The sequence below is a fragment of the Pinus tabuliformis genome, chromosome 8 (assembly GCF_031772625.1).
Source record: "Pinus tabuliformis cultivar Carrire ecotype Pingquan chromosome 8, CPIR1, whole genome shotgun sequence".
Taxonomy (NCBI): Eukaryota; Viridiplantae; Streptophyta; class Pinopsida; order Pinales; family Pinaceae; genus Pinus; species Pinus tabuliformis.
In genome coordinates, this window is record NC_142294.1 from 1453029217 (window position 1) to 1453101305 (window position 72089).

Here is a 72089-nt window from a genome sequence, read left to right on the forward strand (position 1 = left end):
AAACTTATTTCCCAAAGTAATAATAACAATCCAAGGCCTAGACTCATGCACAACATGCCACTTCCAAAAGTCTGGTTGGAGTAATCATACACGACAAACTTCAAGAGGAGAAACAACACAAAATACCCCATCTATGAGGGGTTTGATGTTATAGGGAAGGTGACACTGTTGGTTGATGCGTAGATCTCACCCTTGGTGGAGCCACCTTATGGTGTACATTTGTGGGTGTGGACTAGTTGGTAGGCCCAACTGTTTCATAACCTCTGCTAAAATGAGGTTCTTTTGGCTTCCACTGTCGACAATGAACTACAATGGAGAACCCTTCTCCCACATATGTGAGCGGAAGATTCACTCACCCTCCATTGGATCTTTGGGCTCATCCTTCTAGATCTTGGTAGTGGAAATGGTGGAACTAGGCTCCACATTGATAATATTCTTCCCTTTGTAATTTCCCTTGTTGGTTTCTGAATCAGAGTTGGAACATGCATCTGATTTGGAAGCCTTCAAATCAACCATGAGTGATTTCTTGGCTCAACACTCACTTGTGCTGTGAGTGGGGATCTTATATAACTCTGAGCATTTCTCTGTTTCCTTCTTTGTATACATGGTGTTGTTCTTTGAGTGCAGCTTCGGTGGGTTGTATTGGGTCACCCCGCCTTGGATTTTTCCTTTGTTCTATGGTTTGAGGGTGCCTTTCCCATGCCTCAGATTAGTAGGTTCAAAGTCTCACTTCTTCTGTTTAAATTTTGGCTTAATCTTGAGAGTGTATCAATAGGCAGTGCCAAGCGAGGAGATATCCTGTAACTCCATCTCGTCTTGGATGTAATTGTGTAGACAACTGTGGTACTTAAGTACCAAATTCCGCTCAAAATCCTTGATACCTAGCTTCGTGCGAAGGGTACGGAAAAGATTTGTGAACTTCAGCACATCTTGGTCCCTTCCCTACAACAACATGGTCCACTCTATGTGTTTATCTTCATAGCTCCTGATAGGGAAATATTGTTCCTTGCTGGAATCTTAGAAAGAAGTCCAAGTGGGTGCAACTAAAAATAATGATGATTCCCCCTCGTCCTTTTGTTGACAATAGGTTTCCCACCAATCGTTGACATGTCGAGAAGCTTTGAGAAGTGAAAAAGTAATAATTTCCCTATTGGGAAAGTCACGAACTGAAAAATATCCTTCCAACATATTTAACGATATATCTACGACATCCGCATCTATCTGTCCTTCCACTAGTGTAATGTCAAATTTAACTTGTACCTTGAAAGGAGTGGCACCTCCAGAGCGGATGCTAGATCAAGATGCGTCGCTTGTGGGTATTCGCCAGAGGATCTAGGAAAAATTATCTGTTATCACGTTCTTTTGTCACTCGAGGGATTCTTCAAGAAATATTTTGAAAGGATCTCGTGCCCCCTCTCCTTTCCTTTATTCTGCCATGGGAAGCCAATGGGTTTCTAAGGCTGGTCTTGGAAAGGTTGAACCAATTCAAACCCTAACTCCTTATACCCCAACCTCATTGGGGACATGCAAAGAGAAGCAGAGATAGAGAAGACAACTCTAATACCATTGATCCAGACTTATGTAGGAAGGAAAAAAAATATAGATGTACACATAAACACAGATATGTAATAGAAATAAAACTTAATTTCAATAATATCAAAGAAATGAAATATGCTTACATACAGAAATTGAAATAAACTAGCTTGGGTAATGGTAGATTATCTCTGAGAAGATATGTGGTGGCTATGTGCCTATAAACTGTGTCACAATGAGGCTCAAGGGCCTTTCTGTTATTGAACAACAAGGGAAAACCATAAACAAACAAAACCCTAATTGTAGGAGATGGAATGCCAAGCGTTTGTGAGCCCCGTTGGGGTTAGTTGGGCAGCTAACTTCTCGGGCTCATAACTTGGTCATATTATCTCTGTTTGGCACATACAATACCTTGTTGGAAATATCTCTCTGAGAACTATACTTTTTTTGTAATCCCCTACATATAAGCATGGGTTTGCTGTGGACCTAAAAAAAAATCGTTTAGGGGGTCAAAACTCCTCTAGATGTCTAGGTCCCAAAAGACTCGTAAAAATAGTAAATGATGCTATAAACAAGGAATTTGACGAAACTGACAGGAGGTCTAGGTGGAATAGGCAATTGGCCACCAATATCAACCTAGATCAAGCAAGTTATGAAGCAATTCGAACTACTCATGAAGCAGTGTGTGATTTAGCAACAACTGATGGTCAAGAAGATGACAAAGTGATTCAAGGTTCTTGATGAGAATATCCATTGATGTCATAATAGTGGAACATAGTCTTAATGAATTTGAGAAGGAAAGGAAGAGTAAGACGAGAAATATCTCACTAAATAGCATAACAAAGATGTTTTTATGATTATTTTTTAATATGCACATGTTCAAAATAGCATGGGAGCAGAAGTTGAAAACAAAGTTGTTCATAAGTTTGATGCAAATTTGAAGCTCACTGATGAATGGATTGAGAATCAAATTGAACTAATTGATGAAATTCTTAATTCAACAGCTAGAATAAAAGAATTAGATGGAATGGTGAACAAGAAAAATGAGAGTGGTTATGATTTTACATTAGATCCTAATGCTAATCTTGAGTGTGCAGATTACAGTGAAAAAGTAGGTGTACCTGATGATGAAAGTAAAGGGGAAAACATGGAAATTTGTGGAGAACAAGAAGAAAATGTTGAAGAAATCTTTCAATTTTGTAGTTTTGAAGAATTTAAATTTTACTATGACCTATGTTATGGTAGCATTCGAGTGCTTAGATGTATGATAATGGTAAACTGAATTTCGGTTATAAGCCTGATGATGGTGTGCATAAATGAAAATAGTCCATGACTGAACAAATCTTTGAAGATGAATTTGTAGAAGATAGAATCAAATCAAATAGAAGAGAAGTCAAAGACAAATTGCAGCAACATCAAGGGAAGAAATATGGAGCCTACAACAAGAAAACACAACAAAGAATGAAGCACTTATGAGGGTATAGAATTTGGAAGAAACAAAACAAATATTTAAAATTATAAAAGTTTTGAGTCATTGTAAGCCTAATTGAGACTTAGGCTAGCAAGGATGTTTAAGTGATGATTGGGTCAATTTCTATTGTAAGCCTAGCACGTAAGGGGGAGTGTTGGAAATAATTAATTACCCCCACATGTAGTGCACTCTAGACTTAGATTTTGAGTTGATATGAGTGAAGTGTGTGTTAATTCAAGTTCAATCTATATTTGAAAATGTCTAATTTAGTGTGAGTTTACATGAATTAGTTAGCTCGAGTATCGAGTCAAGTCACTTAGAAATAATAAGATTTTATATTTAGTAAGTTAGGGCTTTATATATGTGTGATTGGATCATTGTAATGTATAAAAAGTTAGTGCAAGATAATTGTGTATGCGAAAGGTTTTATGAATATATATTTATTTGTATGTGTGAATTCGTGGTTTTCATCTTTTTCCATCACTCTCAAGCTTGGCCAAAATTCTTAACTAGTACATGGTATGGTCGACTCTCAGGAAACCATAGATTTCCTTGTAGTTGTATTTGTAGCGAATCATAACTATGTAGTGCATTCTAAATAAAACTATATAAGCATTTTTTTTAATGATGTGATGTCTTTTTTTCTACCTAAATCAGTGTTCACATATGTAAAGAAACAACGTGTTGTTGTGGGACTTCCTCGCCTGTTTCAGATAAGTGCAAAGGTCATGAATGGCTGAAGAATAATGATTGTAGTTATGTGATTTAACCAACAAAACATTTTAAATATTCATATCTTGTCCATATACAAGAAGGGCTTGTTATAATTTATTTTGCACTTTGACAGCGCTATTCATTTAAATAGTACATTGGTTTGTTTATATAACTAAATAATATAAAACAAAATAAAATACAGCAAGCTTATGAAATAAGGATTATATTTGATCGAAAACAGAATCGTTTGTCCACAATGTCAACGAAACGTTATGAAAGTATCGTATCTTGTTTTCCAAATGAGCATATTTAATTCACCACAAAGTTGCACAGTCAACGCAAGACCATGTGGTTCAATTTCAGAAGTGTTCTTTGTTAAAAAGATGTCGCAAATGTTGAATGATGAAACGCAGAGTCATCATGGTTTAGAAAAACTGCTATATTAGTTATTGAATGTGATTTGAAGAACATTGGATGGTCGTTGTGATTAGGTATACAATTGGATTTTCGGGGAGTATGTTTATAATAATAATAACTAGCACAACCATATTTATGAAGGTAAATATGGTTGATAGACGGGGATAGGCTTATATCAATCACATTAATAATTATTATGGGTATTTAGAATTATTAATAACTATATAAATAACTATATAGAATTATTAATAACTACTCCAATATATTAATCAATATTCTATTATAATATTATAATAATATCATATTATTATTATATTATTATAATAATATACAAATATAATTATTATTATTATTAAAATATAATCAATATTATTATAATATATTAATATAATAAGAACAATAAAGACCAATTATTTATTATTTATGATAATTAATAACTATACAAATAAGAGCAACTATATTCTTATATAATTATATATTGATGATTATTATATTAATATTATTATAATAATACAAACTCATAATAATATTAGTATTATTAATTATTATTAATAATACTATTATTATTCTTAGGATTTAGTATTTTTTATATTTATCTTAGGGTTTGTATACATAGTGTTAATTATTATTAGTATTTAGGATTATTAATAACTATATAAATATTAACAACTAGATTATTTATATATATTGATGTATAAATATTATATTAATATTATAATAACTATATAAACTCTTAATATATACTAATTAATAATAAGAATAGCTCATAATAATATTAGATTATCATTATATTATTTAAAAAATCTAATAATATAAAATTATAAAAAAATAATAACAATTATATTGTAATACTATTTTTTTCCCATGGAAAAATTCGTAATTTCATTAATAAAAAAGAAATTACATTTTGTAGATGCATGTGCATATTCCAATATTTCTATCGATAGAAAAACAACTTCCGAAGAAGCACCCAAGCCAACTACTAGTATCCATGCAGGGAGGTAATGGCCCAATCAGAGTCTGAGACTAGAATCCAAAATAAAACAACAGATCAAAATAGGATAAAATTATCTTAATCCACGCAGGGAGATAATTTCCAAAACCATGTACTGTGTCGATCATATAATTGGCAGCATAACAGTTCAGAAACAACAAAAAGAAAATATGTACAAAAATATGAAATCAGTGTCCAGATATTAGTCCATAATGTCCATAAAAGGCCTATGATAGTACTGGTAGTGTTCTCCATCATTCTATTCATGAATCAGCCAGTTTCCCGGCTCCAGGATCGCACCTTGTTTAGAAGGATGGTCAGCCTCTATGTTCTGCTCCCTAGAGATGTGTTTACATGAGAAATAGTTAAAATTGGATATCATTCTTAATGCTTCATCTAGAATGTGTCTCAATGAGAAAGACTAGCAATAAGAACTTTTATTTAACCAGTTGCAAACTATTTTAGAGTCTCCAAATAGTTGTAAAGCATGGCAATTTTTCTCCAAAGCAAAGCGGATAATGTGTAAAGCTGCTGAAAGTTCTACAAAGTTATTAGTTCCCCTCCTTAATCCCATAATCAGGCTGAATGAGTGCCTCTCTGAAATGTGAAGGATAGCTCCCCCACCACAGCCTTCCTCTTATGCAGCCCCATCAAAATATGCCCAGGGCATGTTGGGGTCAAACTGTTCTTGAGTGATGTTTCTAGCGCAAGGGGGGGGGGCGGCAGGGGGGCGTGGGTCATCAAGGATGAGATCGTAATCTGCTTTTATCTTGGCGGCAATGATAGTCCACCTGGGGGGGGTATTTTGGAAAATTAACAGATTGTGGGCTATCCAGACAACCCAACAAAACAACAAGGGGAGGTTTCTCAGCTTGTGGGGCACGATAGAGGAATACCAAAGGTTCCAGGCATCAATTAGAGAGCCCAGTTTCTGGTTACAAGTTGTAGGAACAGTTGCTGTTACAAAATTCCATAAGTTACATGCTTCTTGGCAGTTCAAGAATAGGTGTGAAGCAGTTTCACCATCCATGTTGCACAAATAACACCAGTGACGGCCATTGAAGGATTGCTTCATCAGATTATCCCCTCTAGGGATTTTATTTCTCAGAATGCACCACATTAATAATCTGGATCTAAGAGGTGCCTTCAGCTTCCAGAGGTGTTTCCACCAATTATGTAGAATTTGGGGCTTCCGCAGCTCTGCCACAACGATGTATCCATCCTTTGGAGTATATCTCCCCATCTTTGCTAGAGCCAAGATGATCTCATCGTCACCATCAGTAATTCGGATATGAGTCTTCGAGAGAGCCTATGTATAGTCCTTCTAGATCTGCTGCCATAGAGGAGGAATTGTGAGATGAAGATCTGATTTCCATGCTTGTTGGAAGAAAGAGGAGTTTGCCTCATCTACAATATGAGCAAGGTGTGTAACATTTTCCTCTCCTAGGTGCATAAGAAATTTCGGAAGTAATTTGTGCATGTTCCCACATCCAATCCATGGGTCTATCCCAATGCGCACTCTGTTCCCTGAATGGATTCGCCAAGTAATACTAGAGCGGATGGGATCCAAAGCTTTCAGGATAGCCTTCCAAATGATCGAAATACTAGTATAGAGTCTAACTGGTCTTCTGATCCAATCCAATACATGTGCAGGGCCAATGTATTTCGAGTAAGCCACCCTTGTCCACAAACTGTCTGAAGTGACCAATTGCCAACCTAGCTTCGCTGCTAGTGCTATGGAAAAATAATCAAGCTTTTTGAGTCCCCAGCCTCCCCATTTTCTTGTAAGTGTGAGTGCATCCCATTTTTTGCATGCAAAAATTATTCCTTGTTGATTACCCCTCTATAAGAATTTGCAACATAGATTTTGAATCCTCAACAAAATGCCTCAAGGAATCCAGGCTAGGGACATCCAATACATCGGGGTTGCTTCCAGGAAACTCTTGATGAGTGTTAAATGGCCTGCATGAGATAAAAATCTTAGGTACGATATGCTGAGTCTCTTTTCCAACTTGGCAATGAGCCAAGTCCAATCTGCTATCTTGTATCCTATAGGCTTTAACTTGTATCCCAAATATTTCAGTCCCTCCTCCAGATCAATCTGTGCAAAGTGGAATTGGTGGAGAGCATAATGAATTTCATGCTAGGAATAGGTAGTAACTGTCAAAGTAGATTTATAATCATTTATAATCATCCCTGCAGCTTTCTGAAACAAAGAAAATATATCTCTGATCGATGTCAGATCCCCAATGCTACCATTGAGGAAAACCAACACGTCATCCACAAACAGAAGGTGTATGAGCGTGCAATCATCTGTTATCTTTATACCATTGAGTTTCCCTCTCCTATGTTCTTCCTTTATAATCCAACTGAGCCCTTCCATTATCAGAAGAAACAGGAGTGGTGAGAGAGGACACCCCTGTCGTAAACCTCGAGCCGAGGTGAAGAATGGAGATGCACTCCCATTGACCAGGACACTAAGAGGAATGTTGGTGATGCATCCCATAATCCATTTAATAAAGATGAAAGGGAATCCAAGATGGGTTAGAAGCATTCGCAAGTATAACCAATTCACCCTATCAAAAGCTTTAGATAAATCCACCTTCATGATACTACCTTTACCTTTTCTACTATGGAGGGAGTGAAATACTTCCTGAGCTGTCCCTGTCACCTCACGGATTTTCCTGTCCTTTAGGAATGAAAATTGTTCAGGCAGGATGTGCTTTGATAAGATTGGCTTCAATCTGTTTGATATACTTTTGGTTATAATATTATACAAACAGTTACAAAGCGAAATGGGATGGAAATCATAAAAAATGGTCGGATTATCTGACTTTGGTATAAGAGCTATGAATGTGGAGGTTATGGTTGCTTTCAAATGACCTGAAGCCCTTGACTACTCAACTACTCTTAGCAGATCCGAACCAATCAAATCAAAAAAAGCCAAATAGAATTCGATGGACCATCCATCAGGTCTCGGGCTTTTTTCCTTGTTAAACCATTTTAAAGTGGCCTCCAGCTTAGCTAAATTAACCTCTTGCATCAATTCATGTTCATCCTCTTACTCCACAAACCTGGGGAACAGCTGAGCAACTCTGATAATTTCAGCCAAATTAGTCTCCCTCGGGTTACTCTAGGCATTTTTAAAATGTGAGGATGCCAAAGAGGTGAGCCGTGGGAAAGTGTTTGTTGTCCTTCCTTGTTCATCCTGCATTTTCCAAATGGTGTTTATTGCTTTCCTCCCATTCGCAATCTTTTGATAAAACTTTGTATTTGCATCCCCCTCCTGAATCTAGATGGCCTTGCTTCTCAGTCTCCATTTGTCTTCCCTCTCTTTGAGGATTTTTTTGCGGGATGAGTAGAGGGATGTGATTTTATTCCTATGTTCCTTTGAGCAATATAGACCACCCAACTTATTTTCAAAAACCACCAACTCAATCTCTATCTGACTTAGAGCTTGATGATCCTGAATTCTCTTTTGATGTGCCCAGATTTTGTACATCTTTTTCAACTCTATGAGGTTGTGGATAAAACTTGTTGATATATCACCCCTGACCCCTGGTGGGTTTGCATTCCAGAAGTCGGTCAACATGCTGATGTATGAAGCTTCCTTAAGCCAGGTTGAACTGAACTTGAATGGCCCTTCGGCCTGTCTCTTCCACATTCCATTTCCATATAAATAGGTAGATGGTCTGAGAGCCCACCATCGACTAGGAATATCGAATTTTTGAAGTAGGAATATCGACCAGGCAGTGGAATTCCAATATGGACGAGAAGTAGTCCGAAAGGGAGTCCCATTGTGTGCGTTATCCCCAGGATTTAGCATGTCCTAAAGCAAAGTTGAGATCCCCTCCGACTATTAGATTATCGACCGAAAGTAAATCCAAATTCAGAAGACAGTCCAAAAATTCAGGTCGGTTCTGGCAAGGCCCATAGATATTGATTATTCTGAAGAGCTTCCCCAGCTCAGCTGAGTGTACATCAGCCCCTAAGTAAACAATACTGCCCCAGCTGTTAATTGTCTTAATAGATTAAGTATTTATGCCCAGAGAAAGCCCTCCAGATCGACCTTGGGCATCCAATCCTGAAAAACTTCATGCCGACAGTGAATGCTCAAGAGTACGAGCAATATCATCAGCAGGGCCTAAGGTCTCTTGGAGAAAGATTATATCCAGAGAGTCAGTAGAGAGTAACCGACGAAGAGCTAGTTTTTTTATCGAGCCTAGCTAGCCCTCTGTAATTGAAGGATAGAATCTTTATGGAGGGGGTTCAGTGGAGGTTGTTCTAGCTCTAAGAACCCAAACAATGGTAGATTGTTTTCCCAAAGCAATATCGACATCTGCTTGAGCTTGTGCACTTTTGATGCTAGAGGGATGACCTTGGGTAGCCTTCGTGGGGGGGGGGGATGGAAGATGTCAAGTCCAACATGATCCTAAACCAAATTCCTCGATCGAGAGATCGTATTATATCTCAGTTCAGTGGCAGCAGTCAAAGAGGTCAAGGGCCGTGGAGGAGGGTACAAAATAGAATGTGGGGTGTGGGAGGGAAGGAGTTGTGAGGGGGAGCACTGTCACAAACACTCTGTATAGGGGCCTCCAAAGTGTTTACAATACTTGGACCCAATAACTGCTCAGATATTGAATTATTATGAATATCATAAAAGCATTGAGCGAGGGACAAGTGTATGGAATTCATACCCGAAGTATTGGGGTCACCCAAGGCTACGGCGGCTAAAACTGGAATGAGAGGGGGGGGTGATGGGGCAGCCTACCATGCTTCCTCGGAGTGCTCTCAGCTGATTTCAAAGACCTCAAAATAGGACTTGAAAAATTAGTTGTTCCTCCAGAGCGAGGAGTGGCAATCCTATGCATGTCCTTAGAAGCTCATGGCTATTCCCCCCTTGCAAGATCCTCATGCAACTGAGCCTCCTGTTCCTGAGAATCCTGTGTAGTGTGCCTCACCGTCTTCCTACTATTCCATTTGTTCAGAGGGCAGTCTTTTAATAGGTGCCCCACCTTGTGGCAGCACCTACATCTAAAAGGTACCCCCTCATAGTCCAACAACTGCCTCCTCATAGCATTCCTCCATCGTATGTTAATGTACTCTAGTATCCCTTCCGAGAGGTCCATGTGCACTAAAATCTGGGCATAAGCCATTCTTCCCGTCGAAATAAAAGAGTCATCATAAGTAAGATAAGAACCCATGGCATCCCCAATTTTCCTGAAGATCTGCTCTGTCCAAAAGTGGCAGGGAAGGCTCAGATGACATAACCAGATTGGACCAGCCTCCACCCTCTCTAGTTCTAGATTGAACATTGGTGTCCACCTTCGAAGGAGGACCGGTGCTTGATCAATATGCCATATGGTGGAGAGGACCCAATTTGTGTGAGCGAGACATTTGAATCTCAGGGCAAACCAACCCCTAACAAAGATTTGAACCTGAGGGGGTTTCGTTAAATGATGTCTACAGACTTCCATTTTCCATTTTTGGAGCCTCTCTAGGCTAGAGTGCCCACCCCTGACTCGTCTCACCGGAACATTTTCTGTCGAATCCATAGCTTCACGAAACGATGTGTCCTCGGATAGTTTGAGGAAGATTTCATTGCTACACTGTGGGAGGTGCCTTTTCCTTTTCGAAGGCCCTTTTTGTTTGCTGCTCGAACCTATAATCGCCCTGTCCATCTATACTGCCACATGTGTGACTGACTCTTTCGCTATCGCAGGTCCTTTTGGCCTAATATTGTCAAAATGCCCTGATATTATTCTAATGCCCATGAAGTTTCTTGGGTAGGGATTCCACGCTTCAAGAGGAGTTGATTGTACCTGCGCCTGGCTTTCTTGCACTGGAAGATCCCCCTCCATGGGTTTATCTGGCCCTTTCGCTCTTTGTAACAAACCCAAAACTGGCCCTAGGGTTTCAACACTGAGATCTTGCCATTGCTTAGCATCTGCCAAGGAACGTAGTAAGAGTGGAGGGCCTGTGTAGTCTCGAATAGTTGAGGCTTCAATGGGAAGTGAGATGGAGGGTATGCACAGTCTCGAGAGAGTAGGGAGGGCTTTGACTTCTACAGATAAATCATGGTCAACGAGAAAAAATCTTCCACCGTGATCCCGGGCTAAGACCATATCAGCTGGTTTTTCGTAGGAAACTTAGAATAACCCTCTTTTTCCTCCATAACTGTCAAAACCCCAACCTGACAACAACCTGCAGGTTTGTCAGTGGAGGTCCAATAACCGTCTAGGGGAGATCAAACTAACTGGAAAGAATAGCCACGAATAGCTAATAGGTAGTATGAGGTAGCCACGGAGGAGCAGAAACGGGGTCGTCTGCTTGGTCGGTTCCACTTCCCTGTAATCTATGTCATTCACCACATTCGATGCCCTAACCCCAGTTGCTTGTCATCGCCCTTCGTCCATCAAAAACCCAATCTGTTATTTTGTAATATTATAATAATAATAATAATAATAATAATGATAATAATCATCTTAATATTAATATTAATATTTGATTATAATATTATAATAATATTATATTATTATAATAATATAAAAATATAATTATTATTATAATAATAACATATCCATTGTTTCATTCAAAATCATTCAAAAAATATTTTGAAAAAAAAGATAAGGCAAGTATATCCAAAATGAAAATATAGAAGAAATGGAGAAATATATCAGATTTTACAAAGGAAAACAAAGGAACAAGCCTTAGAACATTAACACCGGACCGGATAATATATATGCCATATTTTATAATGACGGTGGGTCCGAAACAATGTATACCGCTTATATTATGTGTATACGACTCCGCCAATTGCAATATGGGTGGGTCAAACCCAAAATAATATATACAACATGTTTAAAAGTTCGGCGGGTTCGTTGTATTGAAAACCCTTTATATGTGTGCATATGGGTTATTCCGATCGCGATTTAAATATGTCGTAAATGTTGAACGATGAAATAGCAGAGTCATCATCGTTTAGAAAAACTGTGATATTAGTTATTGAATGTGATTTGAAGAACATTCGATGGTCGTTGTGATTAGGTATACAACCGGATTTTCGAGGAGTACATTCACAATTATTATTATTATTATTATTATTATTGAAAAATGATAAAAATAATATATATATATATATATATATATATATATTAAATAATAATTATTATTATTAATATTATTATTATTGAAAAATGATAAAAATAATATATATATATATATATATATATATATATATATATATATATATATATATATATATATATATATATATATATATATATATATATATTAAATAATAATAATCGCAGCCTGTTTCCTGTTACTGTTTGACCGGTTGGGGGTTCCTGTCCTCCGTTTTTCCTGCAGTCTCGAGGAGCTCTCCGTTTCTAGGCGCAACTGTCAACATGGAAGACTTAGATGCCGTCGATTATTCCGAAGACCCGTTGGAGGGGGTTTCCATCTGGCGCTCCCCTTTTCCCACGTCAACTAGCTTATTCAGCTCCGGTTTCTCTCTGGTCGAACCCTCCCGGCCCCATGTGGTCCTGCCGGACGATCCCCCCACTTGGCCTGCGTTAACTACCCCTTCGGTATCTCCGTCATCACTAGGGTTCGTATCTGCATGTCTAAACCCTAACCCTGGTTTAGACCCCCCTTTCACTGGCTCTAACACCTGTGTTCCCCCTCCACTGACCGGGGTTTCGATTGATTCGCATAACCTCTCTTCCCTGGCTCCCCCTTCCGGTAGTTTTTCCGCTGTCCTGCTGCTCGCCGGTTCCTTACACCTTTCGGCTGATGGTCTTCCCCCCTCCTCGTATAACCCTTGTCCCCCTCTTACATCTTCGGATCTGCCTCCTAGCAGGGCATCGCACCCCCCTCCCCCTCAGGGGACCAAGAAAAAGTACAAGTGCTTTAAATCTAAGGCAAAAGACATCTTTCTGAGACAATAAGAGGACATTCAGTGGGGAGAAGCCATGGACTTCGCGGACAGAGTCCTCGTCGGTCGCATCAGGGGAAAGAAATACTCGGCCGCTCGTCTGAAGGCCTGGGCAACAGAAGTATGGGGTCACCATCTGGTTGACATCCCATTCGTGTAGACATTTGTGAGGGGATGGTTCGCTCTGAGATTCGCTCGTGTCGATCACACAAATTGGGTCCTATCCTCCTACTGGCACTTTGAGCACGCCCCGGTTCTACTGAAATGTTGGACACCCCTCTTTGATCCTCAAACTGAACAGATTGGCATTGGACCTGTATGGATTCGGCTTCCGGGTCTCCCATTACAATACTGGTCTGAGAATATCTTCAAGCGGATTGGCAATGCGATTAGCACCTATATGGAGTACGACAAGTCATACCTTCATACGGGTATGATGGCATATGCTCGCATCCTAATTAATCTAGACACTAGAGGAGGACTACAGGAATACATCACCATACAATGGAGGGACACATCTCGTAAGCAGATTATTGATTATGAAGGCATCCCGTATCGCTGCCGCAGATGCCATAAGGTAGGGCATTTATACAAGGATTGCCCTCTCCTCCACAAAAAGAGGGGCACTGAGCAGAGACGAGAACCTGAACCGACGGATGGAGGTCCCTCTCAACACCAGGAGACGGAAGGAGGTCCCTCACATCACCAGGAGGACCATGCACCCGAAGAAACAAGAGATACACTGGGTACTCCCGTCACCAAGGCATCAGATAAGCGACCAGCGGACTCCATTCCTTCCTCGCCTCCTCCTCCATCCAGCTCGGGCACTGCAAGAGACATCACCTCGACTGCGGGTATGTTTTTCCCTATCTCTTCCTCTGTCTCTGGATTATCACATGTTTTTGCATCTCTCTCTTGCATGGGTATCTCCTCCCCCTCCATCCCTTCTGTTTCCTTACCGATGCCCCCTTTCCCCCAGGGATTTACCCCCTCCTCCTCTCTCCTCTGCTCCCTTCCCTTCCCCTCCCTCTCTCCATCCCCTTGTTTCCCTTCCCTGATCTCCTCCTCTACCCCCTCCATCCCCCCCCCCTCTCTCCCCTCCATCCCCCCCCCCTCTCCCCCCTCCATCCCCGCCCCTCTGCCCCTCTCTCCCCTCGATACCCTCTTTGTTCTAGAACAAAGCATAAGGGTGCTAATGTGATTGGTATTGATCTTATTTGTCCCCCAACTTCCCTTAAATCTAGAGGTTGCCCCTCCCGGCTCACTAAATCCAGACACACTGCGGGGGAAGAAGTTGCCATTGGGCAACAACAAACAATTGACAGGGCCCTTAGAGCAAGGGATGGCCCTCTGCCTATCCCTCCATGAAATTCTTATCATTCAACTATCGTGGGGTTGCTAGCCCCCCCAAAAAACTAGCCCTAAGAAGACTGCTCACCTCGACTGATTTGGATGTTATTTTCCTGCAAGAAACTCTCTGCTCGGCTGCCACCCTCATCCCTATCCTCAACTCTTGGCTACCGAATTGGACCTTTCATGCTATGGACGCATCTGGGAGATCGGGAGGTATTGCTATTGGTTTCTGTAACAAATCCATGGTGCTCCGGAATACTTGGGGAGGCAGAGGATTCATCGGTATGGACTTATTGGCCCACTCTCTTGGTGCTGATATTCGTATTATTAATGTATATGGCCCTTGTGTGGAGAGGGAACCATTCTGGAGATCCCTGCTCACATCCGAACTACTCCGGGCAGACAATATTATCCTGGGAGGGGACTTGAATTTCTCCTTGGGATACTGTGAATCCTGGGGACACTTGGCCCGAGTGGATAACCTTTCTGACTCGATCTCCACCTTACTCGAAGCGCACCAATGGGTCGACATCCCTCCTGTCAGACTTCAATATACCTGGTCAAATAACAGAAGTGGCGATCATAGTCTTGCTAGAAGACTTGACAGATTCCTTATCAAAGAGGCTTTCCTCACCCTCCACCCTCGTATTAGGCAGTGGGTAGGCTCTGGAGGTTTATCTGACCACCGGCCCATATTTTTGGAATTGTCAGACAACATCCCGAAGATCAAAAGCCCTTTCAAATTCAATGCTTCCTGGCTCAAGGACCCCAGCTATCTACAACTTGTATCTGATTATTGGAGATCCAACCCTATAATGGTCGAGGAGGAACACACTGCTGGTTTTATAAGGAAACTATCTGAACTCAAGAGGATCTCCAGAAATTGGGCACATCTGAAATGGATAAATGATGATAAGATATTGAAGGAGGCAGAACGAGCCATTGCCACATTCGAGGACTCGTCAGATGGCACCTTCCTAACACCTGCCAACAAGGACCTATACTCTACTCTTGTCTCTAAGCGCTCCCAAATTCTAAAGGAAAGAGAGGAGAGCTGGCGCCTTAGAAGTAGAGCCATCTGGCTGGTAGAAGGTGACAACAACACTAAGTTCTATCATAAATTCGCCAATGGCAGGAAAGCCATTAATACTATCTGGGAGCTTCAAAATGAACAGGGTCAGATGGTAACAGAACAGCAGGGTCTGGCCAGACTTGCAAATGAACACTTCAAATCCATCTACAAGGCACCTCGTGAGGTGAACATTCTAGAGATAATGCGGGTTGCTAAACTCTTCCCCAGATATGTAGATTAGGAGGATTCGGAGAATCTGATGATGGTTGTGTCGAAGGAGGAACTTGAGGCCACCTTAAAATGGTTTAAAAAAGATAAAAGCCCTGGACCGGATGGGTGGACCATCGAATTCTATATTGCTTTCTTTGACATCATGGGGGATGATTTACTCAGGATCATGGAGGACTGTAGAAGGAATGAAAATATCCCCGCGACCATCAAATCCACTTTTATTGCCCTAATTCCCAAATCTGATTCCCCCACCTCCTTCAATGATTTTAGACCCATCTCTCTTTGTAACGTTCTGTACAAGATTATTGCTAAAATCATTGCAAATCGCCTGAAGCCCATACTGTCTAGACATGTATCTCCTGAACAATTTGCTTTCCTACAGCATCGACAGATACATGAGGCGATCGCCACTGCACAGGAACTGCTCCACACTCTTAAGACAAAGAAACAGAAGGGCATGATCCTAAAGGTGGACCTTTCCAAGGCTTTTGATAGAGCAAATTGGCTCTATATCAGGTTAATTCTAACTCACCTAGGCTTCCCTTTCGCTTACATCAAATGGATTATGAGCTGCATTAAGGATGTATCCTACAGTGTCCTGCTTAACGGTGAAGCTACACCTTTTTTCTTATCAGAGAGAGGGCTTAGGCAGGGCTGCCCTCTCTCCCCTCTACTTTTTTTACTTGTTATGGAAGGACTAAGCAGATCCATCATTGCTGCCCGGGACAGAAATCAGTTGGTTGGCATTAAGATTTCAGAGAACTTCTATTTGACCCACCTCTTGTTTGTTGATGATGTCCTGATATTCTTAAATGGAAGCATCGGCGATTCCTCTGTACTACATAATATATTCAATCTCTTTCAACAGGAAACGGGGATGATGATTAACGAGGGAAAATCCACTATTACCATTATCGGTTGCTCTCAGCATGAGTCCATTTATACTACCCAGCGTTTTCCTTTCTCTGCACTCAATCTGGATGATGGGCTTAAATACCTGGGCTTCCGAATAAAGCCTCTCGGATACAGGATTGCAGACTGGACGTGGCTTATCGCAAAGGTGGAAAAACGCTTACAGATCTGGTACCACAAATACCTTTCCCGGGCCGGCAGATTAATCCTCATTAAGGCAGTTATCGAGGCCACCCCTGTGTTCTGGATGACCCTAGCATGGATCCCAAAAGGCATTCTGAACAGGCTCCAAAATATTTGCTGCAGATTTTTATGGAAGGGTAATCAACCTGGGAAAATTTTTGCTTGGGTCAAATGGGACCGAATAGCAACTCCAAAACGATGGGGAGGATGGGGCATAAAAAGACTTGAGCTATTTTCGAAAGCCTTGGCTGCTAAACTGGGCTGGCAACTCATTACCTCTAATAGTCTCTGGACTCGGGTAGCCCATGCAAAATACATATGGCCTTTAAATTTGATGGATTGGTTCAGACAGACTCACCCCACGACTAGTAATATCTCCAACATATGGAAGGCAATGATGAACCCACCCCCCCTGCTGCGACAAGGAATTACCTGGAGAATAAAGGAAGGTAACGCAATTCGTATTGGCACGGACCCATGGGTGGGATGTGGGAATGCACACAGGTTGCCAGCCGAATTAATTAGATTCCTAAATTACAGGGGCATTATCTACATCAAGCATATTGGCGACCGCAATAATTCCACAGTCCTACATCAGGCATGGAAATCCGCACACGAATTGGACATCCCTGATCATTGGAGACTGGATTGGCAACTTTACATAGAAGCCCTCACACAGGCCCATATCCGTCTATCAGAGGATCCTAATGAAATTATTTGGGCTTTCGCAAAGAATGGAACTTATACCCCAAAATAAGGATACATCAAGCTCATGGATCCCCATAAACCTCAGTCTATTGACCCAAACTGGAGAAATTTTTGGAAGCTCAAGGCCGCCCCTCGCACTCGCCTATTACTGTGGAACATACTATTTGACAAGATCCCTACTGGTGCCAATCTGATGAAGAGATCCTTCCATGGTCCCTTTCGATGCCATCTTTGTCGACTTGATGAAGAGAACACTGAACATCTCTTCCTGAACTGCCCGTCCACTAAGGAGTTTTGGAACGGTATTACTGCACACTTCCCTACCCTGAACCCCTGGCACGACAACAATGTCCATGAGGCTTGGAATTCCTGGTGCCTAGCCCACAAAGGAAAAGCCAGGAACATGCCTCTCCTTGTTTGCTGGGCCATTTGGATAGCTAGAAACCAGTCCATATTCAATCTCAAGGACCCTCACTGGCCTTCCATACTACATCACATAATCTCTGATTATGATCTCCTTCCCGAGGATGACAACATAGCCCCTCCGCGCACCATCATACCTGAAACCATAGATAAATCCAAACCATGGGCATATTTTGATGGTTCTGCTCAGGAAGCAGGATGTGGTGGGGGAGCCATACTATACTTGAATGATACCCACTGGTTTAAAATTCAAATAAACTTGGGGATGGGTACCAACAACTTTGCTGAACTCTGCACAGCAAAACATCTCATTTACTTTGCATTAGTTCATCATTGCAGACATCTTCAATTGTTTGGTGATTCAAAAATTGTATGTAATTGGCTCAACAATGCATCACACTGCAATGCATATACACTAAGGCATATTCTAGGAGAAGCTCGTAGAATGATAGACATTTTTGACTCTTTTGTCTGTCGACATATCTACAGGGAACAAAACTCGGAGGCTGATCAACTTTCAAAAGAGGCAACGCATCTACAGGGCAATGACTGGTTGATCCAGGAGGAGATTGATGGTACTCACCATCAATATTACCACAGACCGTTCATAGAACATGGACAAATCGGGCTTTAAGCCGATGATTTTCTAGATCTCATTGTAAAAATCATGTTTATTTTCTCATATCTATTATAATGGCTGTAGACACAACAGTTTTGGTGTCGGCATATATATAACTCTCTCTGCGCAGAGAAGATATAATTTTGAACCTTTTTCCCTCTTTCTGTTGAGGGTAGTTTTGATACAATATGGTTATTACAGACTCCCTGCGTGGAGGATCAGCGATTAGCAGTAAAGTTTTATCTAGACAGTTATACATGTATCCTGATAGGCAAACATGCCTCCATATGCATATGCCTTGGCATCTACAAAATGTAATTTCTTATATATATTAATAGAAATTACGACTTTTTCCATGGGAAAAATAATAATAATAATAATAATAGTGAATATCAAATTGTTTTAATAGAAAATATAATAATACTAATATAAATAATATTTTATTTTAATTTTAACTTTTATAAAATAAAATTATAAATAATTATTTATCTCACTATTTTAAAATATATAATATCAAAAGAAATTTGAATCTTAGTAATTTATATTTATAATAATGGTATTTCATAATTTTATATTCAAATTTAATTAACAGATATATAACTATAAATAAAAAATAAGCTTCAAGGGTTAGCTCTGGTCAAATAAGTGCCTTACCTTTTCGGAGGTCACAAGGTCAATTCTCCTCGAAGCCCTTGGGGTTATGCCCAGTTATTGGCCGCAGGGCTTAATACCCTTATCAAGCTCAAATATTTCCGTGGACGTAGCGGCCACCACCCAGTGACCGCGGGTGTCCATGAACCACCTGAAAAAAAAATAAAAAATTAAAAAATTAAAATATATATATATATATATATATATATATATATATATATATATATGAATAATTTTGCATATATAAAAAAGAATATATAAAATATAGATAATGTTGTTTTAGGAGAGACTGTTATTATATATGACAAATGATGGGCTTTTTATGTAAATTCTATATAATATATCATAGTGGGCACATATTTAAATTATACCAATTGTGTGTTGGAACAGATGTCATCATCAATTTTTTATTTGTATAATTAATATTTAAATTCAATTTCATTTATAAAAATTTACTAATTATGGTGGACTATTTATTTTTTCCTTTTTGTGAAATGAATTCTCTTTTTTGGAATAAGAGATTTACATCCATAGGTGTTGAACCCTATTTTGGCTTGCCACTCGAAACTAGACCAAAGGAAAAACTCCAATTGTTTCAAAAATATCAAAAGGTAAGAGAATAGAGTTTTAGATAGAAAAAAAGAGATATCCTAATGGCTAGGCCGCTTAGGCCAGTTATAACTAGAAAACTATGTAAATGAAACATAAAAAAACTAAATACAAAGAAATTGAAATACATTCACGCTGAATTATGTGAATAAAGTGTTTGGACAAGGATGGGCTCCTTATTGCTAGTTGGGAGTAGCCAGGATGAGGAGGTATTCCCATGTGCTTATCAAACCTCTAGATCCAGTGATCCATTCTTGGCATATACTGCGACATTTGATTCAGAGTGAAGATAATATCCTCCTTGACTTCATTCCTATGTACAAGAACTCTTCCCAAGAGCAACTCAAGATGTCACTAGATGTCCACAATGTACACATATTGATTATAATGACCTCTGGAGTGACCTCCAATAGGAACCCATTCTTCCACTCCAGAAGAACCTTTGTGTCTATAATCATGCATTTCTCACTCGTAGTGAGTTCCCTTTCCACCTATCTAATATCCTCTTGAACTGGCTGGGGAGTAAAATCTTTGTATCTTGTGGCCAATTTTTCAACTCTTGTTTGAGATATGGAGCAACCTTGTTCTTGGTAATAGGGAGTGCCCCTCAACACTCTGTATTTTTGTCTAGGTATGATGAGAAGCCAAAAGAACATAAGGGCTACTAGGTGAATAGATGAACCCTGCAACCAAAGGTACGCCATTGTGTTATAATCAATAGTTGAAATAGAGCAAGAGGAGTTCCAAGCAGTGAATGCTATAATGGTGGTGGAACTTTAGCTATGACCCAAAATTTATCTCTTTGCAAGAGGAGCAAGAGTTTCAGGTTTGTCTAAGACAACGATGATGGAAATTTATCGTACAATTATAACATTAGGATTGAAAATGAAGAATACAATAATATGGCACACATATGCCACCCTAAGCAACTAGGTCATGGAGGCAACTTACTAGGAAGGCCATGAATATCTTGAGGCATTTGTTGATCGAGAGGATAAAGAACCTCCCTCCATGGTGAGAGACATGCAATGATGAGAGCATAGAAGTGTTGAGAGAGGACAAAAACCACAACGAGGGTTAAGGAAAGAGTCTGGGTGAGCTGAATTTTCTTTCCTACACTTCTGGGAGGCTCTCCATTGTTACCAATTGAAACCCTACCAAACCATGTTAAAATAAGGGGGCTAAATGCCTGTCTATAATGGGTGAGCATGAGAATGAGTAGAATTCTCAGAGCTAAAAACCGCTCAATCCATGAGTGATTTAGTTGTTCTCCATTCTGAACTAGGCACGATGGTGTGGTTTCCTCCCCAAAGCCAATACTGAGAAATAAAAACTCATTAAATGCAACCTAGTGAAAGCCAAATGAATGAAAAGACATAATTGTACTAGCTCACACTACAACCCACTTTAAAATCATGCTACTTGAATTTTTCATCCATCAATTTACTAAGCATGGTAATAAATACCACCCACTTTAAAATCATGCTACTTGAATTTTTCATCCATCAATTTACTAAGCATGGTAATAAATAACAGACCCATAAAACTTCCTCAATATACTTCATTTCTTAATAAAAAAACAATATTACTTCCTCAATATACTTCATGTCTTAATAAAAAACAATTTGTCTTAATAGAAAACAATATGAGTGTCTATTGCCAATTCTCATTGGCGCATGAGATGGTGGCACGGACCATTTTAAATGCCAAAGATAAACCCAATGTTATTATTAATTTTTTTTAGAATTAGTATTTGTTTTCAATTTTTTTCTATAAAAATTATATAAACTAAACTGCATACAAATCAAATAATTTATATTTCACAAATAAAACAAAATAATTTTTCAAAAATTCAAGAACATGCTTGGCAATTAGTTAATTTTTCAATTAACTAATAATAATTAATTATATGCTTCTATTAGGGTTTGACTTTGATCCTCAGGTCAAAATTAGCCGTTGCAATATAGCCGTTGGAGTCTCTGCATACTCTATTTAATCAAGCTAAGCCAGATCAGTTCTTCAACTTGTCCTGACGATGAACCACACTGGTTGGTTCGAAACGCGTCGACAAAAGATTGATTATGTGATTTTGCCGAAGATTATCCAGACAATGTTATGGATCACAGAAGTCTAAATTCCTTAAAAACATTGTATTCCAAAAATACTAAAGATCTACTTATTTCAATGCACTCCAAAATCCTCCTTATTGTGAAATAGACGCCATCATACATAAAAACAAAAGAATTTCTGATATATTGTTGAAACTATGTCACACCATCATACATAAACACCAAGGAGTCTATGGTTTATTGTTATGCCAAAACTCGGGCACAGAGAAAAGCTCTACAAGCTGTGTAAAAATATATGCATGTATACAAAGATGTGGAATCCCAAGTTTGTAGAGTTTACATAATATTAGAAACCAAGATTGTTTGAAAGATACTAAGGAGCAAGTCGATTTTTGGATTAGACAAAAATTATGCCAGAACTGGAGTTTTGCATATCCCATTGCTTTTGCGATTAGCGTATTATTGGATATGCTGTGAAGTATATTACCATTTGTGAAATAAAATTCAAATTTACTCGTGATACATCCATATGTAAATCGTTACTCCAAACTTCTAAGAACATCCTCATGCTGTCAAAACATTCGACTGAAACTTCATCTCACAGAACATCAAGAATGCAGCACCTGTGACAAAATACAAAACAAGAAGTCAATGCATGCCGAAGTGAGAGGGTGTCACAGTTCGATGTGCGTGTGATCTTTGAGGAAAGAAAAAGCAACAAGTGGGAAGAGAAATCGAGCGAGGGAGCGAGGAATGGCGATCCACTTTTACTGTTCGATACTCATCCCATGATAATTGACCTGAGACATTACAATGTTTACCAGTACATGACGGTCGAGCCCATTCACCCCCAGTCAGGCACTCAAACCAAACACTGAGATGCCCTATACTGTGCCCCTTTATGTGCTTATTTTTCATTAATCTCTTGCACAGGTAACGCTTGGCCGCTTCTACGTTGTGCTATACTATTTTAGGCGGAGGAAAAACTAGAGGGTTCCCTTCTAACCCTAATAATTGCATTTTTTGCAAAGCCCCAATCAAATTTGGCAAGATGGATATCTGGTTGTAACTCACATCTAACTCCTTCAGGCACGCCAGACGACCTGTGGATTCTGGTATATCCACCAGATTTTTAAGGTCACTGATGTCTTTAGACAGATGTCTGAGTTTTTTTAAATGGACATCTAGTACAAAGAGAAATCTCATTTAGGAGATCGATGGTAGAAGAGAAATTATACTATTTGAGTGTATAAAGATAACTTCCTCAATTTCGTCCCATTCAAACCCAGTATATCAGGTAGTTTCATCAAATTCAAATTTGCAATTAGCGCTTCCAACGCACTGTTAAATTCATCCGATACAACGATATTAACAGCCATATCCATAACCCAAAAATAACTAAGAAAATCAATATCAGAAGAAGGAAAAAACAAAAAACAAACTCTGAACCTACTGGACCCGGTTGATAGAACTGTGAAGAGATTTGAGGCGATTTGAAGTAACATCGAGACTTATAAGAGTCACCAGGCGAGTCAGGCATTCGGGAAAGCACTGCAACTCCCATAACCAAAAGAATTAATTAAAAAAATGAAAAACAAAAAACATGATTGCTTCACCCTAAATAATTCATTGAACTGAAATAATTACCACCAAATTGTTATTAGATAGATCCAGCTTCAAAGGGGCCGAAGAAAATTGGATCGACCTTGGCACGTTAATCAGTTGAAGGCTGCTTAGATCAAGCTTCGCAGATACTTCAAATATAGCAGAGGTTATCTTCTTCTCGGTCTCCTCCATGTTGGTAATTTCTGATAATTCCAAACAAATATGAACAGAGAATGATGCTCTGTTTCTTAACACAGGGAAGCTAAAATTGTTTTCTGAAGAACAAAGTTTTACATATGCACAGAGAAACTTGTATTCATTAATAAAACTGCCTGTTACAAAAAAATCTTCCTCTTCCAGAGGGATTACAACAGGAACGCTTCAGTTCCACACAAAAAAAAAACTTCACTGTCTCTCCTGAAAAATTACTCTGTCTCTGCTTTGAAAATTCACTCTGTCTCTGCTGTGTATGTTTACACTGCTGTGTAATTTTTTTTACTCACGCGCTGCTGCGTCTCACATTACATATTCAGCAACAAAGAAGGATGAATTTTTGCACTGCTGCACATTCCCCTTTCGTTTCTCAACGAGCAAAAAAAATTTCCCTTTTTTTTACTTTCGCGCTTCTACGTATATTTCATATTCAATGAACAAAAATGACATTACTTTTTTTTTGTATCTTACTTCAGTGAGTAATAAAAAACAATAAAATTAAAAACCTTTTACCTACATTTACCAACTGTAATACATTTATATTAAATTTCATTAATTACTTTTACTGAAAAACTGGCGGTCAATGAAACTTCTAATTCACATCACGTAATCTGTTGCAAGCCTGTACATCAACCGTTGATCTACCCCAAAACAATCGGATGGTTGTTTGCAATTCCCCGGAGGTCCCTTCTTGCTGGTCTTTAAGCGCCAGGGAATGGTGTTTTTGCAACCCACGTGTCAATCATTGTACATGCTCATTGCCTCCCCGGGAAATACCATCATACAACAAAAGTGGTGCGGGGAAACTGGAGTGACGGTTTTCCAGTTTTTTGAATGAAATGCCGCAGTTGGAAATTACCATTTCATCACTCCCCTTTAATTTCAACTGCTGGGTTATCAGTCATACCCAAACATTTCCTCAAAAATTCAAAACTTTTCTGCCCCAATCGTTTGGTCAGAATATCAGCAACCTGCTCCTCATTTCTGCAGTGTTTTAAAACAATTTCTCCATTGTTTACCAATTCCCTGATGTAATGAAACTTTGTGTCAATGTGTTTTGTTTTCTTATGAAACACAACATTCTTGGATAATGCAATAGCTGAGCTATTGTCACAAAAAATCACAGTTCCTTTTGTTTGCTCTTGGCATAAGCTCCTTAACATCCTTCTCATCCAAACTGCTTGACACGCTGCTGCTGTCGCTGCCACATATTCTGCCTCTGCTGTAGACAACGCTACAATAGGCTGTTTTTTAGAAGCCCATGAAATGGCTCCTGAACCCATGTGGAAAACATAACCGGATGTGCTTTTCCGATCATCTACACTTCCAGCCCAATCACTATCAATGTATCCAATTAAATATGAACATTCTGAAGTAGTATATAAAATGCCAAACCTTTTAGTACCTTTAACATACTTCAGAATCCTTTTTGCTGCCTACCAATGTGCTTCTTTTGGCCTCTCCATGAATCTGGAAATTAAACTAACAGCATACATTATATCTGGCCTAGTTGTAGTCAAATACATGAGGCTGCCAACTATGCTCTTATACAAACTAGGATCAAAATCCTTGTTGTTGTCCTCTTTGCTGAGTTTTAATTCCATTGTTGTGGGAGCGATTGCTGCTTTACTCTCCCGCATATTAAATCTTTCCAACACTTCATTAACATATTTTGCTTGTGAGATAAAAATCTCATTTCCATTTTGTTCTACTTCTATTCCTAAGAAGTATCTCAGCAAACCCATGTCAATCATCTCAAATTCTTCTTTCATGACTGTTTTGAAATTTTCAATAAGATAATCATCATTACCTGTGAAAATAACATCATCAACATATAACACAACAATTAGTATTTTACCATCCTTTTCTTTGATGTAAAGAGAGGGTTCTCCCTCACACTTTTCAAATCCATTTTCTAGTAGATAGGAATCTATCCTACTGTACCATGCTCTTGGTGCTTGCTTCAGCCCATAAAGAGTTTTTTTCAATATTCAAACTTTGTGCTCTTGGCCTTTCTTTTCATAGCCTAGAGGTTGTTCAATGTAAACCTCTTCCATTAACACTACATTTAGAGATGTTGACTTCACATCCATTTGGTAAACTTTCCACTTGTTTTTTTCTGCTATGGACAACACTGCTCTCACTGTTTCCATTCTAGCAACCGGTGCAAAAGTTTCCTCATAGTCTCTCCCATATTGTTGCTTGTATCCTTTGACAACAAGTCTTGCCTTGTGTCTTTCTATTTTTCCTTCAGCATTACTCTTAGTCTTGTAGACCCATTTAACTCCAATGACTTCTTTTACTTTTGTTAGTTCAACTAAATCCCATGTCTTGTTTCTTTCTATGGCATTGATCTCTTCATCCATAGCTTCTATCCATTTCCTATCCTTAATTACTTCTTCGAAATGAACAGGGTCATCAACATGACAATACAAAGCAAACAAAGAGTTCATACCTTCATTTGCTGCCTCTTGTTCATAAATGTCACTTAAATTTCTAAACTTCTTACCTCTTTCATTTGGTGTACAAGTGTTTGAAGAAGCACTTGAATTTCCTCCTTGTGGTGTGCTTGGAGAAGCACTTTCACTTATCCTTAAGGGTGTCCCTTGTTGCCCTTATGTTTGTGCTGCTATTTGGGGATGTATTTCAGCCATCTGCTCATCATCTTCATCATGTGACAAAGAGTTTTTAACCTTCACTTTTTTCTCTATGCTTCCATCCCAAGCTTCCTCCTCAATGAACTGAACATATCTACTCACAATAAGCTTCTTGGTGGATGGGTTATACAGCCTATATGTTTTGGATTCCTTACTGTATCCAATGAAAATAAATTTCTCCCCTTTCTTGTCCAACTTCTTCTTTAGCTGATCTGGAATGTGTGCATAAGCCACAGATCTAAAAACTTTCATGTGGGTGACTCCTTGCTTTGTCCCACTCCATGCTTCTTCCAGCACTCTGTTCATCACTACTTTTGTAGGGCATCTATTCAAAATGTACGCTGCAAAGTGTACAGCTTCAGCCCAATAATCATTTGGAAAATGCTTTGCCTTTAACATACTCCTCGCCATATCCATGATTGTCCTATTCTTCCTTTCGGCAACTCCATTTTGCTGCAGAGTGTACCTAGTGGTAAACTGCTTATGAATTCCATTTTCTCTACAAAAATGTAGAAATTCTTTGGAGATATACTCACCTCCTGTATCAGTTCTTAGAACTTTGATATGCAGCCCACTTTGGTTTTCTACAAGTGCCTTGAAATTGCAAAATCTTTCAAACACTTCACTTTTGCTCTTCAGGAAATAAACCCAAGTTTTTCTAGTAAAATCATCAATAAATGTTAGTATGTAGTAGTTTCCTGCAAGTGTTGGAGTTTGCATCGGTCCACATAAATCTGAGTGGACAATCTCTAACGGTGCTTTTGCCCTTATGCTTTTCCCAGATGGAAAACTTTCTCTGTGTTGTTTCCCCAAGATACAATCTTCACAAAGGCTGTCTGGTTTCTCTATCAATGGTAGTCCTCTTACCATTCCTTTTCTATTCAACAAGTTAAGACCTCCAAACTTGAGATGTCCAAATCTCAAGTGCCACAACCAATTTTCATCTTTTGGTTCGCTTTGGAAAGCCTCTTGTGTCACTGCTGCTATTTCTTCTCTATTTTTTAAATTTGCTTTCATTCTGAAAGGGAACATCATATTCCTGTCATCTTCAATTCAACAATACATTGTTTGTTGGGTGTTTTATCCATGATGGTGCATACATCATTCACAAAGAAAACATTGTACCCCTTTTGAACAAGCTGTCCAATACTTAAGAGGTTACATTTCATTCCAAGAACATAATAAACATCTGCTATGGTTTTCTTTTCACCTTTCTTTGTTAAGACATTTACTTCTCCTTTTCCCATAACAGAAACTTTATTATCAGTCTCTAGTGTGACTTGTGACTTCACACTATGATATAACATAGAAAACAGGGCTATGTTTCCAGTCATATGGTTATTGCAACCGGAGTCTAGAAACCATACATCTTCACTCTTTTCTTTAGCCATATTACAGGCTAAAAACAAATTATTTTGGCTGATATTTTCTCTAGTGAAATTTGCACTAGTTCTATTACTCATATCATGCTGCTTCTTCCTACATTCATTTGCATAATGCCCATATTTTTTACAATAGTGACATTGGACATTGGATTTATCATAGCTTTGTCTTTGAGCATGAGGTTGTCCACATTGTTGGCTGTTGCCTTGACCTTGGTTCTGATTTTGATTGCTGCCTCTTCCTTCCTTGTTTCCTCTTCCTTGACGTCTTCCTCTTCCAAAAAACATTTGGGTCTTAAAGGCATGCTCTAGAGATGAGCTTTCATTTCTACTCAATCTCTGCTCATGTGTTATCAGTGATGCATGTAGTTCATCAACTGAGAAGTTTGTGAGATCCTTTGTCTCTTCTATGGTGGTGACAATCACATCGAACCTTGAGGGTAGGATCCTCAACAGTTTCTCCACAATCCTCATTTTTTCAAGAAACTCTCCATGAGACCTTATCTGTGTGACTAGACCAATCACATGTGTGAAAAATGAGTCAATATTATCTGACTCCTTCATGCAAAGATTCTCAAAATCTCTTCTCAGCGATTGTAGTTTTGTTGTTTTCACTTTCTCCATGCCTTGATAGACTATCTTGAGAGTTTCCCATGCTTCTTTGGATCTCTTGGCTACTGCTATCCTTGGAAACACACTCTCATGCACTACTTGATACAAAAAATAGAGGGCTTTAGAATCCTTCTTCTTATTGCTCTTCAACAAATCTTTCTCTGTCTGAGTTAAATTATTAAACTCATTTTCATCCGCTGGTTCTTCAAAACCATACTCAACAAATTCCCATAAGTCTTGGGAAACAAGCAAAGCTCTCATAATTATTGCCCAATAGTCATAGTTTTTCCAATTAAATTGTGGGAGTTAAGTATTATAGATACCCATGTTAGTGAAGCCATTTTTGCACTCTTAACTATGTTTCAATACAATTGACTGTGTATTTAAAATAACTGACTGTCCTCAATCAGTGACACAAAAAACTAACTTGAGAAATACCTTGGATTCTTTCTTGACTGAGTCTTCACTCTGCTGGAGAAGCTGTTGCAGCAAGAAATCCTTCCTTCAGCTTCTTTGACACCTTCAAAGAGCCTAGACAAGCTCTGATACCATGTTGGGAATTTCTGATAATTCCAAACGAAGATGAACAGAGAATGACGCTCTGTTTCCTAACATAGGGAAGCTAAAATTGTTTTCTGAAGAACATAGTTTTACATATGCACAGAGAAACTTGTTTTCATTAATAAAACTGCTTATTACAAAAAAAATATTCCTCTTCCAGAGGGATTACATTAGGGACGCTTCAGTTCCACACACAAAAAAAACTTCACTATCTTTCTTGAAAAATTACTCTCTCTGCTGTGTATGTTTACACTGCTGTGTAAATTTTTTTTTTACTCACACGCTGCTGCATCTCATATTACATATTCAGCAACAAAGAAGATGAATTTTTGCACTGCTGCGCATTCCCCTTTCGTTTCTCAACGAACAATTTTTTTATTTTTTTTTTATTTTCGCGCTTCTGCGTATATTTCATATTCAATGAACAAAAATGACATCACCTTTTTTGTATCCCACTTGTGTGAGTAATAAAAAACAATAAAATTAAAAACCTTTATCTACATTTACCAAATGGAGTACATTTATATTAAATTTCATTAATTACTTTTACTGAAAAAACTGTTCCCTTCTTGTAGGTCTTTAAGCGCGGGGGAATGGTGGTTTTGCAAACCAAGTGTCAATCGTTGTCCATTGTCGCAGCCTCCCCGGGAAATACCATCATACAGCAAAAGTGGTGCGGGAAACTGGGGTGACAGTTTTCCGGTTTTCTGAATTAAATGCCGCAGTTGGAAATTACCATTTCAACATCAGCTCTTTAAACTGGTCGAACCCCATCTTGCGGTCCCTATCGGTCAAGTGTGTAATATCCGTTTTTTTTGAACTTTCCAGAATGTTTTCCTGGATCTGGCGCAGGTGGGAGGTTTGTATGATGGATTTTCCACGAGGCTTTTCCTGCTCCGACTCTTTCTTCTCTGAGGTTCCCATGGTAGCCTGCATTTGCACGAAATCAGTGACAGTTTATAGTCATGTGAGCTGATTCAACTGACTGAATGTAAGAGATTTCATAATTTTGATGACTCAGTGTCCCGGACAGCCCCGACTCAATAGCTGCTAGGACATGGCGAGGATTCTCAGCGATTACATGATACGACCGACTCACTGGAAACAGTGGGTTTTTCCAGTAGTATTTTTGCAGCTAATCAATTAAATCGCTACACGCTTCGAAATCAGCTCAGTTATCTCAGGCGTCGAACACGTCAAATATGGTGCATTAAAAATATCACGCGTGCAATCGATGTTCTTCGTTACTATCCAGCACAACTAATTGAGATATCGACAAAGTGATTAAACTGATTAGCCATGTATTTTAATATATTTGTCACATGGTTTTGTAAAAGGTATTCGACACAGATGGACGGTCTCAAGGAACTGAGACATTATAAAACTATACACAGAATTTGAATTAATAATTACAGGAATTTGTAAAAGGTATTTGACACAGGTGGACGGTCCTAACGAACTGAGACATTATAAAACTATACACAGAATTAGAATTAATAACTACACGAAGACTCGGCCTTATCATGACCAAACCCCGGACAACCTGTCAGCTCACATATTTTAGTTTATAACGATATACTAAAACATAACTTCTCTTTATATGTAACTTCCTCGAAGCAACCTCATCCTAAATTAATAGAACATCGTTTTATGTACGCCATAAAACTAATTTGCTGATCCTTTAAAAGTTGAAACGTTGAAATAAATTGATATGGATATGTTTTATAACATATTTTTAATTGTTATATTAGTTTCAAGATTTTGCCTTTTATATAAATTATTTATCAAAATTAAATATTTTATTTGATATAGTCTAATGTTTTTGGATAGATGATGATATTTAATTGTGATTAGGTGGGCTGTTAAAGCACATTTAGATGTTAAGTCACCTCTTTAATTTCACTTCTTATTTAGATATTATTTTAGGATAAGTGTCTTATTTAGATATTATTCTTGGATAAACGATGATATTTACTTGTGATTAGGTACATTGTTAAGACAAACCTAGATGTTAAGTTACTTGCTTAATTTCACGTCTTATTTAGATATTATTCTCAAATAAACAACGATATTTAATTGTGATCATGTACATTGTTAAGACCAGTCTAGATGTTAAGTCACCTTTAATTCCACACCCTATTGAAATGTTACTCTTAGAAATGACCATGATGTAGCCTAAACAATATCAAACTTACAAAAAAAATTGATATAAAAAATAGATAATTTTAATCATTTTAAAATAAAAAATTTATAATATAACTAAAAATAAATATAAATTTAAAACTTTTCATTTTATTTAATATTTAAAAATATGATTTTACTTTAATTCAAAAATTTTAATTTCTTTTTTGTTAAGCTGGGAAGGACCATTCCATTTTCTATTAAAGATATACAAGTTTACACCACATACATAAACCACCGAGTGGCCTCAACTTGTCTTGGAGGGAAACCAAATCTGTTGGCCACCGGTCCACATTGTAAGCCAGCCAAAACCAATATTGTCTTAGTCTTTCCAACCAAGCTAAATATGTCTATGTTTCATGAGCAAACACTACATGGCTATATCAACTGATAATTGCAATATGGAAATTAAAAGCTATCCACATAAGACAAAATTATGCATGGGTAGGAGTCTAATCTTTATGTTCCTCTAAGACAGATGTAATAAGTGTCGGGTCCTTGCAGATACTCCTGGCATATCATACAGCTCGAGGACGTGAGGGATATGGTGGTCAATTTTGTCCAGCCTAATCGCATGTTTATGCAGCTGAAAGAGGATTTTCTCCATATCCTTCTTGTAGTCCGACATTCCTTGTACTGTCACCGCCATTCCCACTAAGATATCCTCCATAGCCTTGCCTAGTAAACTCTTCATTAGCCAATACAAGTATAGAGTTGGCTTGAATTGAGTGATTCTTCCATAGGGGTTTCCCGGATCCAGGACTAAGGTCCTCCAGTTGTCGATCTCTTCCTCTATCTCACTGCCTTGTTTCACTTTCTCTTCCCATTCTTCCAGCCATTTCCGGATGCCAACATCCATCCCCTATCCATAAGCCTCTGCCACCTCTGTTATGAGATGTTCTACTGATTTTCTGCCCTTGCATGGCGCTGACATGCTTGGCCCATTATCGCTCCTAGGTATCGGGCCCCTCCTAACACACCCACGACCTTGTGCAACACGAGCCATAACCTATTGTCCTGAGCACCGAAGTCCACATGCATTCGTTGATGACCCTGGTTCTTCATGTTCCGACGTTCTGCCCCAGCCTTGAGACACCACCCTTCTCCGCAAGATATCACGTTAAGACTGCATGTGGAATTGCCTCTCCCTCTGTTATACCCTGACTTGACTCCAATCCCGCCACCTTTCCTACCTCACGAGCATGCAATCATGCCAAGTGTCACCGTGCACCCCTTGCCTTGAGCATGTGGGGGATGACGGTATTAAGTGCCCAGATACCCTTCATTATTGCACCCTTGATGTCCCAGCTATCGGCCCACATCCTAATCAGGGTATAAAAATTTTAAATTATATGAATATAATAAATTTGATTTTAAAATATTTTGTAAATTCCATGAAATTAATATTTTAACCAACTTAATGAATCTCCTAAACAAGTCATTAATGTAATATATCAAATTTCTCAAATGATTAATACTTCATTATGTTAATAGATTGCATTATATAATAATTTTATAGGTTGTGAAATAATGTTTGCAAAATGAAAAAGGTAATGTCAATTTATTCATTATGTTATTGGATTGTATTATATAATAATTTTATAGACTGTGAAATAATGTTTTCAAAATGAAAAAGGTAATGTCAATTTATTAATTACATAATTTGTTTGTATTAATTGGTAAGAGATTAAATTTCTGAAAGATTTTCAATAAAAAAGTCCATATATTTTTTATAACAATATCATCATTCTATTAATCAAGTCATTTTTCTATCTAAAATGTAAACTCTACTCGTAATTTTATAAAATATTAATTTAACATATAATTAATTTTATCTCTATCTAAATAATTAAATCTAAAACTTAATTATTAAAGTAATAAAAAAATAAAACCTAAAACAATAATACCAAAGTAATAAATTAATAAAACCTTAAAAAAATACTAATAAAACTTCATAAAACCAAATAAAAAGATAAAAATGTAAAATCAAAGAAATGAAACCGATGCTTTTAATTATATTTTCAGAACAATTATGTTGTCATCATTGTTTGTTGCTATCTTTTTAGAGTTAGTAAAATCTTCGTCTTGTAAATGATTGGCAGGTCATCGGCAATGGAAAATAATGGTAACAACAAAGAGAAAAAATAATTCACAGGTAACCATAAAAATGCAAATTCATGGAACAATTTAATTAATTTAGGTTTTAACCTTTATCCTGTGCTATGAAACCCTTACGCATGTACAGTCCAATATGCATGTTATAACTCATAAAAGAGAATGGCACAGTTTAGTATGCGCAGACATTAAATAAACACGGGTGTACAAATATTGTAAAGGTTTTCTTAGCTTTCTTTTAGGGGACATGAATTTTAAGATCTGTCATGCAGAAGAACACACCCACTCAAAACAGATCTCTTCCTCCATATCCACATATTTTACAACACCATTAATTTTTTATTATAACATAAAGTTTCTTATCTATAACATGAAACAGTGCTTTTATTATTAGTCCTTACCTCTGGTATAGCAGGGACTATAGTGTTTGCATCAACGTTGATTGCCTATTAATTTGAGTTGACCAGAGCATTTAACTCATGTTTTTTGCTTTTATCCAAAGTTTTATTTCTGAGCTTCGATTTTTTTTTATTTTATCCAAAGTTTTATATTGGAGGTCTTATTGCCAGGTTGTTGAATATCCAGATCGAAAAAAATGTTTTAACCAAAGTCTGGATTTACTTGCCCGCTATTTAGCTTTGTGATTTTTAACCAAAGTTTGGATGGCTCGTTTCCACCCACTCAAAATAGATCTCTTCCTCCATATCCACATATTTTACAACACCATTATTTTTTTATTATAACGTAAAGTTTCTTATCTATAACATGAAACAGTGCTTTTATTATTAGTCCTTGCCTCTGGCATAGCAGGGACTATAGTGTTTGCATCAACGTTGACTACCTATTAATTTGAGTTGACTAGAGCATTTAACTGATGTTTTTCGCTTTTATCCAAAGTTTTATTTCTCAGCTTTGATTTTTTTTTATTTTATCCAAAGTTTTATATTGGAGGTCTTATTGCTAGGTTGTTGAATATCCAGATCCAAAAAAATGTTTTAACCAAAGTCTGGATTTACTTGCTATTTAGCTTTGTGAATTTTAACCAAAGTTTGGATGGCTCGTTTCCACCCACCGGCTTCGTGGCATGCGGCATGTCGTCACCTCCCTTGTGCTGGACACAATACTACCTTTCTGTGGCCAGCTTGTGGCCAAATTGCAGACGAATAACCTATTTACTTATGAACAAGAATAAGGTTATTTATGTCTGAACAAAAGCTCAAATTCTTACTAAGTCTTCGTCTGAGTATATTAATCTCCCTTTGTGAAGTTGGTCGTACATAGAGCTAAGTACTAATCTCCCTTCGTGAAGTTGATCGTACACAGAGCTAATGTCATTCGAGGCAAGCAAGCGAGCTAGTAGATGAATAAAGCGAACTAGTAGCGAATATTCATGTTCTCTGTATGATGGAAACAGAAAACCATAGCCACAAACTGAAGGGAAGCATGCATAGCAAGTTAGATTCCACTCTGGTTTAACCAAAATAATTGCAAAAATACAGTTAATAGTTCATTAAAACGTTTCTCTCAAACTTGTATAGTGTAAGCTTACTCTTTCTTCACAGCACCAGCTTCATCTGCGAGTCTATATATGCATTGGCGCCATCAGGGGATCCCAATTGAATATGAAGCCCTTGTTTCAGAAGCATGCAACAGCATAAGAATCAGCAAGAAATTGAACTCGTTGAAGAACACCTTTGTCAGAGAATAAGGCCGTTGTGAATACAAATAGTCCATTTTTACTACAGGTTTATTTAGCATGTGAACCACATCCATTTAATCTCTACCCTGTTACTTAAATGTGTTGTAGTCTAGGCCCTTGCAGTCAACAAGCTCACGAGTATTGGCACCTTCAATGGTTGTCTTAACCATTATGGTTTCTCTGCAGAAATCAGGATTTTAGGAAAAATCTGCCATCGTCACATAGTTAGACTTCTAGCGTTTTTCTCCAACCGTGACACCAATCTTCTAGTGTATGAATACATGCCTAATGGAAGCCTAACAGAGCTACTTCATGGAAATAATGGATGACATCTGGATTGGGATAACAGGCACAAAATAGTAGTGGAAGCTGACGAGGTATTGTGTTATCTTTTCCATGCTTCCCAACCTCTCATCATTCATCGTGACGTCAAATACAACAACATTCTTCTTCACTCCAACTTTAAAGTATATGTTGTAGATTTTGGCTTGGCCAAGTTCTTGCATCATTCAGGTACCTCGAAATGCGTGACCTCAATCCCAAGATCTTTTGGCCACATAGCTCATGGTAAATTGATGTATCAATATTTTTCTCATTTTAGAACTAAGAATTTATTGTAGTCCATAGCCAATTTCTATATGTTGCCTAACAGTTTTACTGTCCAGATCTCTGGTGCGGGCAATTAAATAGGTTGACGTGCCTAAACCTTGCCCCCTTCCATACCTGTATGAGTGCCTAAATCTTGCCCCCTTCCATGCTTGTATGAGGAACCTGGTAAAATGAGTTGCATGCAACTTTCCAACTGTCGTCGAAATAGAAAGATGAATGGCATGGAATTCAAGGAAACCAGCTGTTATGTTTACACTCTTCAACACCGGATTGATTATCTCTGTTTTAAATAACTTAACCAAAGATTTAATAAAAAATTATTTAATTTAAATTTTAAATTTCATTTATTTGAATGAGTATTGGTTAAACAAGTTTGAGCTCTTATTGCAATGTTTTTCTTCATTTTTCTTAGGATGTAAATGAATCTATGCTTTTAACCAAAATTTTCTCTTCCAGTACGTCTTTAACCAAAGTTTCCTTTTCAGTTTTAAATTGTACCTCTTTAACCAAAGTTTGAACTGAACTTTTACTGTCTTCAACCAAAATTTTCTCTTCCTGTACGCATTTAACCCAAGTTTCTAAAGTTTCCTCTTCGGTTTTAAATTCTCTCTCTTTAACCAAAGTTTGAACTGAACTTTTATGGTCTTCGGTATTAATTCATATTAAAGTAAGCAAAAGAACTTTAGGCCCAAGTTTCATGTTAATGTTAAATCGTGTCCCATAGCAGCTCTTGCATGTGTGCCATCTACCATGGTATTGTTCACCTTCCATCGTTCACCGTATGTTCGCCATGGTTTCAAGGGAAGAACACCGTTTCAGGCGTATGCAAATTATATGAGAAGTTTTAGAGATGTGTTCAGAAACGTCAGTGGTATGCCCATCTAAATCTCTTTCCAATTAATTGGAACATATATTTCTATTGCAAGTTTGCCATTGAGCTGAATAGGTGTTGTTTGTTTCCTTTCTGAGAATCTCTCACTGTATCCTGCTCACCTCCAGGCAATGTTCATGCTTCTAGCACCTTGGTAGGGACTACCACTACAACAGTCGCTCCCTTCTTATAAAACTAGATCTATATTTGTATATTTTACAACACCATTATTAGTTTATCTATAACATGAAGCAACGCTTTGATTATTATAAACTTACAAAGAGTAATGGATTCAAATGGTCAAAGGAACTTGGGGCTGCTTTGCTGAGTCTTGCAGGGTACACTTTTTGTTTCCATAACTTCGAGAGGAACACAAAGACATTTGCGCAGCACTTTTGAAAGAACATGTGTAGCTTCTTTGGGAACAGCTCTATGAACAACTTCCCCACATTTTACATTAATATTCAATCACAATACAATATATTCATCATCTGTACTACACTTCAAGTAGAGTATAAAGAGTGTCATTAGAAATAAAAAATAAACCAGAAAAGGCTGAACCTGATGAATAAAGCCCCTCACTGCCCCTTCTCTACATGAACAAGCAACGTAAAAAGTGGAAAATATTAAACCAGAGATGAAAAATTGTAGAATACATACTTGCAAGACCATCACACACCCTCCCCCAGTCATCCACGTAAAAAGAGAGAAGCGACGATGCCTACGGATTGCAGATGAAGCGACAATTGTTACAAATGTACACATGTGGAGGAATGTAAAGTTAATTAATTGTAAAGAAAGCAATGCTTAAGATGAGACAATCCGCCAAATCACAACCCTCCTATAGGAATGAAGCAATTGAAACAAAAGAAAACAATCTGAGTGAAATCTGCTTAGCAAGTGGTAAATAAATGATATGAAATTGAAAATTTGTTTAAATACTTTTTATATCATTCATTTAATAGTGTAAAACACTAAGAATATTTTCTTAATAGTAAATTTGATCTATTCATTTATTAAAAAATCAAAATTTCTCTAGTCCATATAAATAAATTGAAACGGGTATGCCTATTGCACAATAAATAGTATGATCCATCTAAATTAAAAATTTATTATGCGAATAATTGATATACAAACTTCTTTCAAAATGATAAACTTGAAAAATATTTTACACTTCAAAAGATTTGATCAATTTACACCATATGTAATTTTTCATTATAATAAATACAATATGTGAAAGTTTGTTTGGACACTTGGATTATGTAGACTAGGCAATTTCAAAGGATAATAGAATTATTAAAAGGATAAGAGTAACCAGAAATATTTCCATCTCTCATTTAATGTCCGTGGATGATATGTTACTTAGTAGGGGAGTGGAGAATCATTAGATACTTCATTAAATCATTTGGAGTTGTGTCTGGTTTGTGTATGAATGAAGGCAAAACAATCATGTTACATGATGATAGTGAGGAGAATGTAACAAAGGACACATGTGATCTTTTTCGGGTAGCATCGTCAATCCGGATTGATGGTTTCACCTTCCTTGGGTTTAAGATGAAACCAAAAGGATACTATAACAAGGATTGGCATGGTTAATTGAAAGATTTCACAAAAAAATGGATAGTTGGAAGTACATATGGTTGATGATGAGAGGAAGGATGGTAATGATGAAATCGGTGCTACAAAACATTTCGGTATATTGGATGCACCTTTATTTAATGCCAAGGGATATAATCCATAAGATAGAAGCTATCATGAGCCACTTCTTATGGGCTGGAACATAGTTAATACAAAATTCATATGGTACAATGGTCAACACTTGCAAGGCCAGTGGACCAAGGAGATTGGTGTTTCATAGATACATCCACTTTTAACAAGGCTTTGATTATAAAAGACATGTGGAGGGAAGTGTATCGAAATGGTCTGTGGTATCATTTCATTAAGGAAAAACACATGTTTGGTAAAACTTTCTCATCATGGATTAGCAATGGTGCCAAGGAGTAATCTGTCATATCACACATATGGAGAAGTATGATGCACACTATGTTGAGAAATCTAGGGCATAGAAATTAGGTGATTTCTCTTGTAATGATAAATTATTATGAATGCTTTCTACTCCTTTAGATTATGATCTACTCTTTAGTTAGATTATTATAGTGTTCTTCTTCAAACAACTATCAAAGCATAAACAAGAAGGAGACAAGTGACGCAGAATATAGGCAATTAACCAGGGCTAAAACCTCTCCCACACGAGAGGAAAACGTAAACAAATTCTTCTTCTTATAGAGACTTACATTGACGAATAACAAAACCAAGACCCTTGACTTATTTGACCTCTCCGAGATGAAGACACCAAGCTTCTTTGACCTCTATTTCTTAATAGAGTCAACGATAGTTAACTACCTGTTTCTTCTTTCTACCTCTGTTACCTTTCAAATCTTGACTTCCTTTTCTCTACTTCAGACCTGCAACTTCTCGACCCTAATTCAGAAACCCTAGTACATGTAGATGACCTTCTCTTGTACCTTGATTTCCTTCTCTTTAGGTGGAGGCTACCTCCTTGACAACTCAACTTGAGATACTCCTTATTTTTCTCCTTGACTTGACATTCAAAAGTGACTGCAGTACTTCAACTTCTTCTGCAATATATAGCATCTATACTTCGCACCTGTGGAGTGATTCAACCCAAAACAGACCCAAAAACAAAGCTAAGGACATCACTCTTCGTTGGTTATGAGGCTCCTTTCCTAGTGATTCTCACACTCCTTATTGCAGACTTCTCCTTGACTAAAATTATGTCCTTGAAATGAAGTTAAGCTACCCTATTTATAGGGGTTTTCCTATACAAATTAGCCGACTTGAGTTGCGTGTTAGCTGACATGTCCTTTGGCGAAGCTTCATAATTTCATTTAAGGGCGACTTCAAGGAGATGCTTGAGCTTGATCTTGGAGGGTCTCTTTGACTCTTTCAATGACTCACATATATTTGTAACATTCGCAAGAAGGGTCATCCATACATAACATTGACTCAATAGACTATTATGACTTGATGACAAACCTAAAGGCTCACAATGGGAACCTTAGCTAAAATAAAATTCCTTGATCACGGAACCCATGATTCAAGCATTGCAAAAATATTTTTGTTTTCTTCTTTACATTAATTACATAAAATCATATTTACACGTCATTATGAAGACTGAAACTAGTTACACTTTTCAGTACACTCTACATTGGATGTTGTGGTTTGTCCATTGAGGGGCTGGAGATGGATCCAAGATCAAAATTGGATTAGACGCTCTCATAAGGAAGGCTACAAATAATTCATTATCCTTTCAATTGTTGCAAATCCATCACAGAAATGACATTATCTTCTTGCAACAGATATATCTGTCGAGGACTCAAAACATTGATTAGTAGAGTTGGATAAGGGTCGAAGACCTTGGCATACTAGAGACATATCATGAGGAATGGGGTCATACGTAGCGCAACTTCGATATGATGCCATCACTCTTGGTGATAAGCAAGACTATATGATATGGGTGTGGTAAAAAGAAAGGAACATTTCGATGGTACAAAACATCTAATTGAAGTTGACAAGGCCCACGAGGATCAATGACTATAATAAGCGTATAAGCGTCTACAGGAAAAAAAAAGAACAAGTAGCATTCAAAAGAAATGAAATAGTAAAAAAACACATATTAAAACACAATTGATGGAGACCCCAAAAAGTACTCCAACTATGTTACTGCCTGTCCACATTCAGCGAAAGTGCCTCCATTGCTCCTCTCATGAAGCATGCCTTTTTTGTCGGCCTCCATCGCCATAAATCCCATTAGTTATTGTCGACCTCCATTTCTCCTTTTCCTGAAGAACCCATCAACAACATAAAGATGGACTCCTAATCCTTTACCTTTACCTTTTTTATTGGCGCCTCGTATTGAAAATTTTAAGACAAAATAAATTTTGAGACAAAAGCTTTCTTTTGTCTTAAAAAATTGTCTTAAAAGCCCCCTCCATGTAGTAGTGTTGAATGCAACAACAGAAAAGTTGTCTCTAATCGTATCAATAGAGATCAAAGAAACATAAGATGAATTGATGTCCAGGAAATCTTGCCAGGAAAAGTTGTTGCATTCTTCAAAGTCGACTACCCCCACAAAATGAAGATCCCAACAAATTGTTGTCTTTATACAAGATAACATGAATGGTAAGTCGAATAGCAACCACATTATATGCGCGGGAGAGTAGTAGCATGCAAGTTGGCGGACTTAGGGCGCACTGTCATAGTCAATTTTGCAGTTGTTAGTTTATATTGTCTTAAATTGATATGTTTTTGTCTTAATTGTTAATTGTATTAAATCAGTTTTGTCTTAAGTGGCCATTGTCTTAAATATAAAGTTGTGTTTTAAAATATTTTTCTCTCAAACTAATTTTGTCTTAAATATAAAGTTTTGTCTTAAAGTGTTTTCATCTTAAATTATTTTTGTCTCAAATAGTTTATGTCTTAAATATAAAGATTGTCAAAATATTTTTGTCTTAAATATAAAGTTTTGTCTTAAAATATTTTTGTCTTAATTTTAAAGTTTTCCCTTAAAATATTTTTGTCCCAAATTGTTTTTGTCTTAAATATTAAGTTTTGTCTTAAAATATATCTGTCTCAAATTGTTTTTGTCTTAAATTTCATATTTAAGACAATTCAACTGATATTAAATTTTAATGTAAAATAACTAAAATAAAAGTGTTTTTTTAAGACAAAAGATTTATTTTGTCTTAAAAAAATGTCCTAAAAATGCCCTTGTTGTAGTAGTGCTAGGATGAGGAGGTATTCCCATGTGCTTGTCGAACCTCTAGATCCAGTGATCCATTGTTGTCATGTGCCACAACATTTGATTCAGAGGGAAGATAATATCCTACTTGACTTCATTCCTATGTACAAGAACTCTTCCTAAGAGCAAATCAAGATGCCACTAGATGTCCACAATGTACATGTATTGATTATAGTGACTTTGGAGTGACCCACAATAGGAACCTGGTCTGCCACTCCATAAGAACCTTTGTGTCTATAAGAGTGATTTTCTCACTAGTAGTGAGTTCCCTTTCAACCTATCTAATATCCTCTTGAACTTGGTGGCGAGTAAAATATTCGTATCTCGTGACCAATTTTTCAGCTTTTCTTTCAGCTATGGATAAACCTTGTTCTTGGTAATAGGGAGTGCCCCTCAACACTCTATCTTGTTGTCTAGGTATGATGGGAAGCCAAAATAACATAAGGACGACTAGGTGAATAGATGGCCCCTGCAACCAAAGGTAGGTCATAGTGTTATAACCAAAAGTTGGACCATAGCAAGAGGATTTCCAAGCAGGGAATGCCAGAATGGTGGTGGAACTTTAGCTATGACCCAAAAGTTATCTCTATACAAGAGGAGCAAGAGTTCTAGGTTTGTCTAAGAAAACGATGATGGAAATGTCTCGTACAATTATAACACTAGGATTGAAAATGAGGAATACGATAATATGGTATACCTATGACACCCTAAGCAACTCGGCCATGGAGGCAACTTGTCGGGAAGGCCATGAATATCTTGAGGCATTTGTTGATTGAGAGGATAAAGCAACTCCCTCCAAGGTGAGAGACATGCAATAGTGAGAGCATAGAAGTGTTGAGAGAGGACAAAAACCACAATGAGGGTTAAGGAAATAGTTTGGTTGAGCCGAATTTTCTTTCCTACACTTCTGGGAGGCTTTCCATTGTTACCAATCGAAACTGTATCAAACCATGCTAAAATAAGGGGGCTAAATGCCTGTCATTAATGGGTGAGAATGAGAATGAGTAGAATTCTCAGAGCTAGAAACTTCTCAATCCATGAGTGATTTAGTTGTTCTCCATTGTGAATTAGGCAAGATGGTGTGGTTTCCTCCCCAAAGCCAATGCTGAGAGATAAAATCTCGTTAAATGCAACCTAATGAATGCAAAATGAATAAAAAGACAATGTTGCACTAGATCACACTACAATCCACTTTAAAATTTAAAATCACAATACTTGAATTTTTCATCCATCAATTGACTGATCTTATTAATAAATACCAAACCCATAAGACTTCCTCAATATACTTCAGGTCTTAATAAAGAACAATATGACTTCCTCAATAGACTAAACTTAGTAATAAATACCAAACCCATAAAACTTCCTCAATATACTTCATGTCTTAATAAAGAAGAATATGACGTCCTCAATATACTTCATGTCTTAATAAATAACAATATGAGTGTGTATTGCCAAGTCTCATTGTCACATGAGATGGAGGAGTGTGTATTGGCAAGTCTCATTGTCACATGAGATGGTGGAACGGACCATTTCAAATTCCAAAGATAGACCGAATGTTATTATTAACTTCTTTTTCGGAATTAGCATTTGTTTTCAACTCTTTTCTATAAAATTTATATAAACTAAACTACATACAAATCAAATAATTTTTATTTCAGAAATAAGACGATATAAAATTTCCAGAAAAGTTTAGAATATACTTTGCAATTATTTAAGTAAAAGCATTGTATTCCAAAAAGCAAATGATCTGCCTTATTTCAAGGCACTGCGAAATCCTCCTTACTGTGAAATGCACGCCATCATCCAGAAACACCAAAGAGTCTCTGATATACTGTTGAAATTATGTCACACCATCATACATAAACACCAAGGAGTCTATGCTTTATTGTTATGCCAAAACTAGACACAGAGAAAAGCTCTACAAGCTGTGTAAAAATAGATGTGTAAAAATAGATGCATATATAGAAGGATGAGAATCCCAAGTTTCTAGAGTTTACATATTATTAGAAACCAAGATTGTTTAAAAGATACCGAGGAGCAACTCGATTTTTGGATTAGACGAAAATTATCCCATAACTGGGAGTTTTGCATATCCCATTGCTTTTGCCATTAACATATTATTGGATATGCTGTGAAGTATATGAACTTTTACTTACTATCTCCAACTTGAATTAGATTTAGGTTTCAAAATATTCATAGTAACTTCGACAACAAAATTTTGTGGATGATCCAAAATATATAATAAACATAAAGATTACAATTTGTGATATAAAATTCAAATGTACTCGTGATATATCCATCTGTAAATCGTCTCTCCAAACTTCTAAAAACATCCTCATGCTGTCAAAACATTCGGCTGAAACTTCGTCTCACAGAACATCAAGAATGCAGCACCTGGGACAAAATATAAAACAAGAAGTCATTGCATGCCGAAGTGAGAGGGTGTCACAGTTCGACGTGGGAGTGATCTTTGAGGAGAGAAAAGCCAAGAAGTGGGAAGAGAAATCGAGCGAGGGAGCAAGGAATGGCGATCTACTTTTAATGTTCGATACTCATCCCATGATAACCGACCTGAGACATTACAACCTTTACCAGTACATGACAGTCGCGCCCATTCACCCCCGGTTAGGCACGCAAACCAACCACTGAGATGCCCTGCACTGTGCCGCTTGACGTGCTTATTTTTCATTAATCGCTTGCCCAGGTAACGCTTGACCGCTTCTACGCTGTGCTCTACTATTTCAGGCGGAGGAAAAACCAGAGGGTTCCCTTCTAACCCTAATATCTGCAATTTTTGCAAAGCCCCAATCGACTCCGGCAGGTTGGAGATCTGGTTGTAACTCACGTCTAACTCCATCAGGCACGCCAGACGACCGATGGATTCTGGTATATCCACCAGGTTGTGAAAGTTCTTGCTCACGTTCAGGACTTCCAGATTTTTAAGATGACCGATGTCTTCAGGGAGATGTCTGAGTTTGTTCAAATGGACATCCAGTACACAGATAGATCTCATGTAGGAGATCGATGGCGGAAGAGAAGTTATATTATTTGAATGTATAGATAACTTCCTCAGATTCGTCAAATTAAAACCCAGCGTATCTGGTAGTGCCTCCAAATGGTTGAAATTCGCAACCAGCTCTTCCAACGCGCTGTTAAATTCATATGATACAACGATATTAACACCCATATCCATAACCCAAAAAGAACTAAAAAATTCAATATCAGAAATAAAGCTCTGAACCTACTTGCAATTTTGTATACTCTCAGGCAAAGTAACGAGCAGGTTCTCAGAAACATTTAGGGTTTTAATGTTTACGAGCTGGCCGATAGAATTGGGAAGGGATTTGAGGCGATTTGAAGCAACATCCAGACTTCTGAGATTCACCAGGCAAGTCACGCATTCGGGAAGGCACTGCAACGCCCATAACCAAAAGAATTAATTAAAAAAATAAAAAATAAAAAAATATGATTGCTTCACCCTAAATAATTCATTGAACTGAAATAATTACCACCAAATTGTTATTAGAGAGATCCAGCTTCAAAAGGGCCGAAGCCAATTCTATCGACCTTGGCACGTTAATCAGTTGAAGGCTGCTCAGATCAAGCTTGGCAGATACTTCAGATATAGCAGAGGTTATCTTCTTCTCGGTCTCCTCCATTAGCTTTTCAAACAGGTCGAACCCCATCTTGCGGTCCCTATCGGTCAAGTGTGTACTATCCGTTGCTTTTGAACTTTTCAGAATGTTTTCCTGGATCTGGCGCAGGTGGGAGGTTTGTTTGATAGAATTTCCATGAGGCTTTTCCTGCTCCGACTCTTTCTTCTCCGGGGTTTCCATGGTAGCCTGCATTCGCACGAAATCAGTGACAGATTATACTCATGTGAGCTGATTCAACTGACTGAATGTAAGAGATTTCATAATTTTGAGGACTGAGTGTCCGGGACAGCCCCGACTAAATAGCTGCTCAGACATGGCGAGGATTCTCCGCAGTTACATCATTAAGACCGACTCACTGGAAACAGTGGGTTTTTCCAGTAGTATTTTTGCAGCTAATCTAGAAAAATCAATTAAATGATCGCTACACGCTTCGAAATCAGCTCAGTTATCTCAGGCGTTGAACACGTCAAATATGGTGCATTAAAAATCTCACGCGTGTAATCGATGTTCTCCGTTACTATTCAGCCCAACTAATTGAGATATCGACAATGTGATTAAACTGATTAGCTATGTCACATATTTTAAGATATTTGTCACACATGGTTTTGTTAATGGTATTTGACACAGATGGACGGTATCAAGGAACTGACACGTTATAAAACTATACAAAGAATACTATTCAGCACAACTAATTGAGAAATCGACGATGTGATTAAACTGATTAGCTATGTCACATATTTTAAAAGGTATTTGCACAGATGGACGGTATCAAGGAACTGAGACATTATAAAACTATACACAGAATACTATTCAGCACAACTAATTGAGATATCGACAATGTGATTAAACTGATTAGCTATGTCCCATATTTTAAAATATTTGTGACACATGGCTTTTGTTAAAGGTATTTAATTGTGATCCGGTGTGCTGTTAAAACATGCTTAAATGTTAAGTCCCCTGTTTAATTTCATGTTTTATTTAGATATTTTTCTCTCATAAATGATGATATTTTTCAATTACATTGTCAAGATATGTCTAGATGTCTAGATGTTAAGTCACTTGTTTAATTTCATGCTTTATTTAAATGTTACTCTTAGACATGATCATGATGTATAGCCTCAACAATATCAAACTTACAAAAAAAAAAAAAAAATTATAATATAATTAAAAATAAATATAAATTTAAAATTTTTCTTTCTATTAATTTAAAAATATGATTTTACTTTTTTTGTAAGTTTGGAAGGACTCTCTTATTTTCATGTCCATTACATACTCCGCTATAGGGAAGGGTAGCCCAAAATTTGAACCCAAGACTTCTAGTTCAGTGAGACTTCATTTCCACAGCCACTACCATTTGAACTACCCGGTACAAACAACAGAGAAAATATAATTTTAATTTAACTCCATAAAAAAATTAAATTTATATCAATATAATAAATTTAATTTTCAAATATTTTACAAATTTCCTGAAATTAATATTTCAACTAACTTAATGAATCTCTTAAACAGATCATTAAAGTAATATATTACATTTCTCAAATGATTAATACTTCATTATGTTATCACAGTGTAATATGTAATATATAATTATTTTATAGGATGTGAAAAAATATTTTTAAAACAGAAAAAGTAATGTTAATTTATTAGTTACATAATCTGTTTGTATTAATTTGTACGAGATAGAATTTCTGGAAAATTTTCAATAAAGAAAATGAAAATAAAAGTTTCACATATTTTTAATAATAATATCATTATTCTATTAATCAAGTAATTTTTCTCCATCTAAGATGTAAACTGATCTTATAATCTTATAAAATATTAATTTAACATATATAATTCAATATATCTTACCAACTAATTATATATATCAATTTGATATATATAATTGATTGTATCTTTATCTAAATAAATAAATCTAAAATTTAATTATTTAAAATAAAATAAAATAAAATAAAAAAAATTAAACCTAAAACAATAATATCAAATTAATAAATTAATAAAACCTGGAAAAAATACTAATAAAACATCATAAAACCGAATAAGAACATAAAATAATAAAATTGTAAAACCAAAGAAATGAAATCGATGCTGTTAATCATATTTTCAGAACAATTATGTTGTCATGGTTGTTTGTTGCTATTTTTTTAGATTTAGTGAAATCTTCGTCCTGTAAAAGATTGCCAGGTCGTCGGCCATGGAAAATAATGGTAACAACAAAAAGAAAAAATAATTCATAGGTAACCATCATAATGCAAAGTCATGGAAAATTTTAATTATTTTAGGTTTTAACCTTTATCTTGTGCTATGAAACCTAATCGCATATACAGTCCAATATACATGTTATAATTCATAAGCAAAACACATTTATTAAACCCTATCCCCTAGACTTAAATTAAAAGATCGGATTAAAGACAATGCTACAGTTTAATATGTGCAGACATTAAATAAACACGTGTGCACAAATATTGTAAAGGTTTTCTTAGCTTTCTTTTAGGGGACATGAATTTTAAGATCTCTCATGCAGAGGAACACACCCACTCAAAACAGATCTACTCATCTATATCCATATATTTTACAACACTATGTTTTTTTATCTGTAAAATGAAACAACGTTTTCATTATTATAAAACTCGATCTATTTACCTATATCTATATATTCTACAACACCATTGCTTTTTTATATATGACATGAAACTTCATATGTATAACATGAAGCTAACACTTTCATGATTATAAAACCTAGAAAGAGTAATGGATTCAAATGATCAAAGGCATTTGGGGCTGCCTTGCTGAGTCTTGCAGGGTACACCTTTTCTTTACATAATTTCGGGAGAAACACAAAGACATTTGTGCAACACTTTTGACAAAACATGCATAGTACTTTTGACAGAACATGCAAAGCTTCTTGGGGAACACCTCTATGAACAACTTCCCTTTTGGGTGCAGGAATTGCGATTAGGCAGACTCCTTCAACACTTAATGGTCAACTCGGGGGTTTCAAAAACTTAGGGACAAAGCACACGAAATGCCAGAAATGATATGAACTTTTCCAAACTCTATTCCTACTTCCTTAATTGTAATCTTGCATAATAAAAAAGAAAAGATCACCCGACAATTTACACCAAAGATATTCTAGTGCTGGAATGTGAAAGAAAGTACTTTTGCAGGAAACTAAAGGAAAGGAACTCTCAAACTTCTTGCAAACAATCTTTGACTAATGAAAATGTAAATCTATGTTTATCTTCGATATAGTTGTATGCCAGATTAATAATTAGACCCTTGAAGATATCTGACTTCCTATAGATCTTTCTCCCTGCACTAAGCTATTATTCCTGTACTTCTGCAATGTGTTCGCACTAGTACCATAACAAACTTTAGGTGCTGGAAGTATATTTTACACGTGTACTGAAGAATTATGTCTTCATGTAGGAGCTCTAAGCCTTAGGACTAGAGCACTTTGTTCCTGTATCAGGAGATCAATTCATGTACCGGAATAGAGGTTCCTGCACGATGCTTTCGAATCCTTCTTATAAGAAAATAAAGAATGTGTTAACTTAGGAAGAGAACTTGCAAAGGTGAAAAGAACTTCAAAATAAACTCCTCAAACCAAAATATGCTTCAACCAATCTCAAAATCTAAAAAATGAATTAATTTCCAAATTCAAAGTGCATTCTTCCTTAATAAAGGAACTTCTTCATGCAATCCAACGAGGCCATCTATTTATGACAACATGCTTCAATCCTGTAATAGTTATTCACACGAGCTGATCTGCATTCATAACCTTCTTAACTCAGAAGGTCCTCTTTAATAATAATTACGCATAAAGTCCGATCTTTCCTAAACATTATGAAATACGGGTGTAGATTAGTGTCTCACAATGGCGTTCAATTTAAAATTACCAAAAGCATGTTTAACTCAAAATATCAAGAAAACTTAGGAATGAAAATCACGTATTGTAGAATTGCATTAAGACTCATCAATTATATAAGCATAAAAGACTATTACTGTAATGAGCTAGAGGAATCAACCTATGAGACTGTAAATGCACTAGTGCATGATTGCGTGCTTACACGATCCAGGAAAAAATGTTACTAAACATCAAGGAAGGAAATCATAAAATTAAACTCAATCGAGCTTGCACACCACAGATCTATCACACAATGATGAAATCAGATTTAAACTTTACAGAAGAATAAAAGCATCTATCTACTTCACACTTTGCATTTAAACAAAATTAACACACCTTAATCAAAAAAGAAGAATACGAGGGAAAACAAGCTGGGTTGGTTGGGCCCTAGCCAACAAGCTCGTTTCGCTATTTAGGAAACATAAATATTTAGCTCTTAATCAATGCATCAACACAAAATTACAATGTAAGATTGGGACATCATGGCGTAGTCCCTTTCTATTTATAATCGGTTAATATACATCATGAGTTCGAATCCATCCCAGAACAAGGGCGATACCAGCAAACTTACACAAGAAAAAAATCACAATGTCCTTGCTATAGGTATCCCTTACTACCATTTTCTATCTGAGTCCTATATTTTATACATTCATTTAGGCCTGCGACTATAACCAAATTACATCAAGTGTTCCAATCTGAGCCTTTCACCTATAACAAAATAACAATAAAAGTTCATAGTAAGCCTTTCGGCTATAACAAAATGTTATTCTAGGGATTCAGTCAGCGACCCAATCTCTACCATATCCTTGAATTTCGTCTTCGCTCCAAGCCCAACTTGAGTTGATCGTTCTAGAACACAGTGTCTGCATGGATTGGTGAGTTGTCAAGACAATTAAAGATTTTCCAGTGGTGCAGGAATCCTACCTACACTTGACCATACTAATGAGATGATCAATACATTGTCTATCAAATACTTTTAGCAAGAGAAATATTAGCTACAGAGATTTAACAATACAAAATCAATGAAAATGATTAACTAAGCACATTCGTAGCCTTTAAACATCAAATATAAAGCTAGTGCATGAATAAAAATGATTCTTGGACTAGTGTAGGAATAGGGAGGTTTGCAAGGTTAAGGCACAGGTCTAAGGTTATGGTTTTGAAGGGAAAAATGGTTTAAAATGAAGCAATTTATCCTACCAACATCCTCCCCTCCTTAAGCTATTATGGGTCCATACACAACCTTTACTTGCTGCAAAAAAGACAAAATAGAAGAGCCTCACTTCAATTTTGAAACTTGTATGTTGATTCCTACTTTCATTCTCTTTGCCTTCTTGCTTTGAGCCCTTTTGAGTTTCTTAGTCACCTTTTTAAGACGTTCATAACACTTCGAGGCTCGATATTTCCATATCTTAACTTGCCTTTTATGCTCCTTCACCTCTCCTGACAACTCTGTGTTTGCTTATTTTTTCTCCATACTCTACACTTTCATGGCTTAGTTTAATACCTCCAAGCCCTAAACATGTTTCTTGAGTTCTTCTATGTAATTGTTTAGACAGAGGGTTGAGTTCTCCACACTCAATTCCTTGGGTGCAGTCTTCTTGGCAATCAATTCCAGACATGTGTCATCATCATCAAGGTCAAAGTTATCATGGCCATCTTTTAGTTCCTACATTTTAATATCATCAAGGGTTTCAACCCCTGGAATCTCAATGTTACTAAGGGTCTCAGTGTCCTGCATTTTTACTCTATCAGGGGTTTCAATACCTTGTTCATTCAATCTACCAGGGGTTTCAGTACCCTGCTCCTCAAAGTCATTAAGGGATTCAATACCCTACTCATCCATCTCACAAGGTGCCTCAATACCCTGTTCTTCAAAATCATTCAAGGTTTCAATACCTTTCTCGTCCATCACACCAAGGGTTTGAGTACCCTTCTCTTCAAAATTATTGAGGGTTTCAGTATCATGTGCCCTGTCATCTACCTGACCCTCTACCAGGTCCTTGTACTCGACATCACTTTTCTTTTCTTCATTATTCCAAAGAGGACCAACAAGGGTGTGTCATCTTCCTTCTCCACATAGTCACCTAAACCACTATATGAGCCCTTGCCTCAACGAGAACTGAAAGATTATCTTTACCTGGTGAAGGAGGGGGCAAGGAATCCAACAATATCGGAGAGGTCGACTAAACATGACCCGCCCTTGAAGAGGTATTCCTTCTCCTGGCCAACCACCTGGTCTCGGTAGGACGTGGGGTCATCATTTATGATTTCTCATTCTTTCCTGCACTCCTTTTTTGAGCCGACTTCCGTACACTCTTCTTCTGAGCTAGCTTTTCTGCACTCTTCTTTTGTGCTGACTTTTTTGCACTCTTCTTCTGAGTCAACTTTTCTATGCTCCACCCCTGAAACTCCTTCAAGAATTCCTCACAAGTCACATTTTTAGCTTCTATCTCTTTCTTAACTAATCTTGTGATCAACTCGTGGTGATATAATTTGTATGTAGCTTGATTGGACTTTCCTTTCTAAACCCCTTTCGCCATCTTTTCTAAACTTCTGAGAAAATAGTACGAAAAAGAGCTTACCAAGCTCAAAGTGCAAGAGTAGGCGTATGTGATAGAGGAAAGTTACTTAGTAGTGGCCCTCGCAAGTAAGTAATTTTTGCAACACATACATGATATCCTTCCACTTCTTGATCATAGCATTCCACTGGAGGACGTTCTTCTAGTCCACCTTCTGGTTCAGGTTGAATATGAACCAGTGCCATAGTTTCTTTTCTGACTTCTCCTTCTTCAACGATTTCTCCCCCACTCGTGGCAACCCTGTAGCCTGAGATATGGATTCTTATGTGACTGTGAAGTCTAATGAACCAACCTTGGCTCGGCTCCCATTAAAGGTCCGAGAGAATGCTATTTCCATAGCTCAGTCAAATCCATCGAACTTATGTTGGAACAGGAGGAACTCGGATTCCTACAACATTACAAGACTATTCCTGTACTTAGCTGTCTATTCCATCTCTTGTATGGATCATAGCTCAATTCTTACAAGCGCCATGTCTATTCGAATGCACCCATTTTTTTGTCTCAATTTTTAAAAAGATATTACAACAAAAAGAACTGAAATGGTGATCGAGTTATACATCCATCATTATCTCAACCATTTCCCGAAAGATTGTGCTTCATTATTAAAATTACATGGATGTGATTGCAAATTGGTGCAAGTACAAGGAGGCGATGATGATTGGAAGAGGAGATAGTTTAGATAATAATTTCACATAACAGTCATGCAAGGTTGGATATGGAGTGAGGCCATTATTATTAGGTGATGAGTTTCCCAAGGGAAGGTAAGTATTTGATTTCGTGAGAATCGTACCATTCTACATTTACTCCATGATTTCACATAAGGTGTACTTAGTACTCATTGAAAAGATAAGATTTCATATCCTAAAGTATCTTAGTACTTAAACGATTTCTTCCTAATTTAGTAAATGATCAAACAAAGCATTCATCAAAATACAAATTGAATGCCATGATTTGCAGGTGGTACAGTTATTCTACATGTACAAAGCTTCATGAAACAAAAGATAAGCTTCAAAACACATTTTTGCACGAGGTGTTCTTGCACTAGAACATGTGTTTCTCTTGAATTGGGCATTCTCAGTAGCAAGGATTCCTGTAATGAACATGCTTGTACAGGACATGCTTGAACCAACCATGCCTGCATCGAGCATGCTTTCACTTTAAACATTCTTGCATTACCCATGCTTACACTGAATTTTCTTGCACTCGAACAGACATTCGCACCAGGGATATTTGTAGCATAACAGTAATCAAAAGAAAATTCTAATAGAATATAATTCATAGGCTCGATTAAAAATTTTCGCTGAATATACAAAGTAGGTTTTATTTGCCATTCTTTGGTGTTGACATATGCCTTTCGATCTGATTTGAGAGCTCAAATCAGATCTTGCAATCGATCCATGAGGGGAAAAAAGAAGTGGGAAAAGGGTAAATTTTTAGAATGGGAAGCAACAGGGAATTCAAGAGTAAAACAACCAAGAGGGATAAATTGAAAAAGGGTTTTTCGGGAAAAAATTCAAGGGAAAAGAGGGAAATATGAAATCGAATAGGGGAAACTTCTTTGAAGAAAGGGATGGTAAACTTTATGGAATAATAAGAAGAAAATAAGGGGATTTTTCAAAAATGGAAACAGAAGAAAGACATAATTTCACCTGACATCTACCTGTATAGTGCTAATCCATAAAATAAATGCAACACAATTGAGTGTTGCGTGAATAAAAATTTCCATGCCAACTATCCCAAACTTGGATAAGGGTGTGGCTCCTATACTTGAACCTGCTTCTTCTTGGTGGCAGTTAACACATCTAAAGATCAAGCAACATTCCCATTTTATTAGAATTGATCTTCCATCTAGCAAGCTAGTTTTTAGGTTGATACTTCTGCAATCATGTGAGTAGAACTGATTTTCACAATCGCAGGAAAAAAATTATTTTTCTTTTTCCTTTTTAAAATTTTTTCTTATTTTGATAATTTATATAAAAAAAATTTTATTTTCCTTAAATTTTATTTCAACAGAGAAGAAATCAATTTACAATAGGCCGGCATAGCCACCTACCAACTGAAGTTTAGATTGTTGCTACACTTGCTACATGAAGTCTTCTTTTGTGATGGGATGAAAATATACTTTAAGCCTATGCCCATTCACAAATAACACTGAATCTTGCCCATCGATAGTTTCGACTTCTACAACCCCATTCTCAAAGACTTGAATCACCTCATACATTCCCATCCAATGAGTATGGAACTTCCCTTTAAAATGTTTAAATCTAGAATCATAGAGAAGTACCCAATCACCTGGTTGGAACTGTTTCTTCCTAATAAACTTGTCATGCCGCCTCTTGCATTGCTACTACACCAAAATATTTTGTTGAACAACATCCCATCGAAATTCATCCAACTCATTTAGATGCAATAGACATTGTTGTCGTGCTTTCGAGAGATCTACACCCAACTGAACTGCAATCCTAAAAGTCTTTATGTAAAATTCAATTGGAAAAAGGACTTGTTGCCTCGTGTTTTTTTCCAAGTGGTTTGATAAACCCATAAGGCTTTAGGCAATCGACTCGCCCAATCCTTCTTTTGCATGTTTACTGCTTTGGTGAGGATGGATTAGATCATCTTATTTTTGGATTCCACCTGGCCATTTGATTGTAGGTGGTACAATGTAGATTTCTTGTGCCGAATCGTATATTGATTAATGACTACCTGTACCAAGTTAGAAACAAACTGTGGTCCATTCTCAAAAATTATTTCTCTAGGAAAACCAAATCTAGTAAAAATTTCATTAAACAAAAAATCAACAACAACTTTTTTAGTGCCAAAAGAAACAGCTTTAGCCTCTACCCATTTAGTAACAAAATCAGTACAAACCAGGATATTATTTTTATTTAAAGATGTGGCTTTTATGGGTCCTATAAAATCAATAGCCCATTTTTAAAAGGGCTGAATCGTGACTTGAGGACATAAAGGAATTTCATTGGCTTGAACAGGTTGACCCATTCGTTGACAACTATCACAATGCCCAACATATTATTTGACATCCTTAAACAAAGAAGGCCAAAAATATCGAGTGCGTAAAATTTTATATGCAGTTCGTTTGTCAACAAAGTCGCAACCACAAGATTCGTCATGGGAAGATTTTAAAATATCAAACATTTCTTCCTCTCTTACACATCTACAAATAAAAAAATATAGTCCAGTGTAAAAGAGGTCTCCCTGTATCCATGAATATGAAGAACTTTTCTGAATAATATTCCACTTTTCACAAGTGGATAAGTGAGGTGGTGTTTCTACGACAACTAAATACTTGGCTATGTCAACAAACCATGGAGATTTTGCTGACATAGAAAAAAGATTCTCGTCAGGGAAATCATCATCAACAGGAATTACTTCACTAGGATTGTTTAATCTGGAAAGATAATCAGCTACGACATTAGACTTTCCTAGTCTATCAATAATTGTAACATTGAATTCTTATAATAGAAGTAACCACCTAGTCACTCTACTACTAGTTAAAAGTTTATTCATTGAATATCTTATAGTAGAATGATCAGTATGCACATAAACTACATATCCTGTAATGTAATGTCTGAATTTATTAATAGAAAAAATAATGGCTAAAAATTCTTTCTCAGTCATTGTATAGTTACACTCAGCATGTGACAAATCTCTACTGATGTAGTAAATAGCATAGGAATTTTTATTATCTTCTTTTCCTAAGGCTGCACCAATCGCAGTGTCTGAAGCATCGAAGGAAATATGAAATGGCAGGGACCAGTTTGGTCCTTTCAGAACTGGTGCATGTATTAATTTTTCCTTCAAAGATTCAACTGACTATTAGCAAACTGTGGACCCGGTGAATTCACTATCCTTAGCTAGTAATAAAAAAATGGGGGTAGCATTCTTAGAAAAAAATTTCAATGAATCTTCGGTAATACCAACATGTCCCAAGAAACCTCTCACTTCCCTTTGGGTTTTGGGTGTAGGAAGATGAGCAATGACTTCAATTTTAGCGAGTTCTACCTGAATACCTTTGTCAGAAACCAAATGACCAAGAACCACTCTTGCTTTGCACATTAATCTACCTTTTCTATCACTCAAAGCAAGATGGGCCTCTTAATAACATAAAAGCATTTTTTCTAGATTTTAAGAGCTTCATCAAACGAGTGACCAAACATAGAAAAATCATCCATATAAATCTCAACACATTCAAGATAAGCAAAATTAGTCAGCATATCCCTTTGAAAGGTAGCAGGTGCATTACACAACTCAAAAGGAAGCACTCGGTAGGAAAATGTACCCCAAGGACATTTAAAGGTAGATTTCTCTTGATCTAAGGATGTGATTTGGATTTGGTTGTACCCACTGAAGCCATCTAAAAATGAAAAGTACTTTTTACTCGCAAGGGTGTCTAGCTCTTGATTGATGAAAGGAAGGGGAAAGTAATCCATGAGAGTGGATTTGTTTAATTCTCGATAGTCAATGAAAATATGCCATCTCCCATATTTCTTAGGGACTATCACTATTAGAGAGACCCACTAACTGTCAGAAGTGGGGTAGATGAAATTGGCATCTAAGAGTTTTTGTAATTCCTCTTTAACAATATCTCTTAGTTCTAGGGTTGTCGAACAGGTTGGGCTCACTCCTAGATATAGATATGATGAGTACAAGTCTAAGGAGGAATGCCTTTCATGTCTTTATAACTCCAAGGGAATGCATCCAAATGATCTCGCAACAATGTAACAGGCTACTCTTGCTGAGATGAATCAAGGTTTGAACTAATGTCTAAGGATTTTACTAGATTAATTTCAACAAGAGTGGTCTCAGGCTCAATAGTACAGGAATATGATGCCACAGTAGGGGACAAGGAAGGTTGGGAATCAGAGTTTTCTTGAAAATCTAGACTAAATATTTGATGAAGTGTATCAAAACTAGGCATAATGTCTAGATTGCTCAAGAAATAAAGCAATTCACTATCCTGAGCAAACTCGATATGATGCTAAATCGAATAAATAGGCTGGGTATCGTCATCACTACTATCATAATCTAACCATAAGGTATCCTTGAGTTCTCGAATAGATCTAGCAAGTGGGTATAAGGTGACCTTTTTCCTAGAGTCTCCATGTGAAATGTACATATCACCATAGCGACATCTAATATAAGCATCGACCGTGGCAAGCCATGGTCGTCCTAGAATCAAAGGATGTCCTCCCACTGGATTCTTTGGCTGAAGCACAATGAAATCCACGGGGTATTCCCATGAATCTATAGAGACAACCACATCATCCAATACTCCATCGGGCTTGATTTTAGATCTGTCTGCAAGTTCAAGCACAATGGGTGTAGGATGAATATGGCCCAACCCAAGTTGTTCCATGGTTTTCTTGGTCATCACATTGATGGCCACCCCTATGGATAGTAATACATTAGAGACAAGGATATCACCTATCTGAACAAAAAAAGCTAGGTTTCAAGGATCTATGTATTTCTCCATTGATATATATCCTATCATCAACTCAGCTGCTCTACAAACAAAATGAATGGTCCAAGGTTCTACTCTCTTCCTCCTTGGATTTTTAAGACATAATTCCTTAATGATCTTTGTACATATGGGGATTTCTCATATAGACTGAAGTATAGGAACCTTTATACAAATATTCCTTAATTCAAAAGCTCTGGACAAGGGGACTAGTTTGAAGAAGAGGGTGAATCTGAAGGTACGAGAATGGGCTGAATGATGATATTGTTTTTTGAATGATCAGGAGTTGCCTCCTCATTTTTCTCCTCAAAAGTCACCATGGACTCTTTTCATTTTTTTGGTTTAACCACCCTTCCGGATCTCAATTGAAGCTCATTTATCCCAACTGACAAGGTTCAATAGGTAGGAAGAGGGTACAGTCCAAACGAAATAATCAGCTATATCGCATTATTATTAGGATTCAGTACCGGTTGAGCAGGCAGTTTAGCTAGTTTGAATGGTGGTGGCAAAGGCAATGTTGGCAATGATTGACTTTACTGTGGTAGAGAGGCAAGAGATGGTTGTGACATATGGTGTGGTGCATACGAAGGATGATATGATGGCATCTGAGCAAGACAGGAATGATATGAATGGTTTGGCCCTCTCCATCCTTGTTGCCAAGGTTGAGAAGATTGTCCATGATGAAAATGATTCCTATGCTACCAAAGTTGCGAGTGATTATTATTATTATAATAGGAATATGGTAGTGCATTATAGCCATAAAAATGTGGTTCAAGAGCCATACTTGTGCTTACCTATGGCCAGTTTCTTCGTGCTCCCATGGCATGTAATGGCTCAGGTTCAAAATGCTCTCCTTCAAGTACAACTTTTAATCCAGATATGGAGGGGCACTCCTCGATGGCATGGTTCTCTCCACAAATCACACATTTATTATCACCTTTCATATCATTAGCACATTATCTTAAAGGATGTTTTTCCTACACTTTGGACAAAAAATAGACAATGACTCTTGTTCTTTTTCTAATTTTTGCTAAAATTTTAAAGAGTCTATTTGTTTGTTAGCAGTATTCATTATTTTAATTTTCATGTTGTCCATTTTCTTCTCCAAGCCAATGATCATAGCATCTGTAGATCCTAGTTTGCTAGTTTTTCTTCGACCTCCTCTACTGGATCTACATTGATTTCTAGAGAACTTCGTGTACAAGTCACAAATTTGTTCAAAATTTTTATGAGCAATGTCTCCTTGTCCTAACAAATTCAGATTATGTCTAGAATCCTCAGTAAGTCCTTGTAGGAACAACGTTTGAATAGTACTTAAATCAAATTTGTGTTTCGACCTTTGGAGCATATACAAAAGCCTCTCTAAGTAATCCTCCAAAGTCTCATCATCACCTTGTACAATGGGGAAGATCTCATCCTGCATTTCTCTAGTTTTACAATATTCTTGATATTTATTCAAAAATACTCTCTTCATTTGGTCCCAAGAACTTACACTATTTGCTCCTAGTCCCATGAACCAACACAAGGTTGAATCCTTGAGAGTTGCAAGAAACAACTTTAATTTCTAGGCATAAGAATAATAATCATAACTCTGACACAATATATCAAATTTGAAAAGAAATGAATCTGGGTCTTCGTGCAGCTGACCATGAAAGTGTGGAATAGATGAAGGTGAAATATTCTTCATTTTTACATTCTCTTTTGAATTCACTATTGGAAATCCAAAAGTGGACTTCTCTTCACCTCTGCATGGTCTTTTTGGTCAGCCATTGTTGTGCGTCCAATCGGACCACTTCTTGAAGGTGAAGGTTTATTAATGATGAATTGAACTTTCTGATCACCATTACCTTCCTTATCCCCCTTTGCAGGTTGTGTCACACCTGAATCGTTGTTTCCAGAATCCAAGTGGACTGTTCGAGCGTAATGAGTCTGAGTTTGCTTGGACTTTCTACCTGAAAAAGAAGGTCCAATATTAGAAGAGTTTTCAGATTTTTCACTATTTTGTCAGCCCTTATTGGGCTTCGGAATCCTACCTTTCTTAGGCATTCATTTCACAAAATCAAATCCAAAAAGCAAAATTCAAATGCTTATAAAGAAAAATAATCTGTTAATTGCTGCAATGAATAAAAGAATTAACACTTGTAAAATCCTCAAAACAATAGAAGCATAATACATGAAAATAATAGTAGACTTACACCTATTGTAGAAAATGGAAAGTTCTTACCAATTTCAAGTCGCCTCCCCGGCAACAATGAAAAAAAGTTGGGTACAACAATTACAGTTACGCAGACTCCTTCAACACTTAATTGTCAACCCGAGGGTTTTGTAAACTTAGAGACGAAGCACAGGAAATGCTAGAAATGATATGAACTTTTCCAAACTCTATTCCTACTTCCTTAATTGTATTCTTATAGAATCAAAAAGAAAAGATCACCCAACAATTTACACCGAAGATATTCTAGTGCTGGAATGTGAAAGAAAGTACTTTTGCACGAAAATAAATGAAAGGAACTATCAATCTTCTTACAAACAATCTTTGACTAATGAAAATGTAAATCTATGTTTATCTTCGATGTAGTTGTATGCCAGGTTAATAATTAAACCCTTTAAGATATCTAACTTCTTATGGATCTTTCTCCTACACTAAGCTATAATACCTCTACTTCTGCAATGTGATTGCACTAGTACCAGAACAAAGTTTAGGTGCTAGAAGAATATTTTACACCTGTACTGAAGATTTATGTCTTCATGCAAGAGCACTAAGCCTTAGAACCAAAGCACTATGTTCCTGTATCAGGAGATCGATTCCTGTACCATGATAGAGGTTCCTGCATGAAGTTTTCCAATCCTTCTTATAAGAAAATAAAGAATGTATTAACTTAGGAAAAGAACTTGCAAAGGTGAAAAGAACTTCAAACTAATTTCCTCAGACCAAAAGATGATTCAATGAATCTCAATATCTAAAACAAGAATTAATTTCCAAACTCAAAGCGTACTCTTCCTTAATCAAGGAACTTCTTCATGCAATCCAAAGAGATCATCTATTTATGACAACAAGCTTCAATCCTGTAATATTTATTCACATGAGTTGATCTCCATTCATAACCTTCTTAACTCATAAAGGTCCTCTTTAAGAATAATTACACATAATGTCTAATCTTTCCTAAAGAGTATGAAGTACAAGTGCAGATTAGTGTGTCACAACTACGTTTAGTTTCAAATTACCAAAAGCATGTTTAATTCAAAATTTTAAGAACACTTTGAAATGAAAATCATGCACTGTAGAATTGCATTAAGACTCATCAATCATATAAGAATAAAAGACTATTACTATAGTGAACCCAAGGAATCAACCAGCGAGATTGTAAGTGCACTAGTGTAGGAATGTGTGCTTGCATGATCCAGGCAAAAATGAGATTAAACTTCATGGAATGAAATCATAAAATTAAACTCAATTGAGCTTACACACCACAGATCCAACACACAACGATGAAATTTGATTTAAAAGTTTTAGAAGAATAAAAGCATCTATCTACTTCACACTTTGCATTTAAACAAAATTAACACACCTTAATCGAAAAAGAAGAACACGAGGGAAAATGAGCTGGGTTGGCTTGGCCCTAGCCAACCAGCTCATTTCCTTGTTTAGGAAACGTAAATATTCAACTCTTAATCAATGCATCAACACAGAATTACAATGCAAGATTGAGAAATCATGGCGCAGTCCCTTTCTATTAATAATCAGCAAATATACATCATGAGTTCGAATCCAGCCCAGAACAAGGGCGATACCAACAAAATTACAAAAGAATGAAATCACAATATCCTTGCTATAGCTATCGCTCGCTACCATTTTCTATCTGAGTCCTATATTTTATACATTCATTCAGGCCTGTGGCCGTAACCAAATTACATCAAGCATTCCAATCTGAGCCTTTCGGCTATAACAAAATAACAATAATAGTTCATACTAAGCCTTTCAGCTATAACAAAATGCTATTCTAGGTATTCAGTCGACGACCCAATCTCCACCATATCCCTGACTTTCCTCTCCGCTTCAAGCACAACTCGAGTTGATTGTTCTAGAACACAGTGTCCGAATGGAGTGGTGAGTTGTCACGGCAGTTAAAGATTAACTAGCGGTGCAGGAATCCTACCTATACTCGACGATGGTAACGAGATGATCAATACATTGTCTATCAAATACCTTTAGGAAGAGAAATATTAGTTGCAAAGATTTAAAGGTACAAAATCTATGAAAATGATTAATTAAGCACATTCATAAAACTTAAACATGAAATATAAAGCTAGTGTAGGAATAGACACGATTCTTGGATTATTGCAGGAATAGGGAGGTTTGCAAGGTTAAAACATAGGTCTAAGGTTATGGTTTTGAAGGGAAAAGGGGTTAAAAATGAAGCAATTTAGCCTACCATTATTTTTTATTTTTTTTATCCATAACATGAAATTTCTTATCTATAACATGAAGCAACACTTTCATTATTATAAAACTTAGAAAGAGTAATGGATTCAAATGGTCAAAAGCACTTGGGGTCGCCTTGCTGAGTCTTGCAGGATACACTTTTGGTTTTCATAACTTCAGGAGGAACACAAAGACATTAGCGCAGCACTTTTAACAAAACATGCATAACACTTTCGACAAAAACATGCATAGCCTCTTAGGGAACACCTCTACGAACAACTTCCCCACATTTCACATTAATATTCAATAACAATACAATATATTCATCATCTGTACTACTTTACCCACATGTAAAGTATAAAGAGTTCCATTACAAATAAAAAATAAACTAGAACACGTTGAACCTAATGGACAAATTTCCGCACTACCCCTTCTCTACATGAATAAGTGACGTACAAAATGGGAAATATTAAACCAGAGATGCAAAATTCTAGAATACATATATGCAAGATCATCTCGCGACCCCCACTACCCCCACATATCCATGTAAAAAGAGAGAAGCCACGATGCTAACGGATTGCAGATGAAGCAACAAATGTTATGGATGTACGGATGTGGAGGAATGTAAAGTTAATTACTTGTAAAGAAAGTAACGCTTAAGACGAGATAGTCCGACAAATCACAACCCTCCGCTAGGAATAAAGCAATTGAAACAAATGAAAACAATCTGAGTGAAATCTGCTTAACAAGTGGTAAATAAATGATATTTAAATGATATGAAATTGAAAAATTGTTTAAATACTTTTCATGTCATTCATTTAATAGTGTACAATATTTTAATATAATTTATTTAATATTGTATAAGGCTAAGAATATTTTCTTGATAGTAAATTTGATCCATTCATTTATTAAAAAATCAAAATTTCTCAAGTTCACATAAATAAATTGAAGCCTATCAGCGTACTGCACAATAAATAGTATGATCCATCTTAACTACAAACTTAATATGCGAATGATTAATATACAAATTTCATTCAAAGTGATAAACTTGAAAAATAGTTTACACTTCAAAAGATTTAATCTATTTACACAATATGGTAATTTTTCGTTATTTAATGGATACAATATTTGAAAGTTTCTTTAAACACTTGGATTATATAGACTAAGCAATTTCAGTTTCCAATTTCAACAAATTATTGCTAATTAAACTTTAAATATACTTCGAAAATAACCAAAATATAGAAACCATTTATTTTTATTTTTTATTTTTTTTATGTTTTAAACCTAAGATTTTTTTTTAATTTAGGTATAGAATACATATATTCATGAATTTGAAATATTTTAATTAATATAAAAATTTAAATATTTTACTTATCTATATTAAAATATTTTCTTTTGTATTAATATATTTTAATACATATTAATATTAATTAAGTTTTTACTAAAATATTTTCTTTATAACTCACATTAAATATATTTTATATTATTAATATTTTTTAAAAATTACCTATCAAAATATTATTAATAATTTTTAAAAATAATATATCAATTTTATATTAACAATGGCACTCACTTATTTTTGCATTTGCATTAGAATATCTTTTCTGGGATCAAAATTAATATATTAATATCTAAATGATATATTCTAATGTAAACTCACCTAAATTGAAGAACCGATAAGGTGTCATCAACCGGTCCCACTGATCCCTTCTTCATTAATGCTCCACCCTTGCACCTGGTTATCGCTTGAGCTATCTCAGCGATAATATCAACTATTCCCAACTATGACCCCATTTGAAGGTTCCTCCTCACTTGAAGATTGCACCTCATATTGATGTATTTTCCAAGTGAATTGAAAGTGGTTTTATCTAAATATGTTGACAACGGGTCATCGGAGAAGTATAAAAAAATTTGCTCCATGCTCGACACAATTACCACGATGATAGTTTAAAAGGATTTACTTTTCATGACCGTTCCTTACTATATATGTATTCTTATATAGAAATGTAATAAATTGTTTATAACTCTATGAATTTATTATAAATATTGATAGGTTAATATATATGTTTTTTTGTTATATAATTTTAATTTAATTATCAATAATTATTAGTTGGATGGTCAAGATTTTACTTCCATAAAATATTCTTAGTATTATATACAAAAAAAGATTGAGGGTAATTTCTAAAGTAGTTATGTATTTTTTATTCTTTTAATTAAATTTATTAAGCCAGATACCAAATTGGTGTATGCGACCTCCTTGTTTGTAGGACAAGGGAACCCAACTCCACAGACAAGGGACCCCAACTAGGGACCCTAGCTCCGCAGAAAAGGGACCCAACTTCGCGCAACGATTTTCCTGCTAAGTCTACAAAGACATACATTCTCTACCCCCTCTAGTTTTGAACCTATGACCTTTTAGGAGGAAACACATTCTCTTAACCATTAGGCCCACTAATAATTCATGGTATTGGCCCTTAATATTATAAAAAATACTATTTACAATTAAGAATGTCAGCGATAGAGTGAAGGCACATTTCCACACTTGAAAACCTTGTTACATGTTTTTTTAAAATGTATATATGTTTAACCTATAAGTGTTTTGATGTTTATTTTTATTGATGTCTATTGACATTTACCAACCATTTAATTTATATGGTTTCCCTAGTTAGATTAATCAACAATATCTATTAAAACCTTGAGAATGTGTGTTCATACACTGAATAGGCTGTATTCTTTACCCTCAAACACAATACACTCCAATTTTTTCCATAACTATTAAACATTTCCACATACCGAATATCTCTTTTGAGTAGAAAATCATGGCCCCAATCTTAGCAATGAGTCTAACATGGCCCTAGCCTTGGCAATGACTCTCACTAGTGGAAGGTAAACATTCCTCAAAATGATAAGCCAAGCCACAACTCCAGATATTAAGCACTATGAAATAAATCAATAATTGGTGCTTCTATCATGTCCATTGAAAATCACATTGAATATCGCTTTATTCTTATCGAACAAACAAAATTTCATAGTGTTTTTAAGGAGTTACAACAAAATGCAAATGAAATGGTTCATAAATTCATAAATCCTAGCTACATTTATCAAAACCTAAATTTGATTTTCATTTCACTAAAAAATCATACCTAGGCGCATATAAATTCTAAAAATCACTTAGGGATGACACTTGGCCTCAGCCACACCAACGCTTAACATGACTAGATTTTTTCCCACAAAATTTTAAACTAATAACCTTCACATCTTAAAATAACTAAAAAAATTATATCATTAATAATACTTTTAATATTAATATTCATAATATATAAATTTCATCCTAAAATTCGTTAACAATCAATTTTTAAAAAATTATATCATTAATAATATTTTTAATATTAATGTTCTTAATATATCTTAAATATTTGTATCTAATATTGATCCTCGCTTAGATTTTTTTAATAAAATTTATTAAAAAAAACCATATATTTAGTACTTCTAACAACCTGACGTCTAAGAAAGGAAAATAAGCCTATATCATAAGATTTAATATCACATCGAATCTTATTTGAGGTTGATATTAAATTGCATTAAATATTTTATAACAAGTAGATATTATTTTTAGATGTGTTATCTTATTTGAAGTTGACACTGAATTGCATTACATATTTTATAATATTAATGTTAGATATTTAGTTTTGGATCTGTTATATAGTTATAATTAAACAATTGTACAAATATTTTTCAAATTATAAATTTAAATATTATTTTATTATATAAAATTAAATATATTTATTATAATTTTAAAAATATATATTTCATATTTTATTGATCTCACTCCAATTTGTATAGATATTTTTATATATTTATAAAATTAAAAATAAATATTTTTTATTTTGATAAATATTTTTTTTTTATATTATTTAATAAAATAAAATAATTTACTCTAATCATATAAATTATTTATATGGAATAAATTTAATAATAATTTCATATAAAAATACTACTCAACATAATAATAAAAAAATGATAAAAAATAAATAATGTAGTGAACCCACATATTAGACTTTGAAAATCAATAAATAAAGAATATATTTGTAGACACATTAGACATTTAAAAGGCACTAAAGGATTCTCTTGCTAGAATGTTTATTGATTCATAATTCTTTTCAATGGTATATAGTACCAAAAAAACCCAAAGATTTGAAAAAATATATGACAACTCAATTGGTCTCGATCTTATCTTTGGCCTAGTAGGTGAAAAGATCATTAAAAATATATATATATATATATAAATCATTTATGTCTAAAACTTTCGATCTAAAATGTTAATTATTAAGTCGGAGATTCCTAATATTTTCGCGTCTATCGGAGAAAAGCAGACTGCTGGTGTGACGCTGGTTTATGCCCAAATACAAAGATGTGATTTTGCATATGGTGTCCGCCTCCGGCTGACATGGGAAACTTTTAAGGTTGATTTTAGCATGTGATTTAATATAAGTTTAATTTAGTTCATAAATTAAATAATTTTTTTCAGTAAAATTTATTAAAATTTCAATTTTTTTTTCTTGAAATATATTTTTAAATTAATAAATAAATTTAACATTTTGAAAATTTTTATAAATATTTTTATTATAAAAATTAAACAATTTAAATTCAAAATTTTAAAATAAAATCATTTTATCTATAAATTAAAATATACTGTTAAACATATAACTACTACTTTCATAATGTGATCGGGGATGATTAGCTTTATCAAACATATAACTACTACTTTCATAATGTGATCGGGGACGATTAGCTTTATCACTTTTGTATTATCGGATAGGAATGAAAAAATGAATAATAATAATAAAATATGATGTTATTAAAATATTATAATAATAAAATATAAGTCGTATTTTAATTTATAAAGGAAATATTTTTTTTCAGGAATTTCTTAAAATTTAGTATTACAATTTCAATTTTTTTTTGTTTTTTAAATGATATTTTTGAATATATAAATAGACTCAACACCGTGAAAGACTCGAATTATATAGATTAACTAATTTAAAAAATATTTATTATATTTTAATTAAAATTAATGAAAAAAATAATTGTAAAAAAAAACATTTCTTCCATAAATTAAATTACAAAAATAATAATAAAAAATTTAATTTTATCTATAACGTAAACTACACTTTATTATAATATAAAAATAAAAAATTTGTTTATTAAATTATAGTTGTATTTTTATAAATAAAATTAGAAATAATTTTTTCAAAACAAAATGAACATAAATACGATATCTTGTTTTCGAAACGACCAAATTCAATTCCCCACAAAGCTCCAGACTCGACGCAAGACCATGTGGTTCAATTTCATGAGTGTTCGTTTGATAAAAAAAATGTACCATGTGTTGAGTAATGACATAGTGGTGTCATCCTGTTCAGGAAAACCTTGATATTAGTTACGGAATGTGGTTTGAAGAGCACATGAGAATAGGTGTGATTAGGTATACAATGTGATCTGTGATGAGTACGTCTCTTATTTTTTATATTATCTTATAATATGAGATAATATTAAATAATAATAATAAAATATAATGTATATATAATAAAATAATAATACAAGGTGATTTGTGATGGGTAAGTTTTTTATTTTTATATTAGTATATAATATGGGATAATATTAAAATAATAATAATAAAATATAATGTATTTATAATATAATAATAATATTAAAAAGTAATAATAAAAATAAAAATATTTTTTATTAAATTATAATTTTATTTTTATAAATATTTATAATATATATTAAGAAATTTAAATAATGATTTTTTATATCTATAAATATGATATTTTATAGTTTTATGCTTAAATTTAATTAATAAATATATAACTAAAAATAAGAAATTTTTTATATAAAAATAAGAATATATAAAATATAAATAATGTTATTTTGGGAAAGACAATAATTATATATGAGATATGTTGGATAATTTTTTTGCACATAGTTAACGAGGCGGAGGAGTTGTCTGGAAAGTTATGGAAATTCTGGTCATATTTAGAGAAAATCCAGCAAGGATTTTTGTAAATACAAGTTATAGTTGTTAAACTTCAAAATCTTAGGTGTCCTAGATGTTTTTGATGGTGATGAATCCATTTCCACCATAAAAAATACGATTCAAACACTGCCTCTACAAGATTTTTTGAAATTTTTTTGCCCGATTCCGGCCACTTTTGGCCGTCTGAGCAATTCCTCCGCCTCGTTAGACGACTCCATTTTTTTGAGTTACATAAATAATTTTCTAAATATGGGAAATATATTTTTAGTAATCAAGAATGAAATATATAAGTACATATAGCTCATATAAATGTGAATCCAACTAGACAAATTATTTGGACCCACGATTGCAACAATACAAAGAAGGAACCAAGCCATAATTCGAAATCAAAAGCCCTCCATTGGTTAGGGAAAGTATAGACAAAATAGATAATAACAAATAATATGTTCCAAATCTATCATACATATTTCCCACTTTTTGAGATCGCGAAGAACTGTAGAAGGGATAAACAGATAACTACAAAAAAATTTGACCAAAACCAAGAAATAAACCACCCATACGTGCACTCCACAACTACCATGATTTCCTTGAAGCCCATAGAAATGGAGAGGGCCAACACCGGTCTAACCCATCCTAGCAATATTTCCTTCATGTCATCAAATAAACCAACAACATCTAACATCAGCCCATAGAGAGTCTTCGCACAGAACTGGCATGACCATGATATCAAAATGAGGTTGAACCAAAGTCGAGGTTCCACCTGACATGAAACATCCTCTAACATATCTGCAGAATGACACACCAGTTTCCAAAATAATGAGAGAAACCATTGAATACAATCAAAAAGGAAAAAGGAATCCAAAAAACCCAACACCAGTACTGCGATGACAAAGGTAAAAAGGCAAAAAACATGAGTTCTCAGAACTTAATCCTGGACAGACAAGATTATGAAGAGATCACGTACATTGTCCACCGTAGCGTCGATATAGTCCCCAGAATCCACAGGAGGGTCTGTCAAATTACTAGAGCCCAAGTCTGACACCAGAAAACCTTCCACTTGAGCCATTATAGAATCTGCACTATCAAAATAGAAGTGTAAATTGTGCAACACGGGATTAATGTCTTCCAATACAAAGAACAAATTATAATGTTCAACCTGTTTATCTTTGAAAACTGAATGAATTAAAGTGTCCACTTACTGGTGTAAAGTAAGAGAATGTAATAAATGCAACCATTACTTACGAAATCGACCTGGGTCCGGGACCTCTTTTGAATCCAAACTTGGCAACTGAAGCTTAGATTCAGAATGATAGGGATTCTCATCTACCTCTTTTGCCTCCAAGAGAAGCATTTCTCTTTGGATGTCAAGAGGAACTGCACCAAATAATGTACCAACTGAATCCCAAGAAAAAGGAAGAGTGTGTTTCAGACCAACATAACTCATACTACACCTCCTACTCAACATTCTTTCTTAAGGAAGCATAAGGCTAGAATTTGGATAATAGACCAAACAGGTACAAAACCCATGACCATCAAAACGAGAAGAAGAAAAAATAAGTGACCCTCACTCTCCTAAACGAAAGATTATAAAATCATCCCCCGAACGCCACAACAGGGGGTCATATTGAAGTAGATAGCCTGATTCTGGACATAATACACAAAGACTCCCAGAACCTGGGCAAACTGAGAAAAATACCAATACCCATCTTAACAACAAGATCAAAATCATCTCCCACGGTACAAAGCAACCTGCCTAGATTGAAGGACAACAAAAATACCATTAGAAATCCTAAAATAGCTACCAACGATGTCCAAAGAAACAACCAAGATTCTCCCAATGAAACCTGTGTTGTCAATCCCGAGAAAACCAAACGAAAGGTACAAACACAAATAGATAGAAGCCAATTGAAACCCGAATGCATAGAGAGAAAATACCAATTATAACCTCAATAACCATCACAGAGGTAATAGCGAATGAGGAATTATTTCGCAATACAACCAAAAATTATACTAGACTGAAGGAAATATGGGCATAGAGCCAAAATCACATCACACTGCAGTAGTTGATGAAAAAAGAGCTACAATATCTCGCTCCTAAGCACACAGCCCAGTGTCAACACAATTGAGACTATAAAGTCGAACGTATGGGAGACATCGACCACACCCACACTCCACAGAAACATGAAGAATAGAAACAACACCCCCACTCCTGAGAAAATTAGGAGGATAGCTAGAATAAACCAAGCTCACCTCATTTCCTAAAGTTATGTGCCATTGCCACCCTAGAGCCTGAAGCCTTCATTTAAAATGATGGGACTTGATGTACAACATCCAACGCGCTCCACCAGTTTTTTTCCACGACATAACGATATGACGCCATATATTGAGGAGGCACACCTCAAAAGGCATCCACATTAACGACAGGGATATCACCCCCATCAGGGATCTGAGTTACATATATCATTCCATACTTTGCACATATTAAATTATACAAGTTGTATGTTTCTTTTTTGTCAACTTGTATGTGATCCTCCATGCTTGACCTGTGGCTTCAGGAGCCACGACCCAAGGGTATCTAAGTCTTAACCTGTGGCTTCAGGAGCCACGACCCAAGGGTATCTAAGTCTTGAAAGTCACTCGAGGATCACATATGAGCTGGGCCACACCAGCTCTAACTGGATTTTTTAGCATGTCTCCTCCCCCTAGTATAGGGCACAACCACACCTTGCGAGATTTGATCCTGGGTCGCCTTGCTGACGAGGCCCATCCTCAACCATTTGTGCTAGTGGGACTTGACTATACCAATTGTATGTTGGAATAGATGTTATTATTATTTTTTTATTTGTATAATTAGTATTTATTTCCAATTTATTTATAAAATTTGACTAGTTATGATTGACCAATTGTTTTTTTGTTTCTTTTTTTGTGGAGTAAGTTTTCACTACTTGGAATAAGTGATTTGCATCCATAGGTATTGAAACGTTTTTGTACATACCATTGGAAAATCATGCTTGATGAAGAACTTCAATTTTTTCAAAAGATCAAAAGATAAGAGAATGTTCAAAGGCTTAGAAAAAAAAAAACATAGATCCTAAATTCTAGGCCACTAGCACCATTCCCAACAAAAAAATAATTCCATTCCCAACTAGTACACTATTTAACTCAAACATAAAAAACTAAAGACAAAGAAATAGAGAGACATTATGGTTGACTTATTTGAATCATTCACTTCAAGTGGGATGGGCTCCTTGTTGTTTCTTGGGCAGCAACTAGGATTGGGAGGTATGTCTGTGTGTTTGTCTAGTAGATTAGGCCAGTAGTCCATTGCTATCATATGCCAATGCATCAGATTTAGAGTGAATATTATATCTTCCTTGATTTCATTCATGTCTACTCTTCCCAAGAGGAACTTAAGATGCTATCAAAGTCCACACTATACATGTAATGATTATAATGACCTTTGGTGTGACCCATATTAGGTTCCTACTTCACTACTTCCACAAGAAAATTTGTGTGAGTAAGGGCGTGTTTCTCACTAGCTAGTTACCATTTTGCCTTTGTAATTTTCTACTCAACTAGCTAGGGATTCAAATCTTTGTATCTCATGGCCAATATTTTAATTTGCATTTAGGTTGTGGAATAGTCTCATTCTTGGAAATAGGTTGTGCCACTTTGTAGTCTAGCTTATTGCTTGAGCATGATGGGAAAATAAAAGAAGAAAAGGGATATGATGTGAGTGGATGCCCCATGAGACCAACGGTAGGTCAAAGTGATATAATTGAAAGATGGAGCGGAACAAGCGGAGTGCCAAGTGGGGAATGCCAAAATGGTGGTGGAAGATCAAATCTACTCTAGAAGTTATCTCTCCCCAAGAGAAGAAAGAGATTTAGGGTTATTTGAGGCAAAGATGATGGAAACGTCTGATACAAGGAAAATGTTAGGATTGAAAATAAGGAATAGGAAAAACATATCATACCTAGGCCACCCTAAGAAACAAGGCCATGCATGTAGCTTACCTAGAAGGCCAAGAATGGCTCGAAGCATTTGTTGGCCAAGTGTATAAGGCAACTTCGTCGAGGGCCATAGACATGCAATTGTGATAACGTAGAAGTGTTAAGAGAGGGCACAAACCATGGTGAGGAATGAAGAAATAACTTTGTTGGGCCAACTTTTCCTTCCTACATTTCCAAGAGGCTCTCCACTGTTATCAATTGAAACTCTATTAAGCTAGGCTAAAACAAGGGGGCTAAATTCCCATCTCTAATAGCTGAAAATGAGAATGGGAAGAATTCTTGAAATTCATAAACCTCTAAAGCCTTAAGTGATAGAGTCATTACCTACTATTAACCATGGACAATGATGTGGTTTCCTCTTTCATGATAGTATTCATGGATAAAATCTGATTGAATGTAGCCTCATAAATTCCAAATGAGTGAAAAGACAATGGTAAACTAGCTTACCCATGAAAATACCACAATCTTCTCTAAAATCCCACCAAGAAGCCACTTTGCTTTCCCATCTATTAATCAACTGAACTCTTTAATAAATGTAAAACCCATGCACCATGTAGTATATTGAGGACACTAGTATCTACTACATGTCTTAATAAAGAATACTATGGGGAAGTGTTTCCACATCCACTCACAAGTGGGTTTGTGAGATAACAACATCTAAAAGACGGAATAAATATTATTATTAATTTTTTATCATTAGAATTATCTTTGTCTCTTAAATTCTCTATAAAATTAAAACTTAAAAATTATACCAAAAATTTATGCAAAAT

The 72089-nt window shown here is 36.0% G+C and overlaps 2 protein-coding genes across 2 annotated transcripts; one reads left to right on the forward strand and one right to left on the reverse strand.

Annotated features, from left to right (window-relative positions):
- Positions 1-14609: 14609 nt before the first annotated feature.
- On the forward strand, positions 14610-15734 carry LOC149241228 (uncharacterized). Its single transcript, XM_089370473.1, has one exon. It carries the CDS (start codon positions 14610-14612, stop codon positions 15732-15734), a length of 1125 nt encoding a protein of 374 aa, XP_089226599.1.
- Positions 15735-43345: 27611 nt separating this feature from the next.
- Positions 43346-45251, reverse strand: LOC149241229 (uncharacterized). Its single transcript, XM_089367469.1, has 3 exons — positions 44735-45251; positions 44471-44637; positions 43346-44374 (listed from the first exon to the last, which is right to left on the reverse strand). The coding sequence occupies exons 1-3, from the start codon at positions 45071-45073 to the stop codon at positions 43645-43647; spliced, it is 1236 nt and encodes a 411-aa protein (XP_089223595.1). The 5' UTR covers positions 45074-45251; the 3' UTR covers positions 43346-43644.
- Between the last annotated feature and the right edge of the window lie 26838 nt (positions 45252-72089).

Bases quoted from the DNA above. Each gene is read 5' to 3' on its own strand.
- LOC149241228 (XM_089370473.1), top strand. From the start codon at position 14,610: ATGGACGCATCTGGGAGATCGGGAGGTATTGCTATTGGTTTCTGTAAC.
- LOC149241229 (XM_089367469.1), bottom strand. From the start codon at position 45,073: ATGCAGGCTACCATGGAAACCCCGGAGAAGAAAGAGTCGGAGCAGGAA. The intron at 44,638-44,734 runs GTAATTATTTCA...TGGGCGTTGCAG, and splicing joins TCTCTAATAACAATTTGGTG to TGCCTTCCCGAATGCGTGAC. The intron at 44,375-44,470 runs GTAGGTTCAGAG...TGAATTTAACAG, and splicing joins GAGAGTATACAAAATTGCAA to CGCGTTGGAAGAGCTGGTTG.